General features: G+C 37.9%; 1 protein-coding gene and 1 long non-coding RNA gene across 2 annotated transcripts; both read left to right on the plus strand.

Moving 5' to 3' along the window:
• The first annotated feature begins 9734 nt into the window (after positions 1 to 9734).
• LOC110700956 lies at positions 9735 to 12195 on the plus strand. Its single transcript, XR_002507308.1, has 3 exons — positions 9735 to 9889; positions 10002 to 10048; positions 11515 to 12195. It is a non-coding gene; the product is annotated as an uncharacterized LOC110700956 (long non-coding RNA).
• A 1285-nt stretch (positions 12196 to 13480) lies between these two features.
• LOC110700957 (isovaleryl-CoA dehydrogenase, mitochondrial-like) lies at positions 13481 to 34759 on the plus strand. The gene is made up of 15 exons (XM_021878516.1): positions 13481 to 13767; positions 14034 to 14117; positions 15414 to 15471; positions 18181 to 18305; positions 18384 to 18428; positions 19053 to 19101; positions 19221 to 19330; positions 22031 to 22107; positions 23150 to 23200; positions 23296 to 23360; positions 30101 to 30255; positions 30361 to 30401; positions 30497 to 30551; positions 31960 to 32016; positions 34162 to 34759. Exons 1-15 carry the CDS (start codon positions 13654 to 13656, stop codon positions 34306 to 34308), a joined length of 1233 nt encoding a protein of 410 aa, XP_021734208.1. The 5' UTR covers positions 13481 to 13653; the 3' UTR covers positions 34309 to 34759.
• The last annotated feature ends 37330 nt before the right edge of the window (positions 34760 to 72089 follow it).

Genomic DNA, 72089 nt, shown 5'->3' on the forward strand with positions numbered 1-72089 from the left:
ATCAATCAAATGTTGGATAGCCTCCTTTAGTTTCCAACAGTTCCCAGTAGCATGACCCCTACCTTGATGGCACTTGTAGTGTTCATCTGGATTCCAACTAGGTAATTTCTTTTCAGGTCCGGGACCTTGAATAGGTCCAATGGGAGTAATGAGTCCTTTGGCATGGAGTTGATCAAAGGCAATATCGTAGCTCATCCCAATGGGGGTGAAGTCTTTCCTTAGTTTCTTCTTAGATCCTTGGTTATCCATGGCTAAAACTTCACTGAGATCAAAGGTACTAACATTGTTACTAGAGTGGGCGTTTACGGAAGAAGAAGGATTATCGTTCTTCTTTCCTTTCCAGCCACCGTGGTTACTATTGTTAGTAGCTTTTTGCTTTGCGAGGTTGTCTTCAATCTCGATTCCGATGTCATAAACGGCCTTGAAAGTATTCAAGTTGTGTTGATATTTTAAGTGTTTTGAATACTTTTCTTGTAAGTTCTTGATAAACATCCTCACAGACTCTTTTTCGGTGGGCACCTCAATCATCTTAGCGGAAGTTTCCCTCCACTTATAGAAGAAAGAAGTAAAGCCTTCATTCTCTTTTTGTCTTAGCATCTCGAGCTGTCTATAATCGGTTTCGACTTGAATATTACACTTATATCTATTAATGAAAGCATTTACAATAGCATCCCAAGTAGAGGTTTTCTCTTTGTCAAGGGAGAAGAACCATTGTTGGCAAACGGTTTCAAGAGATAAAGAAAACAAGGAATGAAAGACTTTCTTATCAATCCCCTTAATGTTCATTATAGTTTCAAAGGCCCTTAAGTGAAGGTAAGGATTATCTGTTGCCTTGAATTTTGGGATGTCGTTGGCATTAAACTTATGCGGAAGAAGTTCCTTGTCCACCAAGACCCCTTGTGAACTAATGCCTTGAAACTTGTGATCACTAGATAGGTTTCTCAAGCTTTCTTGCATAAGGTCCATTTGTTGTTGCTTCACAGGGTCATTGATTTTGAGAGCTAAAGCCTTCAACGCCTCAGTCACGTCAGTCAATTGACTCTTAAGTTCATTAACTTCGTTTTGAGTTGCCATTATCTTTTTAGCTTTCCTCTTTTGACGAATCAGTTTATCAAAAAGTAAGACTTGAACAAAGAGGTTGTCCTTGATTAATCGCCCTTCTCTCCTTGACCAAGTACTGCGGAAAGGGAAATTGGGGATATTCATTGTTAATTATTTGACTCAAACTCTATTCAACATTCAATGGATGGAGGAAGTGAAGAAAGATGATGTAGATGGTGGGATATGAAGAATTAGGAATGGAATGTACCCCCAACTCAAATGACGGAAAAAACCGACTCATGCATGAACCTAAGACATGGTCGTGGTGATATATACTCAAAGTGTGTGCTAAGACTAGTGACTGTAATGAGTGTAGGTGACATATTAAGACTCGAGTCATGACCATTTGGCTAAACAATGACTAGACTCAAGCAAAGACTAAGTTAAGACTTCATGTATATGCATTAAACTGGACATAATGTAATATTTTAGTCATAACTTTTAATTTTTGACTCTGATTGGGATTAAACCAGTGCCAAATTAAAGATAAAACTTGGGGCTACAGATCCATATGTTGTACGACTCTTAGTTCTTCCTAGAACTCCGGCTATGACCAAAACAAGTTGACGTTTGTGCAGTATACGGGAATAAAAATCCGGGTTGACTTAAAGGAACTATGACTCGATTTTAGACATATTTATTAGATCAAATTAATTAATTAATTAATTAAGCAAAGTCCTTTAGTCATTAATTAGTTTATTAAGACTTATTTACAAGCAAAAGTCAAACAAACGGTTCGGAAAAAACATAGAGTATGCACAACCAATAATGCACAATTAGTCAAGTAGGCACAACATGATGCAATGAATTTGCAACCTAACCATGGCTCTAGTTCTCTAAAGTTCGGGATATGGGTTAGTCAAAAGAGGGTCCATGATTAATTGTCCGGATGCACCGCGCGGAAGCCTAACCGTGAAGGGTTGGCGCGAGTGGATGGGACACCGCGAATTTAGATAAACTCGCTTCCATGGTTTGGTGAAATCAACATTCTCGGATGTACCCTTTGTTTCATAGAGCATTCAATCAAGTAGATGGAGCATGAATTCCCAGAGGGTTATGTCCATATGTAGAACACATATGGGTTTCAGAAAAGTGAGAAAAACTCAATCATATTTCTCAAATTTCCTACGTGTAAAAATCCTATGTTTTTAACTCATTACGGATGGTCTTTCCAATGAGATCTTTTTTAAACATATGACAATAATGTTAATCAAAATTACGCACATGAAATACTTAGAACTTTTCGAGTCTCATCCACTCATTCTAAATCATTGCCGAAATAAATTTCAGGAATTAAAATAGAAATCCTCCCTAGTGGAGTCGCCAAAAAACTGTAGGGAATATTTCAAGCATTAACCCCTAGCTTGAACCCCATTGTGATCATAAACTAAAGTACGGTGGCGTCCAAAGGGAAGGAAGCTAGAGCAAAAGAGTCGCCAACAAGTTTTAGGAACTTGTAAACCGTTCACGAGGTGAAGGTTACACCCCTTAACTAACGATCCAGGAGATCGTCAACTCCAATAGGTCTGGAACCATGACTAGTAGTTCGAGGATGAAGGTACAAATCCAACCTAAAAGAGATTGAACCTGCCCTAATAATAGGCCTCTACTTTATTCTGATCGTATTCATGTGCGCTTTCTGGCTAACATGTAATCAATAGGTTTAGCCCTAAACATGTTTATCTATGTTAGTTGAATTTAATGCACAAATAAAACTATTATTGGCGATCCCTTGAATTATAATCAAATTAACCCTAAACAAGATTATTAATTATCTTATTAAGCGTGATTACAAGTACCAATTCCCTTTAAACATGCATAAAAGGTGTGATCAAGCAATAACAATAAATATCAAGCAACATAATCATAATAATAATAATCATAATAATTATTATAACAATTAAAATAATCATAATAACGCTAAAGCATAATATTAGCAAGATCCTAGGCATGATACTAACAAGATAAATAACAAACCCTAGCATGTCACTAAACAATAAAAATCAAAGCTTTAACCCTAACATGATACTAACATGAATATTAGGAAAAGAATAGGAAGCATCGCAGGAAACACAATTGTCATATTTGATATTATAAATTACCCTAAACATGATACTAGGAAGATCAAAACACCCTAGACATGATTTCTATATCATAATATCAATAAATCAATTAAAGCACTTACTTGGATGCCTCGTATCTCATTCTAATAACAAAATACACACGTTAGTAACTTCAAGGAAAATAATAAATCAAACAGTTAAATTAAATAATTGAAATAGAAATTAAGAAAGTTTAGACTATATTTGGGACCAAACCCTCATAAATTAAAACCTTTCACGTCTAGGGAGAAGGCAACTTCGAACTATGCTAGGTATGTCTAGATCTTGTGAATGCGGAATTTTGTATGTAAAAGGCTAGTTTAGAAAAGAGAGAGAGAGAGAGTAATCAAGAGATTCTTGATGGAAATTGGTGATTGAAAAAGGGTAGATATGACCTCTATTTATAGAGAAAAAAGAGGGTCGAAGAATAAGAAGAGAATCCGAATTCGAATCGAAGTAGAAGTCGATGGACAGCAGTTTTTGCGGATGTTGTTTTTATCATATCTTTTGATCTAGAAGTCCAAATAAGGCATATAATATGTCGTTGAAAAGCTCTTGAAGTATTATTTTCAACCCAATTAGAATCAGATTAAAATATTTTGTATATGAAAAGATATGGCCGAAATAGTAGGACGGTGTCAGTTTTGGATAGAGTTTCATATCTCATTCATATCTTTTTCGTTATAGCTCGGATTTAATATTATAATATATAATTGGAAAGATAATTTCAAGATATATACAACCATATAAAATTTGGATAAAGATTATGAGACACGACAATAAAATCTGACTGTCTTCGAACATCTTTAAATTCGAATAGAATTAGGATTTAAGAAAAAGGAAAGTTTTTATTTGACTCAAATTCTTTGATCTTATCTTTTCAAAAAGGATAATTAAGATCTTTTAGAAACTTATATAAGTTTCTAATTAATCCTAATTAGTTTAGGAATAGGATTAGACCTTTGGACCCTCCACATGATCATTGGGTCATAGGTAAAATCCGGTTTGAGCCCAGTTTAGTATTTTGGCCATAACTTCCTCATTATTCATCGGAATTGGGCTTATAATGTATCGTTGGATAGGTCTTTTGAAGCCCCATCCAACTACACTATTATTGGACCCATATTATAGATTAAACTAAACTGGAATGCACGTTTTTCAAAAATAGGGTAAGAAAAGAAATATTTTCAAAAACAGAAAGGAGATATTTTAATAAAAACATCCTCATCACTAGACTTTTCACACTTTTGCTTTATTCGATAATTAAATGACATGAAAGATATTCATCACTGGGTTTGGTTTTGGGGAGACATAAATGGGTGCCTACAGTCCCGCACGACCTACTTACCAAGTATAAGAACTAGGACCCTTGCCCTAACGCTTGGTCGGGTGGTTTCTCACCCAGTCGAGCGGTGTTTAGGCCACGACGTGGCTTCCTGACATACCCTGTGGGACGCCAATTCACCTTATCTGGTGGATCCTCCTTGACTTGGACTGGGGGTTCTTTAATACTACACAATGGAGACCCCTTTTCGATCGATGGTTACTTCAAATTGTCACTAGATTTAGCAATTGCAACTCGATCTGGCGGAACACTTACTGTAAGCTCAATTTCCATAGCTTGCTTGTTTAATTCCACCTTCTCATCTTCAAATCCAAGACCGACAATGTAGAGGGCTCTTTCTATTGCATCAACTTCCTTTTGCCATTTGTCTATCTCATCTGTAGAAGATGCAACACAAGATACCGCCTACAAGGGATCGTTTACAAGAGCTTGGGGCTTGTTAGAATAATTATGAATCACATTAACACTAAAACACTTCTCCTCTGTCATGGGGCTTTTAGGGGTATTATTCAAATTAAAAGTAATTTTATCGTCCTCTACTGATAGTGTCAATTTGCCACATCTCACATCTATAATCGCTCCTGCAGTGTTAAGGAATGGTCTACCCAAAATAATTGGGGTTTGCATATCCTCAGCCATATCAAGAACAACAAAATCAACAGGTATATAAAATTTACCTACTCTAACAGGAACATCCTCTAAAACACTTAAGGGGTATTTAAAAGAACGGTCAGCCATTTGTAGAGTAATATTAGTAGCTTTTAATTTACCCATATTTAGTTTGGAACACACAGACAATGGCATGACACTAACGCTAGCACCCAAATCACATAATGCACTATCAATCATTAGATTGCCAATATGACAAGGGATAGAAAAACTACCCGGATCTTTCAGTTTAGGTAGAGATTTATTTTGAAATATGACACCACATTCTGCAGTGAAAGCTACTGTCTCTACCTCACTAATAGACCTTTTTCTAGTCAATATTTCCTTCATGAATTTTGCATATGCAGGAATTTGTGTAATTAATTCAGTGAAAGGAACTGTTAGCTACAAATCTTTAATCATCTCCAGAAACTTACCAAACTGCTTATCCAATTTTTTTTTTAAAGTGACGATTGGGGAATGGAAGTTTGATAACTGGCTTTGGAGCATTACTGCTCTTATCTGGAGCTGCTACATTCCCTAGAGTCGTAACCTGCAATGTATTATCAGAAATATTAGTACTACTCTTTAGCCCTGCAGGGCTATTAGCTATATTGTCAGGTTTAATGGAATCAAGATTAGAATTATTCATTAAAACAGGTTCATCATCTCTAGGCATAGGGGGCCCTTCATAGTGTGAACCACTCCTTAGAGTAATTTCATAAGCTTGATCTATAGGCCTGGTTGGCTGTGCTGGCAGGGCTCCATGTTGACGGGCTTGTAGAGTAGCGGAAATCTGCGCAATTTGATTATCTACAATTTTATTATGTGCTATGATCGAATCAATTTGGGCATCTCTACTCTCCATGTGCTTCTACATACTAGCCAGCATCGCTCTAATTTCTACCAAAGTAGGGTCGGAAGATGAGGAGGGTTGTTGTGGTTGGTTCTTTTGGCCAGCATTGGGGTGGTAATATTTCTGCTGAGTTTGTTGTGGCGCCTGTGATTCTTGTGGAGGTGGTGGATTTTGAACATTGGTGCTCCGGTAGGAAACATATGGACGATTTTGGTACCCAGGATTGTAGGTGTTGGAGAATGTAGTGCCATTCTGGGTCATTCTGCCTATAAACTTGAAAGGCATTGACTTGCTCCACAGAACTCCTGCAATCTTGCTCCCAATGACCTACAATTCCACAATTTTCACAGAAAGCCTCATTAGCATTATTATTAATTGCAGAAACATTAGCTACATTTGTAGTACTAAGATTATCTAATTTCTGGCAAATAGAGGTTAATTGAGCTTGTAAAAAGGATACAGAGTCGACACTATGTTTCCCTTTGTTAGCAAAGCCTCTGGGATTCCCATGTTGGGAATTATGTATTGTCATAGCTTCAATAACTTGACTTGCATCATCAACATTAAGGTTCATAAACCTCCCACTAGCTGCAGAATCCAATATTATTCTAGATGAATTTCCAATCCCATTGTAAAAGGCTTGGATCAACTGCCATTGTGCCAGATTATGGTGGGGGCATTCTCTCTGTAGGTTCTTGAACCTCTCCCAAGCCTCATATAGAGTTTCATCGGCCTCTTGGGCAAAATTCTGAATAGCACTACGTAGTACAACTGTTCTCTCTGCAGGATAATATTTATTATAAAAATTTAAAACAAGAGTCTCCCAGTCAGTTATACCAAGTGCAGTTCTATTTAATCCATTAAACCATAATTTGGCTTTTCCACATAAAGAGAAAGGAAAGCGAATCTCCCTGATTTGGTCTTGTGTGACCCCAGCTTGCCTGATGATATTACAATACTGGTAGTAGTCTGCAATATGAAGATTTGGGTCTTCACCCTTAGCTCCACTGAATTGCTTCCTTTCTATCATTGTGATAAATTGGGGTTTAATCTCGAATTGTACCCCATCAAGAGCCGGAGTGGGAGTAAGGTGCAGAAAATCTGTAAGCTTTGGCTGCGAATAATCACTGAGCTTCTTAGGTATCGCCATCTCTGATTCTGGATCTAAAGGTATCTCTGAATTGCTAGAATCAGTTGGAGGGTCTCGGCGATTATTATTATCACCAGAACCCGCCAGGATTTGCCTGTAAAAATTCTTTTGTCTATGGAAGGATCGTTCGATCTCAGGATCGAATGGGATATAACCTGATCTGGAACACCTGGGCATAAAAAAAGAACTAAAAGCAAATATGAGAATTGCCTCAAAGAACTAACGCTCTCTGAGACAAGAGGGGATAATCTAGACTACAAAAATAATGAGAAAATAAAAATAAAACCGTTTCCCCGGCAACGGCGCCAAATTTTGATAGGCTAAAGTCGTATCACCCAATAAAAAATAATACCTAAATCCACTAACTATGTAGATAAGGAAGAAGGGTCGACCCACAAGGAAACAAGTCAATTTATTTCTAATTAATTAAAAGCAATCTAAATTATCAAGTAACCAAATTGTTATTATAAAAGGGAACTAAACTACGGAGAGTAAAAGAAGAGAAGAATAAGAATAGAGAAAATCAATGAATAAAAGACCTAGGGCATAGATTCACCAACAAATAATATTCCAGGGTAAAACATAATAATCAAACATCAATGCATCGACTAATCAGATCATAAAGGGCTTTCGCTACGTATTACAATCACAGAATTAATCATTTATAAATTAATCTGCCTATTATATTGAAACTAGACCTAAACATCAATTCTCATCTCTCGAATGTCGAATCAATATTGTCAAACTCATGCATAAAAGATCAGGCCTAATCTAGTCACAGAGCATAAAATCAATTAATAGGAAATTAATCTAGCATTGATAATCAACAACAATAAATTACCCCTTCATATTATTTATGGATCCCCACAAACCCTAGAAAGGAAACTACTCAGACATAATTAAATATATACTAAACAGAGTAATCAAAGAAAACATGATGAAAGAATTAAAGTAAAATAAATGAGATTAAAGTAGATGAAATCGTAACCAAAATAATTTGAATTAAGAACAAAGTTGTAGAGAGAGAAACTAATCTAAAAGCTAAGTAGAGAGAGAAAATCTAAGAGAAGAAGTAAGAAAGAGTAAAAAGAGATACTAAGCTTGCTTAACAAAATCGTATTTATACTAAGCAAGTAATCCTAAACTAAAACAAACTTAAACGACACTTAAAATCTCCTAATGCTGACACGCGCCAGATCGGGCGAGGCACCGCCCGATCGGGCCCGCCTTTTTGCTCCCAAGTACATCTCTCGTGCCCGGGCGAGCACGAGTTCGGGCGCCAGCTGCTGCTACATTACTCCGCCCCGGTCGGCCGAGCGCGCCTTCGGTCAGGAGCTCTCTTGGCCGGGCAAGGCCACTTAGGCTACCATGGACTCCTCGTTTGGGCTCGTAACTCCGGCCCAAACCAAATATCCTCCTTGGGTCTTGAATACTCGGTCCAATTGCCTCGAAATCTCAAATGCTAAGCCCTTAATCACCGGTTCGATGACTCTAACCAGCCCCGGGCTATAAAAACTGGTCGTGCTTCCCCAATCATCGTAAATACTCCATAATATCTCGGGAAAATGCTCCAAAAGTGCAAATCCCTACAAAAGTCAACCAAATCTACGAATACACTAGAAAGCACTAATTTGTAATAAAAGTGGCTCTAAAGAGCCGAAAATACTACTAATTATGACCAAGGGACGGGGTAAAATACTATATAAATTAGACACATCAGTTTCACTCCGAAGATGAACAATTTTGCTATTTTGATTTTTTTTTGAAAAATAGAAAAAGATAGAGAGAAAAGTTCTAGATAGAGAAAATGAGTACTTTGAAAATGATTTTTACCCAAACAGTAGAAGAAGTACCAGTATTACGAGATTGATAGCAAAGTGAGATCAATTTGAGACCTTCATTGAAATTCTTAGATGAAAATAATGGTGTAAAGGAGAGAGAAAATTGGCAGCAAGAAAGAAAGTGATAGGAAGGGAAAGAGGAGTGAGAAATTGCAGGAGAAGAGAGTGATGGATTTGCAGTTTCAAGAAAATAAAAACATGTTCATTTTTTACCCATGTTCTTTTAAATGTACTAAATGTTCTTTCGGGTGCACCATGCGCATGGTGCACCCGGCTGCACCAACCACAAATTAATTTAAATTATGGTGAATAGATTTCCTAAAAAAAATGGTGAATACATAGCATCCTTAAAGCATGGTGGAAATTTAGTAATTTGATTTCAAATCGATTTATAGCTAATTAGTCTGTATTATAATGATTAAAAAAACTTAATTGTAGTAGAAAACATTATGAATGAGTCAAATGAGATAAAATTCGACTTGTTCGGGTTTAATTCAAGCTAAACTCAAAATTCTATCAATAATTCTCCAACGTTCTTATCAAGTTCGTGTCAAATTATCGTACCATCCGCGACACCTGCTCTAATTGAGTAGGTCCACAGTCTAGCTACAAGTACTAAATTCCCCACCGGATTTTGTTTGAACAGCCAACTACTCTTACTCGAATTTGGATTGTGTTGCCACATACACACTCCTTGACGACCCCACTACACATCTCACTCGCTTTTTCATTGGCTGCCCCACGTCAAACCACGCCTAGAGTATTCTCTCTCCTCCTCTCTCTTCTCTTACATTACGGAGTACTTCTCTCAATCTCAATTGTTCTTTCAATTTCCCCAATTTTTAGGTCAGAATTTCTTCCAATTAACCTAGATCTCCATGTTTATTTTTGAATTTTTTCTATTGTTATTTCGATTGTTATTCAGATTTAGGTTTTGATTTTTGATTTTGATTCTCAGGTTTGGTGTACAGAGAAAGATCTCTTTCTTTGGAGGATTAGATCATGGTATTACTGTTACTCCTTTGAATTTTATTCTGCTTCTGTATTTTTACATGCATTTTTTATTTTAAATTTCGCTTTGTTTTTGTTGATTTTTGCTATGCGCTAGATTTCAAATTTTGATTAGATGCTGTGTTTAGAATTGATAGTTTTTCTTCTACTTGATTGATTTTTTTTAAGCTTTTGTTAACTTCAGAAAATTAAATTAGATCCCGTATTATCTGAACAAAGTTGAATTTTTGTATTTGATCATTTGATGTGAATTGCAAACATTTGAATGTCATATATCGGGTATATTTTCCCGTGTCAATTTGACCTCTTTGGTTAATTTAGGGATAAAAACCAATATGTTGTTGAGGAATTTTGATGTATGTATTGGAGGATTTTGTGATTTTGAGGTTGTTTCGTTTGGAGATCATTGTTTGCAATTTGAATTCGCAAGTCGGAATTGAGAAAAAAAAATATATTAACAATGTGATATGATTGAATTTTAGTTGATTAAGTCATTTGTTCATGCTGCTAATTTGCTCATTGTAGAATTTATTATAAACCGATTTGAAGCTCATTAATACCTTTATGGGACGATTACTTTAGGATTACTTTAAATCAGATCGAAGAAGACAACTGGTAGTTATGAAATTAATGTAACTTGCAATATTAAACAATTAATACGAAGTGCGAACATAGGTTTTGGTAGACTGGTAGTTGTATTAACTTTAATGTAATTCCCTTTTGCAATTGGACATATACTCTTAACAAGATATAATAAGTGATAGGGAGTGTTGAAAGGTTCACTTTACCAATCTTACTTTCTTTTTAAAATTATCTTTTGTGGATATTCAGCCAGTGTTATGGCTTTTCAATGAGTTTTGCATGCCAAATTTCTCCTTTTAAGATCAGAAAGTGCTGCAAGGGGATCAACGATAGGGAGTTGTTTCCTAGACTATATCTTGTGACAGAACAACAAACAAAGATTTGTTTGGTAATCCTAAGACCAAGGTTGTAATGAAATGCAAGCTGTAATGCACTCATGTTAGTTTGCATTTCATTATTAAGTTCGTGTTAATACATTATTACATCGTTAGTAAGATATAAATTTTTTGAGGTTAGAAGTAATAAATCAGATGTAGGCTAATTGTGTCAGCCTATTGTGTGCGTTCTGAGGGTGATATTCAGCCTATGTGTTTAGGGGTACTAAATATCATTTGGGCGTCAGCCGTCAAGAACATGAACGCAATGGCGGTTTTTATAGTTAGTTCATTGTAGTACTAGCTATCTCCTTTTGTTTTATGGTTTTTAAAATTTGCTCGCTCCTTATTCAGTCTGCAAATGCAGCAAGTATGAACTGATCTTTGTGCTTGTGGTTTATTTATACATCTATGTTCCTATATCTTGTTAGTATAGCCTTCTTTCATGACTCTAGACTTATGATGATTGGTGTGAGTTCTAAGACTGGTTTTGCTCGTGAACAGGCAGTTAACGAAGTTGAAGCTAAAGGCTTCAATCCAGGCCTCATAGTTCTGTTGGTTATTGGAGGACTTCTACTAACCTTCCTAGTAGGGAACTACGTACTTTACACCTATGCTCAGAAGAACTTGCCACCAAAGAAGAAGAAGCCTGTTTCAAAGAAGAAGATGAAGAGGGAGAGGCTCAAGCAAGGTGTTGCACCTCCCGGAGAGTAAATATTTAGGGTTTGTGAGCAGATCAAATCTTCTGTTTCTGTCCGCAGTACTGAATTGCTTCGGGACTTTAATTTTATATTCGTGTAACTCTAAATTGAGTTTTGAATATTTTGGTAGTTAGCCACATCTTAATATATCATATGGGTAAGTGAGTAGTAAGTATTAGGATCTTATCGAAATTCACATTTCTTCAATATGCAGGGAATTTAAAGCCTACTTGGTTTTCACCAAGAGCAGGTGTAGTTAACCTGCAGGCACAACGTTTACAGCGGTAGGCTGATGGCTTTTGTTTGTTGGTGTAAAAATGTGGGGAGTGTTTTATGGGTTTGTTTTGTTAATTTGTGTTTAGAATTCATAGTAGCTAGTGTCTACTGAAGCTATGACATTTCTGTTAAGATCCATTTATCGATTTAAACAATTATGTGCTGCTGTCATACTATTACTCTTATGTACATGCAGAATTTGGGATAACTGTCTTTTATAATCTTGATCAATAATATACTTGGTCATAAAACTGTAGAAAAGCTGGACGAATTTGGGAGTCCTAATCAATAGTTCTTTTGTAGAAAAGAGAATATATAAAGGCGATTAATTGTCTAATGTCTATCCTTGTGTAAATCTGTTAAGAATAGCACTTGTTAATATTTTTTCCCTTTAAATCATGGTATAGCAGATTTATAGTATTGCTAGGAATGTGATACACTAATAAGGTTTCAACAAGTATGTTATATTCCTGTCAAATTGTGCTCTTTCTCCATAACTTGAGAAATTTAATACTACTCTAAGGGGATGTTTGGTTCAAGCATATTAGGTATAAGGTATGAGTTTGGAATGACCAAAATCCATACCTTGTGTTTGTTGCTAGAAATTTTATTTTTCAAACCCATATCTCAACCCCCAGGTTACCCATACCTTTAGTTTAAAATTAAAAGGAAAACTATCATTCCTAGATAAAACCAAACACATGAAATCAAGTATCAAGTTCCAACCTCATACCACCCATGTTTCATTCCTCATTCCAAACCTATACCATTGTTTGAACCAAACGCCCCCTAAATGTATTGTTATTGATAGTTTGATACCCAAAACATTCATGTTGTCACCATATCAATACTATTTTAAAAACACAGGCATGCAAGCCATAGTGGTTTCAGAGCTCATATTTTCAACACAAAATCTAATGATAAAACTTTATGTGTTGAAATCTAATGATACTCGATCTTATCGCATGAGATTGCTACAATGAGCTGATTCTACAGAGATTTATAGAATTGTTAAAGTATTTAATATGCATTAATTTTTTTTTTTATAATCGATATAAAAGTCTAGGTATTAAATCATTGTAATCTGATCTAAATTCAATTTTATAATCACAAATTCTTATATGTGACTTATCACATGCCTATATTGTGTGGCCAGTCTTTGTAGGAGTTACTTTGTTAGTATATTACTCGGTTAATATTAAAGGAGTTAATTCATCAACGTTAAAGGGGTGTCTCGATCAGTATTATAGAGATTACCTTGTTTTTAATAAGTGATCATAGAGTGTAGCTAGCCAAACACAAAACGGGCTATTCTATAATACGGTCAAACCCAATATCCCGTAAAATAAAATGGATAAAGCCTCCAACCCACCCCCAACGATGCATATCAATTCACATGGGCAACATTGTTAATTGGATTTGAATATGAATAAGAGCATGTTTATAGTTCGGATATGAACAAATTATTGAATATATATTATACATTTATAATTTTATACATCGTGGTTATCGTCCTATACTCAAGACGGCAACTCCCATTAAATATTTTACAGGGCCACGCTTTCTCTTCTCAGCAGTTCCATAACAAAGTTTCCTGCTCCTTGAATTATTTTATATTTGACGTACTCCATTTTTATACCTTCTACCAGTTCATCTCTCTTTGAAGATGCAGAGGCTATTCGCAATTAGAAGAGCTTTATCTTCGTTATTAATTTCCAGGAATTCAACTCAATCTGCTGCTTTCTCTACCTCTCTTCTCTTTGATGATACACAAATTCAGGTTCGTCACGGTATTATTGTTGCATTACTAGTTCAAATTACGCTATCAACGGACGATTAGATTAATAGCCTTTCAAAAAAAAAAGATTAATTTAATCGGAAGGGACAAGGGAGTAATAATTATAAAATTTAACTTTTTTTTTTTTTTTTTTTTTTTTTTTTTTTTTTTTTTAGGTTTCAATTCAAATTGGATTTTGATTCAAATTTTGATATTGATTATGAAGTATTTATTAGTAACATGTTAAAGGTTTGTTGGAATGTTTACAGTTCATGGAAAGTGTTGCCCAATTTGCTCAAGAAAAAATTGCTCCTCATGCAGAGAAAATTGATAAAACCAGTTACTTTCCTAAGGTATGTCTCCATTATTTCCGAGTTGATTTTTCTATTTTTGTTTGACATCATTTTTTGTTTCAGTTTGCTGTTTTTTTTAAACAAAAAAACTTCTTAAAAAAAAAAACACCAAAAATAGGAAACAAGAAATGTTGTTTTCACTTTTTAAAATTATCATGATTTTAATAAGTTTGATTAATTATTTATTCATTCATTATATATTATACTTTCTTGGTTCTATTAAAATTGGGTAAAATTACGCATCCCAAAAACATTATATATTATATATCTATTATTGTAGAAGAGTAAAAATTATAAAAAAATTGATATTGTGAAATTATTTTGATGGACGAATCTAACCAAACTAGATGCCACGTGACTATGTTTTGCTTAATGGATAAATCATAATTTATGGTCAAATAAGAGTGATGAATAGTGCTAAAAGTCGACTCCCTCCGTTTTTAAATACTTGCTCCATTTCCATGCGCGGAATTTTAGGAGTAATTAGAGTTTGTAATAAAATATGGAGGTAGTGGGATATATGGAAGAATAAAAATTGTAAAAAACAAAATTAATTGAGAGAATTGGAGGAGAGAAAATGTGAAAATGAATTAAATATTGTAATAGATTTTCAAATAATGAAATAGAAATAATGAAATAGAGCAAGTATTTAAAAACGGTTCCAAATGGAAAGTGGAGCAAGTATTTAAAAACTGAGGAAGTATGATTTAAAAAAAAAAAGAAAACCACACTGACGCCAAACGAATGTTTTTGGTTTTGATATTTTATTTATTTATTTATTTATTTATTTATTTTTTTTTAACAATTCATCGTTTTCTTGTAAGTGCATCAATTTGATTATTATGTTTACCGATACACAATTTTGACGGTTAATATTAAAAAATTATACTTCATATATGTATAAATTAATTTAACAACAATTTATATAACATCATTTATATACTTCACATATGTATAAATTAATTTAACAACAATTTATATAACAACATTTATATACTTCACATATGTATAAATTAATTTAACAACAATTTATATAACAACATTTGTATTAAGGACCTGTTCTCTTACGTTGAAATTCAGTTCATCTCATCTCATCTCAGTTTAGTTCAGCTCCTAATTTCCTTCTCTTATAAAATATTCAATTCAGTTCAGTTCAGTCAATGAGAACATGCCCTAAGTATACATATTTGGTCAGATTATTACGTGAATGGTATAAAAGCCAAATTGTTGCAATTATAATGAAAAATAGAGGATGTACTAATAATGCTCCGTATTACTGATTTTTTTTTCTGGTAGGATGTGAATCTATGGAATCTCATGGGAGAATTTAAACTTCACGGAATTACGGCACCAGGTTTATTTATTTATTATTATCTTTTTTGTTTGTGATTTATGTTGATTTAAAAGAGTTTGAAAAATTTTGATTGTGTCGAACGTTGATTCTAGATATACTTGTTTACTAAAGTGTTTTGACAGTATAATTAGAAAAACTAAAGAGTACTATCGATGACATATAAACTAAAACAATTAGACCCTCAGTTTGGGTTTACATGATGAGATTACCGATGATGAGCTAATTTAGTCATATTAAATGAATTTCAATTAATTATGATTATATGATCTGTATTTTGACTTTCATGCTACATACATTATGACTCAAGATATACTACCTCCATTTAATATTATTCGCAACTATTAGACTTACTACTCACACTTTATGTCAAATCGTTGCAAATAATATGAAACGGAGGTAGTACTCTTATTTATAGACGATTGAGCCATCTATCAAGGATTAGTAATAGTAACATGTATTGGTATCGTAAATAGTCACTCACATGAGATCTCTGGACTAGTTTTAAATCGCAGCAAATGCAAAAGCCATCCAAGGTGCTGAAAACATATTTTAAAATACTTGAATCACAACACTCAAGTGGAAGTTTTTCTTTGTCAATACATGCCACGATTTAAGTACATAAGTTTAAGGATAACTGTTGGTCGGTGGATGACATTTATATAAACTCTGCGAGGAGTGAGATGCAACAACGATAGTTGTGATCATATTAATTTCTACGTCAGTTTAATGTGGTCCATATGTTTTTGCTCATTATCATGTCACACTGGAAGGCTTTCAATTGAACTGTGCTGACACTAGTGCTTGACTGCTCGTGGGTCTCTTGCTCCAAGCACGAGCATTAATCTTTTTTCCTTGTCCCAATACTATATTTTGATGCCAAGAAAGCTTGTGTTGTGCTTCAAATTTTTGTATGGGGCTGTGTAATATTTGCATTCATGTCATTCATTCTTCACATAATTTACCTGAACCTTTTTAAATTCCTATATGGCTGCAATGTCCCTGTTTTCTAGCACCTTTTGTTTTCTTATCTATCTCTAACCATGGTTTGATTGTAGTTGTGAACTTTTGATGTGTCATATAATACTATTAATGCAGAGCTTAGGATTTTGTAGAGCAGTATGGGAAGCAATTGTAGCTTGTACTAAGGGAAGTTAACTTGTAAGAATGCCAAAATAGAAACACAATCTATATGAAAAGGTGCAAGTATAATGAAATGATACGATCATTTAAAATAACGATGAATGATTACAATCATCCAAATAAATAACTACCACCAAGGCCGTTGCAATAATTTTGGGGGCCTTGTTCTAAAATGAAAAAATGGGCCCTTAATAATTTAAAAACATACAAAATTTTAATTTTTAACCTATTATTTACGCCATACACAATTAGATAACCATTATATATTGGGAAGATATTTAGCAACTTGATAAGAATAATTATGAAATGAAATGTTTTGCCGTTGTTACGGATTACGAATCGTTTATTTTTAATTTGGCTGAAATTAACTTTTTTACGTCGAAAATTCTGGAATGTAGAAATATACATTATAATTTCATGGAATGGAATTGATGTAATTGTGAAAATACTAATTTGAATTGATAGAAGAATATGAAAAGTGTTAGAAATTAATATGGGAACTTGGATTAATAGAGGGAGTATGTTGTGCATTACAAATAAGGAGGCTCTTGAGAGTTGTAGTATTAAAAAAAATTGAGTAAGAATTGAAAAAAAATATAGGCCCTTTAATAATCGGGGCCCTGTGCTAGGGAGCACTTTGCACTCCCTATTCTATGCCCATGACTACCACATATATAATATGCGAAAAGGTGTTCATATCTTATATCATACCGCAATACTACATACATAAAAATAAAAATACAATCTTCATTAACACGGATATCATTGTATCCAACACCCCACATTGATGAGGAACTTCTAATTCACAAATAGCTGAAATCTAACAAAATCTTATCAGAAATTATTAGCCCTTATCTTACGTTATGTGAACTGAACTCATAAAATTTATCTTATCTTATTAGATTTGAGCTGAACTTATTAGACATGAAATAAGTGAACTTTTAATCTAATTTCATATAAGTTATAAGTCCTGGTCCAAGGGAGTCAACCTCTTTGCAAATAGAGAGATAAAGTTTGGCAGCTTGTGTCAGGAACCAGAAATAAGATGTATGTCTATCTCATGTCCTTTTTTGTTATATGCCTTTGCATCAACCAGCTCAACTATCATAATTACTGTCAATATTATTGCTGGTTTCCTGACCTTCTAATCTTTGCACTGTGCTTTACTTTCCAAAGAGTTCTCCATGCTATTGCATATAATATGTAGGCTCAACCTTCTTACTCTTTCTGTCCTATAATAGTAGTCAAGCTGTCTTACAATAACTATCAGATTTATGTTAGCAATAAAGTAAAGCATTTATACATGGTATATAACTAAATTATCTATTGGTCTATAGTAGCAATAATGGTAGGAACATCACAGTAATGATCTTTCATTCCCTAAATGTAACAACTATTATAAAACTAATTAGTAAAACTTATTAATTCATTTCTTAAATAGAAGTTCTTGACCATTCTTGTAATTGGCTTGTTTGAAGCAATTTTAATTGTGAATTAATGTCACTCTAATCTCTTTCATGATATTGATAGGGATGACCATAAATTTTTATGCATTTATTTATTTTGTAGAGGAATATGGTGGACTTGGCCTTGGATATCTCTACCACTGTATTGCAATGGAAGAAATCAGTCGTGCTTCTGGTTCAGTTGGCCTGTCATATGGAGCCCACTCTAATCTTTGTATAAATCAGTTGGTAAGACCAAGACAAGAGTTTAAATAGTATACTTTCTCTTTTCTATGTTGCTTTGTCAGGAAAGTGTTTTGTTTTCAGGCAAGGAATGGGAATCCTGACCAGAAAAAGAAATACTTACCAAAGGTATGACACTTTTAAGTTGTGCCTTTTATCATCAACGTGCTTACACTTGCTGATAGCTATAATCTGAAATTCTTAACCATCAAAATTATGGTTCTGAATTTTTTTTTTTCATTGATTAACACATATGCTTGCTCGCCACTTGAGAGTACAGAGTACGTTAAGGAAATGTTAGGTTAATATGCACCCATGTGTTTCTGAGGTTTTGAAGTGTAACTGTGTAAGTGGCGTTTGACTTTGTATGTGCAAAATCATGTGAGGTGTGGCTTCATCATGTTTTAATTAGCTTGTCTTAGCCAAATGACAAGGTCGATGGAGGTTGGGACTTTGGGAGAGGAGGAGGAGGGGAAACTGATCCTGTGTCAAAGCAGTATGCAGTTGCATGTTAATGTCTTTGGTTGTGAGAGTGTCATTAATATGCACTTTGGATAATTTTCCCTGCTTGGATCACCCAAGCTGGTGCCCAATTATTGATAGATTAGGGGAATAGGGGACCTCTCCTAACCTACTATCTAAACCGCAAATATTACTAATTAGATTTGCACCTAGTTCATGTTTATGTGAATGTCTGAGGGTCTTATTCTTGGATCTATGTTCTGATAAATTAAACGTTTGCTGCATCTGAAGCTTATCAGTGGGGAGCATGTTGGAGCTTTGGCAATGAGTGAACCAAATGGTATAATTTATGAACTCTTTCCTTCCTTTCCTGAGTGATGGGAATGCTTTTCAGTTATCATCATGGTAGTCAGATACTCGGATGCAGTTTTATCTCTCCTCCATGTTATCCTTTTGCAGCTGGTTCAGATGTTGTTGGTATGAAGTGCAGAGCTGATCGTGTTGATGGTGGCTATGTGCTAAATGGGAACAAAATGTGGTGCACAAATGGCCCAACTGCTCAAACCCTGGTGAGCACATTTATTTCATCAACTCATGCAACATCAAGTGCAATTTTCCATTTACTCAATGATGTCTGTTTTTGTGTGAGCGTGCTCACACGTGTCTTTTAATGCACATGCCGCACACATGCTCATTTTTTAAATTTGTATTTTTGTGTCAATTGTTACGCATTAGAGCTGAATTTCTTATTTAATTTATTGAGCCACATACATGCTATAATAATTCATTTACCAAATTTCAGGAATGTAAATTTCGGGATTATAAGTTGAATGTAGAGTAATTCATTACATGTATCTGGTTATTTTCATTGAAAAATTGTTCCTGAACGAAAAGTTCATACAATTTTTTCACCTTACAAGATGCAATTCTAGGTTTTGGAAGAAAGACAAGGAAATAAAATATAGCAGAGAGGATAAAACTCATCTCAACAATCACTAAATTTGAAGAGAACAGTCAATCTCTATCTCACATATTTGATTAAATCTTGATTAATCACATAGATTTAGTTGTATTCAACAAAGAAATAATGCTCTGATAGAGTTAAAGATGTAATAGGAGAGAGAATCTTATCATTTCATAAGTCATTAAAAGTTGTGCTAACAAATGATGAATAAATCGTTAGTTTACTTCAATACACTATATAAATCAAACTAAACTAAATTAAATCAAATTAAGTTAAATCGAATTAAGTTTAGATTGAACCCGCATGTTTATGATCAACCTTTCACGCCATGGACCACCGATAGAAATTCGGGTATAGTATAGATGTCTAGGAGCACTTCATGGAGGAATTGTGGATCATTAGAGAGATAAAAGATTAAGAAACTAGAGTATTAGAGAGAATGTATGCAGAGAATGGTGCCCGTAATCCTCAAAAGGCTACGGTATTTATAAGAAAAAAATCGGAAAAAGATAGAAAATTTGGTGCCTGAACAAAACTTGGTAGGATTTAGAGTGCCAACAACATTTGCAATCAACCCACAATCACAATGAACAAGCAAGCAATCAACCAAGAACAAGTATGAAAGATTAAAGCAAAGATAAAGGAGACGATGTTGCTGTGGGAAAACCCAAAAAGCGGGAGAAAAAACCCACCTTGCACTATAGAGTAATATTAGATGATGAATGAAATATGATTACAAGCATGAAAAGTGTGATATTTAAATGCCTCTCACAAAACCGCTTTTAAACCCTCACTTGTGTTTAATATTTTGTGAATACCTCAAAATAATGAGGCAAAACCATATACATATAGTCTAGGGTAATAAATAAGACCTAATGCATGAGAAGAAGCCACGTGCCCAATGATTGCTAGCAGCCGCAAAACAGAGCAATCCCAATACCCACATTCTGCAACCTGGCTGCTCTCGGGCTGCGCTCGCAGGGGACCTTCCTGCTGCCTGTGATCTACTGCAAGTATTCTTGCGAGTGGGCTGCTGGCTGGAAAATGGTTCTGTGCGCGCAGGAGCTCGGTTTAGCCAGTGTTCGAATCCTCGCAAGGAATTCTGCGTGTGTGCTGCAGGTCAGCCACATTTTGTCGCGCACAGAGCAAAGCTCAGCTCACCTTGAGTTCCTGCGATCTGGCTGTAAGTATGCAACCTTGTTATTTGCGCAGCAACTACTCCTACACCTACATGCCTACTCTTCACATGCAAGCTAGTATATTCATCATGCTATACTTAGATCTTTTCTCCACACATTCCTAACAAAACTACTGTCGCGCCACATCAGCAGCTAACATGACGTGATAAATCTGGCGTGTCGCACCAAAGAACGCGAAATCTGGGATATTATTATTTTATTCCTTGCGTGTTAAGATGTGGATAGTTTGTTTAGCCAGTTTTGTACGAGTGTAAATTGAATAATTATTGAATTGGGCTTAAAAATAAAAAGAAAGAATTAAAATAAATGGTTTGGGTTTAACACAGAAATAAATGTGGCCTAGAAAGGTGAAATGGACTGGATTTATGATCAAAATATAGTACTCCTTTATTTCAACACTCTATCCAAACTAAATGGTGATGAAAGACTTTACTCATTATTATTGAGTTTTGGTCAGGGAGACATTTTTAGGTGTACATTTAGTTATTATGCCTGTAAGTATGTATCTAGAATGTTGGTCAGAAAAACATTTTGTGTCTGTCTCATATTTTTATGTAACAAAGAGACGATATAGTGTGAGATAATGTCTGCTTTTCCTTTTTATAACCAAATCTTTTTAAGTTATCGTATAAATGATCTGATAAAGCGTTGTGTAATTATAATATTATTGGCTACTTGGCCTGGTCATCAACTACTATGACCTGAAGATTTTTGTCATATTTTAAAGCTGAGACTGAATTAGGGATACTGATGGTATCTGAAATAGAAATGCTGTGTAAGTGATATAATCAACACATTTTTGAAGCTGCACTACGGCAAGTGTTACTTTTACATGGCATATGAATTATATTTTGCTAATAGGTATAGTTCATATAATTAAAAAAAGCTTCTGTAGATTTGTTTTTTTCTTACTCTGGCAAACATGTGTAACTAAGCCAACAAATCCCTCCAAAACTATAAAAGAAATGAGACGAGAAGGCAATTTGTGTGGGGACCTAGACTTATATGTTAGCCATTTTGTCCTATAATTGAAAATTCATGCCTCATCTTTGATTTTTTTTCCCCCCATATTTTTTTTTTGATAATGAGATATCTTGTTGGAGCAGGTAGTCTATGCAAAAACAGACATGGCCAAACACTCCAAAGGAATTACAGCATTCATCATCGAAAAGGGAATGCCTGGGTACTAAATTGCAATTAAATATTTTTTAGTCGGCAATTGTTCCCGTTGCTTTCTTGATGTCATAAAAAAAATCTGACTGTATTTTGCATTAATCCAGTCTCCTCGTTCTCTTACTTGCAATTACAGCAGATGCTTCAAAGAGAGTGTTTTTTATTATTATTTTTAAATTCCAATTGATATATGATGCATCTATAATCTTATTGCTCATTAGGTTAGTTGCCTTGTCACTTTAAATTCGAAACCGCTAGATTATTACCTGAATTATCCTTATCTTAATTTATCTCATTGATCAAGTTGACATGCTTTGGTGAGGTGACTATTGATAAAAACATCTTTTCCATTCCCCATTTCTAATTGCTTATAACTACTCTCTCCGGACACGGACTTTTAGGAGGAATAGTACAAAATATGAAGTGGGGTTGGTTGAAGAATAAAAAATTATGAAAAACAAAAGTGTGTATAAGTGGGGATGAGATAGAATATGAAAAATATTAAAATATGATATGAGAAGACCACTAGTGGGGAGAAAAATAGTATAATATTGTTCAAAGTTTTCAAAAAAGGAAATTTAACAAGTAATAAAATACAGCCGCAAAAGGAAAGTGGAGCAAGTACTAAAATACGGAGGGAGTACATCTACTTCTATTTGGTATTTTGGTATACTCACTATTCATTTTGACACACACAATCACACACCCTTTGACCATCTATTGTGATTTATATAAGAAAGAAGAGTGATGTGGGATTATGTTAGATTCTTTTTGAGAGACAATTAAGATATTTATGACCTCAAAGTTGTGTGATGGCCAATGTGAAAGTCAAATCAAGTAAACGTAAAATGGGTGTTTGGGGGGAGGGATTAGCTGCCACTATAGTCTTTGTAATTGAGCATGCATTAAAGAATGTCGCCAAACACCAAGATAATTAAGATAATATGAAATATATCTAGCTCTGGGTAATAGAGTCTTCTAAATTGTACAATTTTTGGTCTCATTTATTCCAGAGGTTTATTTATATATTCTCCCTTTTACATGAACTGCAGATTTAGCACAGCCCAAAAACTGGACAAACTGGGAATGCGAGGAAGCGACACGTATGTGTTCTGTGAACTTTCTGAAAACTCATGATTCAATCTCGTGTGTATTGAGGTGCTGATACTTTAGTGTTGGATTGCTAAATACCTTGCAGGTGTGAACTTGTTTTTGAGAACTGCTTTGTGCCTCAGGAAAATGTTCTCGGGGAGGAAGGAAAAGGTTAGTTTGATGCTCTTTGCATTATGGTTCTGTAAAATAGGGTGTATGCAGTTTTCTTACTTTTCACATAGTTGTGAGCAGCTCAAGTCTTTTTAAAAAGCCTATGAAAGTGTGTATAAACTTTATAAAGTTAAAAAGTACTCCTTCCGTTTCACTACAATGGTTACCCTTGATCTTCTTACAAAAACAAAGAAAAATTGGAAAGTAGGAGAGATGAATGGAAAAAATGGAATGTTCTCAGAAAAGAAGAAAAATGGAATTTATTAGGAAAAGTCCAATAACAAGATATAGGTAAAGTGTATTGTAAGAAATGAAGAACTAAAGTTAGGTCAAGTGTAATATTGTAAGTGGGATAAATGTTGGGTGAGATTCTATTAAATAAGTTGGGTCATGTATCTTAAATTAGAATAAGCAAAGTGTAACCATTATTTTGAAATGGCCAAAATAAGAATGTTAACCATAATAATGTCACAAAGTGATTAATACATTGCATCAAAAAAGAATTTGACTCCTCGGCTACTTTTATAAAGTTCAAAATCAAACTTCTAGGCCACTTATGTGTTTTCTAATCAAATACTTAGACACTATTATAGAATTTCATCAGAAGGAAAAAAATCCAAGTGGATTGTCATGGGGCCACTAAAAGAAGACGTGCCAATAAACACACAACATACAACACACATTGCATAAAATAAATGCACACACATCAAGTTACCACAATATATTGTAGAAACTTATGAACTCGGCTTAATTCTCATTGAACAATCAAAATAAAATATATAGGTTACAAACTAACCTAAGAGTTACCTTATCTTGGTAACCTAGTAATTAGGAAAAAATCAAAAGATATACATAATAACCATATATAAACGCTACCAAATATTGTGAGTATCTTGGAAATATATCCTCAATACCCCCCATCAAGTTGGCGTACGAGAGTCATAGATCCCCAACTTGGATTGAAGATGATCAAACTGCTTCTTCTGAAGAGCCTTTGTGAAAATATCTGCTAATTGAGAAGAAGTAGACACATGTGATGGAGAAATTAAGCCTTTGGTAATTGCATCTCGAATGAAGTGACAATTAATCTCAATATGTTTCGTTCGTTCATGAAAACAGGATTCTTTGCAATGTGCAAAGCAGACTCAATCAGAGTAAGACTGTTTGAAGCCGTACCATTTTAGAGCAACAATTTAACTTGGCAAACCAACATCGCATAGCTTGTTTCTTCAAGCCATACAACGATTTTCTCAAACGACAACCCAGAGTAGAATCCGAACTTTCAAAGCCGGGAGGCAATTTCATATATACCTCCTCACTAAGATTACCGTGCAAAAAGGCATTATGAACATCCATATGATGAAGCTCCCAATTTTTAAAGGTCGCAATAGCAAGGAACGCCCGAACTGCAGTCATCTTGGCTACTGGAGCAAATGTTTCACTATAATCAGCATCTTCCTGCTGATGATTCTAGTGTGACTTGAGAAGCTCAACGTCACCATTAGACAAAAATTTTGTCTTGTACACCCATTGACTCCCTAGTGCCTTTTTTCCGGAGGAAGACGCTCTGGAGTCCGAGTCCCATTGTCCTCTAAAGCAGTATTTCCTCTTGCATTGACTTATGCCAACCTTCACACTTCATAGCTTCTTTGAATGATTTTAGGTCTTTTCCACTTACTATTGCTGCAAGAAAAATTGTCACAATTTATATAATGTGCTAAAGGATAAGGAGTACATGAAGGAGGTGTGGATGTGGAAGACTGAGTAGGGGGAGACGGATTTTAGCAAACACTGAATGAGTCACAAAATCATGTAATTTAACGGAAGGAAACTTCTCACGATGTCCACGACCCATTAATTCCATGGAACTTTGTTGAGTATCAACCAAGGTGTTGCCATTGTCGCTAGCTTCTTCGCCAGGAGCCTCGAGCCTCTGGAATTCCAGTGGTTGTACCAGACGCCATGGGCTGGTCGTCAGCCACCCCAGACCAGGGGCTGATGTTCTTCCTTGCCAGCGCCCGCTGGTGTTGCGTGGGGAGTTCGAGCAGCCCGCTCTGTGATACCCTCCCCACCATTAACTTCAAAAGAATCACCACTTTCTTCCCACAATTCATACTCAATAAAATCATCATGAACATCCCAATCCGAACCATAAGTATTAGCAGCTTATGTTACATTGACACTGGTATCCGATATTGGTACGGATCAAAGTGTTCGATATGTCAAGGACACAGGGACACCGTCTTAACTTTGGACTCGGGTACGGATACGGGCATACGACAATAAATTTTTTAGATATAAATAATTAATATGCCCATATTAATAATTAAAACAAAATTATAAACCTTTTACCGTGTGTAGACTGTAGAGTAGTATGGAGTAGCCAGTACTCCGTAGTAATAATATAGTATGTGAGCAGTAATGAAAAGACAGTAAAAAAAAAAAAATTAAAAAAAAAAAATAGGAAAAGGGTGGGTCACGTGGGATAGATTGTGAGAAACAATTTGTATGGTTAAAGAAGTGGTGAGTTCAGGTCAAGAGGTTAAAGTTAAAATAATACAGCTGTATCCAACCTACTCCTTTTATATAAAATAATAAACTTTTTATATGGCCAAAAGCCTAAAAACTGCTCGACTTCCATGGAAAAGCCAGACAACCACGTCGGAAAAGTATACAGGAGCTTAAATTATGGGTTTTTTCTACGGATCTTTTCCATGAAAGTCTTTTGAAGACAACAATGTTGTACCCGAGAGCCAAGTGGCATGTCCGGAACGGATTTCATACTCGGATCCGTGTCGGGTCGTATCAACCCGGATATGACGGCAAAATTGCCGTGTCCGAGTAACATAGTGAGCAGCAATATTGACGAGCGACATCCGGGGAAACAAAAGGAAATATATCCTCAACAAATTTAACATCCCGAGAAACAAAAAACACCTTCGACTCAAGGTCATATAATCTCCTATCTTTCTTCCCAAAAGAGTACTTGACAAAAACACACTTACTATTTCTACTTGCAAATTTATCCCCATTCGTTTTCTGATTATGAGAAAAGCACAAACATCCAAACGTCCTAATTGCATCAAACATAGGAGGTTTATTAAAAATAATTTCGAATGGAGTTTTGTTTTGGAGTAAAGTGGTAGGAGTTCTATTGATTAGGTGAGCCGCGACAAGGATGCACTCCAAAAATAAATGGGTAATTTTGCTTGAAATCTCAAAGCACTAGCCACACTGAAAATGTGTTTGTGTTTTCTCTCAACCCTCTCGTTTTGTCGAGGAGCGCCTACACACGACTATGAAAGTGATATGGATAAAAACCAAAAACCAAACCGAATTAACTATTCGGTTCGGTTTTTTCCCTATTCGGTTTGGTTTCGGTTTGAAAAAAAGAAGAAGTGGATTTCGGTTTTGGCCTTCCAAAAACCGAAAATCGAAATTGGAACCGAAATATTGGTCCATTATTAACTTTGTACATAAGCCCATACCTTTTATATATAAAGTATAAAAAAACCCTAATGTTCATTTCTCTCTTCTATTTCACGCCTCCCTTCTCTCTCCTTCATCTCTTCTCTGTTCTTTATCTCTCTTTCACGCCCCCTTCTCTTAACTCTCAAAAAATTTAACTTCTGAGTAAAAAATATTGGAATTACCATCATCATCATTGATTAATCAGTGGAAGGGGTCAAAAGTTGAAAGAAAAATAAAGAAAAAGTAAGAGTGTTGGTGTTGTTGCATGTTGGTAATTTTGGTAACTTATGAAAAATATGGAGTCGGTTCATCTCTACAACAATGGTTAATGTCTTCCTCTCTAAAAACATCTCCTCTCTCATAGTTTCATATTTCGACGGGATTCATACGAAGTTGTTGCAATGGCTTTTCTGGGGTTATACCATTGTAGTACCGAAATCGTAGTATTCTTGTAGATTTTAGTGGTGTAATTCATATAATTTATTGATAATCAATTAATCATAGTTGTATTACTTCTATTTTTGCTAATCTGTTTGTAGATATCTATAAATTATAAATTTGGCTTTTTTTTTTTTAATTTTTTTTTTTGTTTTTAATTAACTTTTTTCAACAATCTAAAAAAACACCACATAAATTCGGCTTTCGGTTTGAAACCGAATTAGATTTCTAAATTGCGGTTTGGATTGGTTCGGTTTCAAATCTAGTTCGGTGCGGATTCGGTTTGGAAAATTCGAAACCGAAATAATTCGGTTTGGATTTGGTTTGGGTCAAAATCTAAATCGAATACCAAAATTTTACCTCTACACACGAGGTTTGAAAAATATTGCCGGTGGTTGGAAAAAAAAATCATGCAAGCAATTAAACTCAGTACCATTATCACTTTGCACAATTTTAATATTTGGGGAATATTGTCATTCTACCATAGCAACAAACGATAAAAACATACGAAACACCTCAGTTTTATCATTCAACAAATAAACCCAAACAACTCTAGAATAATCATCAACGACTGTCAAAAAATACCGAGCTTTGCATGCCAAAACATGTTGATACGGGACCCACAAATCACAATGAACTTTTTCAAAAATTCTAAGGAAATTTATCTCTAGCATGTTTAGCACGCATACATACTTTACATCCCTTATCTAAACTATCTTTACTACTAACTGTAAGAAGCAACTTAACTACTTTCTCGAAAGGATGACCCATACGACAATGCCATAACTCCAAATTATTCCTTGTGTCAATTGCTCCAACTCGATGCACCAGATCCAATTTGCTAAAATAGTACAATCCGTCCCTCCTAGCTCCCGTTCCAATCACCTCCTTTGTTTGGTCCTGTATAGCACACATAGTTGAGTTAAATTGGACAAAACAATTAAGCTCATCGTAAAGTTGAGTAACTGAAAGTAAGTTGCAATTCAAATTAGGGACATAGAACACCTCGTTTAGAGTAATCTTGTCCGCCAAATGCACAGAACCAACAAGAGAAGTCAAAACAATTTCACCATTCGGCAAACCTGCGGGATATTCAAAACTTTTGGTGTCAAAAAGCCAAGAAATATCTCTTGTAACGTGATGAGTAGCTTCGGTTCCTAGAGGTGTCATCAAACTTTCCATTCAAACGATTTTCAAAAATAGTGGCATTACCCATCATACCCGTAATAGCTTTCCATTGTTCACTAGAAAACAATTTCCCCGAAGAGGAACTGGATGCATCATGTGAACCCGAGCCAAGAACAACATTAGCTCTCACCGACCCTCTACCACGCCCAACCGAACTATCACGCCAGCCATGAAGATCATAGCACCTGCTTTCCTCATGACCCTTCTTTTTACAGTGATTGCAAGTCTTGTCCGCCCAACACTTTGAAATTTCGTGGCCGATCTTCTTGCACTTCTCACACACTGGCCTCTCTCCCCCTCCACGACCTCTCCCTGCATTGGCTTGAGCAGCAAAGCCTAGCGCCGAGGAAGAAGGAGTTTCATCTTTGTTTCGAGAAAAGCCCCTAACACGCTCCTCTTGAGAAATTTGTTGATACGCCCTATTTAATGTAGGCAAAGGGTCTTGAGACAAAGAGTGGAACGTAAAGGAGCATAATACTCAGCATATAAACCAAGTAAAATTGTTGCAATCGATCTCCATCGCGTCGATCGGCATGCTGTTGTCCTACATTACAGGTACACTTCCCACACTTGCAATAAATTAGAGGCTCGTGTTTATCAAGCTCATCCCATAGAACCGAAAGCTTGCTATAATGCACTGCAACAGACATTGCTTTAGTTTGCTCACAACGACTAATATCGGACTTGATTTGTTGAATACGCGGACCATTGACGAGGCTAAAGTGTTCATGTAAATCATCCCATAACTTCTTAGCATCATCATAATGAGAGAGCATCGATTTAACTTTTGGATCTATGGTGTTCATTAACCAAGAGACTAACATACAATGGATGGTAGTCCAATCATCCTCTGTACATGGAGGCGCAAAACTCACGATACTACTATCAAGAAACCCAAACTTCCGGCGAGACGATAATGCAATTCTAACTGTGTGAGACCAATCATTGAAATTATCAAGCTTTAGGTGTTGTGATGCGATGAAATCAACCGGCCTATCATGTGGACCAAGGTAAAAAGGGGAATTAATTTCGATTTTCGGAGGTGGCGGTGGTGGTGTGTCATCCCCCGTCATTGTTTACTGTGAAGGAAAAAAAAAATTTAGGAACCCAGTTTTGGCTCCGATACCATGTAGAAACTTATGAACTCGGCTTAATTCTCATTGAACAATCAAAACAGAATATATAGGTTACAAACTAACCGTAGAGTTACCTTATCTTGATAACCTAGTAATTAGGAAACAATCAAAAGATATACATAATAACCATATATAAATGCTATCAAGTATTGTGAGTATCTTGGAAATATATCCTCAATATATATGGTTCACAAAATACAGTACTCTTCTGTTTTTTTTTTTTGGACGCGCGTGTGTGTGCGCGTTCTCACTTACACAATTTGCAGTCTACAATGCACATGTTTGACTAATTATATCTTACATTATATATGATTGCACACTATGGAAAGTTGATATTTAGATACCACACATTAAAGCAAATTTAACAAGATCTTACGTAACAATTTTTGTATTTATATTAGTAACAAAATAAAGTCAAAAGTTTTCTTAGTTTGACTCGATGTCCCTAGCTCTGCCCCCAGGTTTTCATGCATGCTGGCTAACACAGCTCTCTGATCTTTTATCCAGGGGTATATGTTATGATGTCAGGGCTGGACTTGGAGAGGCTTGTTTTGTCAGCTGGACCTCTTGGTATTATGCAAGCTTGCCTTGATGTTGTTCTTCCTTATGTTCGGCAGAGGGAACAGTTTGGGCGTCCAATCGGTGAATTTCAGTTCATTCAGGTATATTTTTTGCATTCTTAAACCTTCAGACAATTTCTGATAGATCTAGAACTTCCAGCTCGAAAGCCTTGCAAATGAAATAATACAGTTAGTTTGCTGATGCAGGGGAAGGTTGCTGACATGTATACTTCCTTGCAATCATCAAGGTAAATTTGTAAGCAAATTGATGATTTTATCATCTGCATGAACAGCGGAAAGAGTCTTTAAGAAATTAATTTGATTGTTCTCGCACCTTGTACAGGTCATATGTGTACTCAGTTGCACGAGACTGTGACGGTGGAAAAGTTGACCCAAAGGTGTGTTAATCTATAGTGCATCTTGATTTGTTTTCTAATGTTAGTCCACCTTACTGCTCTCTCAATTTGTTTCTGTTACTCAATTCAATGTCTCATTGAAAGATTTGAAACTATAATCATCAGTCTATGTTTGTCCTCTTTATTGGGAGCCTGATAACATCCCTTAATCAGGAATTGAAGGAGGATTTTATGCATGTCTAACTGTCTACCACTGTGCTGATTTATGGACTCTTTGGTGAATAATGTAGTAAAGGTTGTAATTATATAGGGATAGGTACAAATAAAAAAAGGTAAATAACGACATTTGATGAATATTGGGATTTAGGGTTATTTTATACAGGAAGGTATAAAAAGTAAATATTGGCGCAAAAACCTTGCTAAGTGTTGGGCTGTATGAGAAAGGTAAAGAAGTTGGTGTATTATAATAAAACTATTTGATATAATAATAGAAATTTTAGAAACAGGCACAACAGTGTGGGACACCAAAAATGGAATACAACACTATATTATGGGTGGGTTGGAGGGAGTAAATAATAGGTACAAAATACAAAGACATCATTGTGAAATGTGAATGAAAGAATTAAGGGCTCATTTCGTTGATCGAAACTATTATGCAACTATGGTTTAAAAATGTAACAGATATTGGGACAGAAAAGTATAATTTTGGTAGGTTCCATGTACAAAAATCTGGTAAATTTGACACCCCTAAGTTTCTTATACTGCCCCAGAAAGTAGTTTTTAACAATTTGCATTAGAAGATGACAAAAATTATCGAAAAGTATTTTAATTTGAAATGCTAGCATTAATGCCTTTGAGAGACTGAAATGCTGAATTAGAAATTTTGTGATTACTCTGCTTTCCTTATTTTTTCAGCTAATCTGAATGTTCTATGGCTGTTTCCTTGGTGTTGGGATATCTATGCATAGATTGAGATTGAAAGGATTTTCCGGAGAACATTTTTGCCCCCATTTTCCATGATAATTTTCTGACAGTGATATCTTTTTTCAAATATGATACACTTTAGTAATTAATTTGATTAAAACATATTCACTGGCGGTCTGGCGGTAAGATTTGTCACATGAATGCTTTGATGCTATGGGAGTTGAGGAGTGCATCTTCCTAGCCTCTAGATATGCCTATGAAGTTGCAGAGGCATCTTATGAATCTTTTTCTTTTACATGCAATGGCATGCCAAGTCATTATTCTGCTACATGTCTATCAATTGGTTTCTTCTACAAGCGATGACCACTGATAATGTCTGTTTCTTAATGTCTGTTTCTTTGTCATCCTGCATCTGCCACCACCTATTAATTCTTTTCAATTTCTTGCTTACCTATAAATTTCTCAGTTTGCTTAATTAGTCAAGCACGTGACAAGCCTCCTCACCCTTCTTCTAAAATGCTTGCAGGACTGTGCTGGAGTTATTCTCTGTGCTGCTGAAAGGGGTACACAAGTTGCACTGCAGGTATAAAGCTCTTTTGTGTATTTGTATTTTGGACATCTAGGTGTCATTTTGATTGTTTGCACATTAACTTAATCTTCATTTTGTGGCCAATTAGCCAAATTGGTATAAAAATTACCTTCTTGCCAATTGAAAGATTGGCTGGGGACATAATGGTTATATTAAAATGTGCCTATATTTTTGGTCACATAAATCAGAACCTGGCCCGTGTAATAATTTATGCTGCACCTCCTTTGTTTATTATTAGTTGACACACTTCATTTAGGCACTCATTCTAAGCCATTAAGGTATGTCAAATATGTTAAAGATATAAATACCCCTCACCCACCAAACTATAAACCAATCTAAATTGGTTACGTAAGGGTAAAATAGGAATCATACATTAAGAAACTTATCAAAAAGAGAAACATGTAACTAAAAATAACTTTCTTTTCTTTTTTGTTTTTTTAAAAAAAAGTAACTTGTCAACTAAAAAACAGAGGAAGTATTATTTATTCCATAAATAAAATGGTCGCAAAAAATTTAAGAATCATGGGGGCAAGGGATTTAGGTAAAAAAAAAAAAAAAAAAATCTCAAAACTATATTGCTTACACTTTCTATGCTTTATTTTCTTGATCCAAGGCATGGGTTTAAATGACTCCCATCACATTACATTTTAATTTCCCATAAGTGGGCCAAAGCTTTGTTTCGTAATTTGCCATGAACTGGTTGCATTTGCTGATTTGACTACCCAGTTGTATTAGTTTATTAGATGTTTTGACTAGCTTAATTGGCTGTTTACCATAAATTGTTTGGTAAAATTAGCATTAACTTTGGAATTTTCTTACTAGAGCATATGAAATAACAAACAAAGAAATTGGTATTTGGGCAGGTAGGGATGTAGATTATAACAAGTTTAGGAAAAAAAAAATGTCATTCTACAAGAATTTCTCAAACTTCTTAATCACCTAGTCTAAAAAGCTCCATATTTAGTTTTTTTATAAAAGGTGGATTTAGCTTAATTAGCTCGTTGAAAATGCTCTTTTACCCAAAATATTTTTATTTATATTTAATGTTTGTTATTAGTAATAAGTCTTCATAAACAAATATATTTTTCTTCCTTATTTCTAAGAACTTTGCCTCGTACCTTTTTAGTCCTAGCAAGTATAGATTTTTTTATCCTCTGGGAAGATTATGATTATTAGTCTGTTTGATAAATAATGGATTGTGACAAAGCTTTAAGCTAGTGAAATCACTTATGATTTTATCCATGATTTATGAACTAAGAAGTGAGTCTCTAAGTAAACTATTGACTCTAACTATATTTAAGCAACAAAAAACGATATTTATTTCTTGACATGAACAAGATAAGCCCTTAGTATTTGCAAGTTCCTTTCTTACTATGTGCTCTTCAAATTAGCTGAAGGACATAGTATTGCTTATTTCACTGATTTGTTTCCTTGGCCTTCTTTTCTATGTTCCTTTCTTTCTATGTGCATAACAAAATAGCTGAGGGTCATGCTCATTTATATCATATTGAGTCAATTAGCTAATTAGTCACGTTATGTTGGGTCAAATTTGTGACTGCTTTAATCATAACACTTGTCACCTGACCAAGTTGAACTCAATATTGATAGAGTATATATATTCGATCTTGGGCTTTAACAATTAGTTAAAGCTTTTGGTTGAGTTGACCCTTTAACATGGTATCAAGAACCAACGTGACACAAAGGTCACGGGTTTAAGTCTCATCCACCCCCACTTTCAAGTTCCCATGCCGCATCCACATTTCAAGCCCGAAGGGCTCTCATGTGAGGGGGCGTGATAGAGTATATAATCGATCCTGGCTTCAACCATAACTTAAGCTTTTGGTTGAGTTGGTACTTTAACGAGGAGAACAAGGACTTGTGTAATTGTTTTTTGAAAAAAGGTGTGACTACTATCGAGACTTGGTATTAGTTTCCATAAGGGAAGCTTGAGATGTGAATTTAATAAATGGAATGGAGGACAGAAATATTTGCTAGTTAAAAAATCTTACTGGTGCTTATACATGGGACATTCCATGATAAAGTTTCACATTAATTTTAACATTTTTTTTTTAAGGTTAATACTTCATGAGCCATATCAGATAAATTTACTGTAATTGAACGCCTTATTGCATTTTGCAGGCCATACAATGTCTTGGAGGTAATGGTTACGTGAATGAGTATCCAACAGGGCGTTTTCTTCGGGATGCAAAATTATATGAAATAGGGGCAGGAACCAGTGAGATAAGGAGAATGATCATCGGTCGTGAATTGTTCAAGGAGCAATGAGCACTCTAGAATAATTATTGGGTGATTCCAAATCAACTATCTGTGGTTCCTATGCAAGGCTTCATAACAGTGAAGATACTGGGCTCTGCTAGACCAGGCGTGCTGCTGTAGATTGCCATCCATTGCTCTCTTTCGATACATCTGTGAAACTGATTAAACTGTATAGAATCTGTAAAGCAAATAAGTGCAATTATATCAATCCAACATTTTAGAGCTTTTTAAATGCTCAATTCCTTTGGACCTTCATTTTGAGGCACACTTTATATAGATTTAATTGTGAATGCCAAAGATGTTAACTGATAGTTCATGGTTGCCTTGTTTGAGGTAGCAATCTACTAATATCTTTTCAATTTCCTTTTTTTTTTTGGTTGGGGAGGGGTTGTTTTGAGTTGAATTTGGTGTATCATAAGGGATTTCTGAAAAGACAGGTGATAGAGAATTGATCATATGATTTCTTAGAGGGAAGTACTAATCACTTGAGCTTTCCCTCACTCTCTATTAGATGTTACAGTTAGGTGTGCGTTGTTGTTATAGTTTAACAACTTTGCTAGATGTTGTTTAACCACCTGAGCTATCCCCCACTCTTTGTTATTTAAATGTCCCATTTTGACTGACGTTAATGTACAACTTTGACAAAAATATCTTTAATTATCAACAAGTATAAATTATAAAAAGTTGGTAACTAGAAACTATGTTTGGAGACGATTCTAGCAAGTACTCAATAATTACATTTTATCTTACGTATAAAGCACAATCAATAGTCAAAGTGATGCAGTGTCAAACTCAAATTGGGGCACTTAAATAAAAACGGAGGGAGTGTATCTATATGCTTTTATGCTTGAGAGTTAATAAAATGAAAGATGTTTGATATAATTCTAGCAAGATTGATCACCATAAGGGAAAAGTGGGCCCATTGAGGTGGCATTGTCATGGTCACAAAAACAAGTCCGTCTCTATATTTCAATGATTTTAGAAAATGTTTTTAAATCTTTTAAAATAAGATTTTAATTCATGAAAAAAAAATCGACAGAAAACCAGCCCCCCTCCACCCACGGTCGGCGATGTAATACCCCATATTTTTATATGTATATTTTAATTTAAAGAATTATCATACAACGAATTTAAATAATTCGAAATGAATTATTTATGGTATTTTAATAATTTAAAATTTTATTTTAATTAAAATCTCATTTTTTATTTATTTATTTGGTTTTAGAAATATTTTATTTCTTCAATTTAGAAATTTTGGGAAACTTTGGATTTATAAAAGAGTTTTTTAGTCAAAAGGATTTTATTAATGTCAAAATACCAAGTTGAATGGGAATGAGAATCATTAAGGGTGAAAAGGGAAATTTAATTAAGAGGGTTTTGAGAGAGAGTATAAATACCCACCTTTTGAACAAATTAGACTTTGCGCTCATGCTAGAGAGTACCCAATGGTAAACTCTCTTTCTCTCTCCTCTTATTTTCTTTCCCCTTAAAATTTCCCCTCCCTTTACCCACCTTGCACAACACAGACACACACCATCGAAGGGTGGCCGACTACCACCACCACCGACTGACCACCACCAGCACTCGTCAGAAACAACAGCCAGTGGAAGGCGGCGACATCCATCCTTCCTCCCTCTTGTGCGTGTGGTTCGAACCAAAAAGGAAAAAAAAACTTTCTTGCTTCAAATATTTAATTAGCTTTGATTGATTATTTTCTCGAGTGTGTGACATACTATAATCACTACAACAAATTGATCTTTGTTCCACGAGAAAAATCGTGACACAAGTTTATAATTCTTGTGGCTTTGCAGTTTAGCCACGGGAATTCTAAATTTAATCCCGAGGCACAAGAGGTCGTGGCAAGAAATTCGCTACGGGAAAAAGTATGTTGAGGCAAATTTTGAATTTTATGCCACGGGTATTCACGTGACCAACAAATTCTTTTTCCACGTATATCAATGAGGCTAACAACTAATTTTCAATAAATTATACTGTGGCTAATAACCAGTGTAGCCACAAATACTATCGTTGTTAATGTGCTTGTATGCCACAAAATCTATTCTGACTAATAACATCCGTTGTCACTAATACTATCATGGCTAAACAAGTTGTTTGTCAAGAATTTTTAACGTGGCCACAAAATTTACTATCGATGATCTTTGTCGTGGGCTCGTGGCTTGATTAGCACGTGGCTAAAAATTTTAAATGATATTTTTCACATTTGGTATATTTTTGACACCAATATATAAATTATGATACATAATAAATATGGAGAAATAGAATTTCAAATTGATGATTAATATTAATACATACAAAAATATTTGAATTTAATATGACTGATCATTATTCACATACACGCACAAAAACAGGGTTAAAAATTGTCATGGCCTCTAATCCTTCTTCTAAAGAAAAATAAAAATAATACATTTTATGTAATATAATAATAATAAAAAATTAGTATATCTTGTGCTTTGCAATCTCCTTTTTACCTACAAGAATGAAAACAAAAATAATTAGCTACAAAACTTAGTACAAAAGCCTAATAAACTATAGTTTGTAAAATATAACAAACACATGTATACTTGGCAGACTACCTAAATAAGGAGGAATTTTTCCACTGAATTGGCACATGGATAGACTAAAGAGTCTTAATATTAGTGTAGGAATTAGCAGAATTGGCCAGGTAGGCGTCGCTCGAAGTGCCCTTACGTTAAAACATGTTGTGAATATGCTTGGAACTCTTAGAAAGTGAGAATTGACATAAAACGATTAGGGACAAATAAAGTAGGGAGCCGCCAACAAGTTTTTTAAGGAACTTGTAAACCGTTCACGGATCATAAAAAGGCAACCACGAATAACGGACAACGAAGGCAACAACGATTGACCCGTGAAGGTTACACCCCATTCATAATCCATGAGATTACTAACTCCATATGGTTCGGAACCACGAAAGGAGGATCGGGGATGATGGTACGAAGTGAGTCATGGAGTCACATTCGCCCGTATTGACCTCTACTCGATTCTTATATTGAAAAGTGATTCCTGCGATCTCAAAGACATACAAACAAAATATTCAATTTGCTTCAAACTATTATTTAGCTAGATTGGTTGAATATTAATGCAACACATAATTCTAAAATATTTGTGATCCCTTGAATTAAGCAACAAGATTAAAAAGGAACCTAAACCGGTAGTCCAAATTATCTTATTAGGCGTGATTTTCAATTACATATTCCCTTTAAACATGCAATATAGTGATCGTAATAACAATAGAACAAACATTAATATTGGAAGCAATTTAACAATAATTCCAAAAATATAAAATCGTTAGAAAAATAATAGAAATAAAAGGAACATAATTCTTACTTTGATTCTGTTTGCTTGCAACTACAAAATAATAAACGAGTTAGTAACTTCAAGGAAATAATAATAGAACAATAATTAAATTAAATTAAATAAAGTAGAGTCGATTTGGGGCCAAACCCTCAAACAATTCTACCTTTCACGCCTTGGTTTAAGGACAGAACCACGAGTAAAGTACGGACTCCTTGGAGTGCTTGAAGAAGGAATTTGAAAGAAAAAGGGTAGGCTAGTGTTTAGGCTAGAGCATAGAAGAGAGGGAAAAAATAGAGAATTAATTAATGCCCCGTACATTAGAAATGAGGGGGTATTTATAGAAAAAATGTGCTGAGGGAACACAAGGAACCCTAAAATGATAAAAACCCTAAAAAAGTATCCCGCGATACGGCACTGTGTACCGTGACAAGGGAATTCCCACCGTCAGACAGGATAAATTCCCGTGACGCGGTGAACAGTTGTGTGACGCGGGAAATATTTTAGGGTACGGGGAATAAAACGCGTGAAGGGTTTACGCGGAACGGACACGGAAACTCCCGTGTCACAGCAGATTTCCCCCGTGTCACGGGAAATCCCACCGTCAGACGGGACTGTTTCCCATGACACGTTGGACTATTGCCGTGACGCGGGAATTTTTAGTCCGTTTTCCCGTCTAAATGCATTTTTAACCCTTATTTCATTCAGCATTTTAAGTGCCGATTGATAATTTCGGGCCATTTCTATTTTTATTATTATTTGGGCTAAAATAAGGAAAATAAAATAAAAAGTTTGGGCCAAAATAAATAATAAAACAATAAAATAAAAAAGGTTTGGGCTAAAATTAAAAACTATGCTTTGACTAAACATCAAGACCGATCCATGTACTATTAAAAAAATGAATTTAATTAAATACGATTTTTAAAGCACTCTCGAGATTACATACTAAACCCGACCAACAGTGGCGGTGAAAAGTTGTTCATCATCGGGTTTGGTTTTGGGGAGACATTTTTAGGTGTCTACAGAAGCCCCCACTTTGACTGAGTTTGTAGAAACGCCAGTTTCGAAAACGATAGTCAAAGTAGTCGATAGGGACGAAGAATGATTTAAGACGTTCTGTGATCCTAAATCACTCTGTATATGCCGATACCTGCAGAAAAATGTTAATTCCACAGATAAAAGAGTAAAAAGATAGAATACGTATCTGACGCCAGTGTATCGGTGACAAATGAGTTTGGCAACTTCCTATGCTTGAAGAAATCCACAGGATGACGTTTTGTTGAAACGCTTTCCATGCCTGAGGAAAGACGACTGAGGAATTTGGTAGCTTTTTAAGTCCGAAGAAACCTATAGGATGATACTTTCCATGCCTGAGGAAAGTCGAAGTATGAATTTGGTGTCATTCTATGCTTGAAGAAATCTACCGATAATGCTTTCCATGCTTGAGGAAAGCCAACAAAGGAATTTGGCGGTTTTCTATACTTGAAGAAAAATCCACCAATAACGCTTTCCATGATTGAGGAAAGCCGACTGGGCGGTTTTCTATACTTGAAGAAAAATCCACCGATAACGCTTTCCATGCTTGAGGAAAGCCGACAACTACTGTAAGTGTATGATGGTTCGATTATCCCCCAACGTGGGCCACAGATGATTCACACCTTCAAGTCGACTATCCGACCATATTAGGTGTTTAAAATATCGACAAAATTGACTTTGACGCTTCCTAGGAGAAAAATAGTAATTTTGATACCCTTTAACGTCAGTTAAAATTTTCTGCGTAATTTACTAACTGTCCAATTTGTACGGAAAATTGCGCAATTTTAGTCAAAATGCCAGGAATATTCGCTGACAGCTTCAAGGGACGTGCAGGACACGCGCGGGACCATAGTGTCACGGAGCAAGATTCCCATGACACGACAGGTATCCCCGTCACGCGGAACAAATTCCCGTGACACGGGAAATCTGTTGGTTGCAAATCAATCAACTGGCATCTTTGACCAGTCTTGACCACGTGCGCCACGTTAATATGTTACCGTTACATGGTAACGGAAACCGTCGCACAGGAAACAAGATGCTTTTTTTTTGTTTTTTTTTTTTGTTTGTAAATTCAAGCTGCTCTTGACCATCTCAGCCATTTTCTTGCTACTTCCGCTCTTCCTCTTCTCCATTTTTTTTTATTTTAAGCTGCTCAAATCACCGAGCCACGGTAAGGGTTCACCTGCGCACGGATTTGTTTCCCGTCAGACGGAGCTCCGTCCCGTGTCACGGCGGTTCTGTGGGTTTTTGTTTCTTTTTTTAGTTTTTTATTTTTCGCTACTGCTGCTGTTCAGAGCTCGTTGCTGTTGATCGGAGCTCCGTCGACTCCTAGAATCACCGTGACACGGGATCTAATCACCGTGACACGGTAACTGATCACTGTGTCGTGGCGTAGGCACACCGTGTCGCGGCGGCCTACTCTACTCTCTTCACGTTTTGCGAATTTTGGAGCTCAAATTTTCATCAATTTTGCTCTAAATTTTTGCTACTTTCTTAATTTTTGGTTCTCCACAAGGATCTATGTAAGTTTCCCTTGATTTTGTTCGAATTTGCTTCAAATGAGTAATTTCATGAAAAAAAACCCTTAAAAATCAATTTGGGGATTTTTTGATTTTGAGGTTTATGTTGAAATTCTTGCTATGAATTTACTTGTATATGTATGTATGCGTGTTTGTGAGAGATTTGAGACAAAAATTGCATGATTTGGTGAAGAATTGAGCAAATCACTATTTTTGGTACTACTTCTGGGAAATGGTATTCTTTGTTGTTCATGTTGTTCATTTGCACTTGAAATGATGACATATTGGTTGTAGATTCTGTAAAATATGCCATGATGCATCGATCTATTGTTTTAGTGCAATTTCGAGACATGTTTTGTGTTGCGTATGTACTACATTGTCATGAAGAACATAGTATCATGCAATTAGGAGAATATAGTATTAGTTCGTCATGGAGAAACTAAATACTATAAATAATTCCATTATTTTGCTAATTTTTAGCCTTGAGGTAAAAAATTTAGCGTATAATAGAAAATGCAATAAATAACTAAATAACTTAGGAAATGATGCTAAGCATTTAGGTTTTTTTTTTTATTAAAATGCAAATCGATATAAATAACTAAATTTCTTAGGAAATGATGCTAAGAATTTAGGTTTTTATTTTTATAATAGCATGCCTAGACGACGGGATCGCGATCTTTCCACTCATGGCCAACATCAGGCTTTTCGGGAGGACATTCCCACGATTCCTGAGGGTATGGATGACGACGTCTTAGAGTCTGAGCCTCGGGCCTCTACGGGTAAAGGTAGGTGGGCTCCACCTCCGTGGACACCAGAGTAGTTAGTTTTCTGTCGTGAGAACCACGTTTCTCATCGTCCACTTGCCGGCATAGTCGACGCACGCTTCGCCATCACGGCTTTGGAGCCGGAGATTTGATTCCTCGACTTCATCGGATTGTCACGAGGGATCCTGCTACGAACGCCTTATGGGAATCAGCTGATCTAGTAGACTTTTATTCGGCGATCGTAGGGTTTCACAGCCCCCGGGGTTGTGGTGCGACGGTCGTTCGCGCGTTGTTGGAGTATTTTTGGGATACTACCAACACCTTTCACTTTTCTTAGGAGGAGATGACAGTGACCCCTCTGGACTTTAGCATGATCAGTGGTCTACGCTTCACTGACCGGGCCGTAGCACAAATGTCTGATCTTTCTTGGGGAGCGGCTGAGACAACCGATTTGTACGGTCTGATCGTTTAGCACATCAGGACTCAGCCAGTGTCTCGAGGTGGTCCTAGGAGTGGGAGATCAGAGTTGGCTTCGGTTCTGGCCCGTGGTTTTGACATGGAGGAGACATCACCTGAGCAGCGAGTGCAGATCTTCATTTTGATTCTCATTTCTATGACTTTTTTTCTTGATAGGAGTTCGCGTGCGCTCCTTTTCTATCTTCCTTCTTTAGTCAGGATCAGTGAGATAGGATCCTTTAGCTGGGCCAGCCTCGGATATGCTGACCTTCTCTTGTCGTTACGTCATGGCTATAGGCAGCTGAACGACGAGTCCCCTGTCACTGTCTACTGTCTATGGAGAGTTGTAGAGGTGACGATCCTTTCCTCTTCTTGTTTTATTTTAATGTGTTTGACTCATGTGCTCAAAGATTACTTTTCATTGCAGCTATGGTTCTACGAGTACTTTCCAGGATTAGCCCCTCGACGGCGTCGTGGAGCGGTTCATGACTTCCCTGTCGGGGCCATCTGGCGTGACCGAGGAGAGTCACGGGTGGAGTCTGTCTCTGCGCTGCGCGGGCTGCTACGCCGAGGCACCTCTTCTGTTGGCGTAAGAATTACTTTTGTAGCCTGTTATTTTCTGTCTTGACGTTATTTCCGGTGCTTCATTGCAACTTTTTATGATTTTCAAGTTGCTATTGATGTCTAGTATCGTCCTTAGGCTGGGATGACTAATCTTCCCGAGGCCTTGCAGCTTTCAGCGTACCGCACTGTCTTTGTTGGTACCGGACGCTTTATCTGGTATCTGGGGGAGCATGTCGTTCGTCAGCACAGTGGTGATCACTTTGTGGTGCCCTTGTCTCCACCGGAATCGATGCTGGACTCGCGCTTGCTTAGGGAGTTAATAAACAGGGGAGAGCGCTACACTTTTCCTTGGCAGGAGCTTGTGCGCATGGAGGGTGATTATGCATAGGACTTGCTTCCCTCTCTTGCTCCTCCACCCCGTCTTCCTGAGGTATGATTTCTTTTGAGGAGTTTTGTCGCTAGTCTCTGTTTAAGTAGTCGAATAACTTGATTATTCGATCGCATTTTTAGACGACTGTTCACCGTGTGGGGAGGATTGAGATTCCGCCTGAATCTGTCCGCTACCCCGGGCCGATTGGTATTACCGAGGACCATATTGCTGACGCGCCGGAGGGTTTCAGACAGGCGCAGGAGTCTCTTACTGATGTTTTTGAGCCGGTAAGCTTTTGATGCATTATTCATCCCTTTTAACACCGCTTATTACTGATTTTTCTTTGTTTTGTTCTCAGCCTACCCGCCCGGAGATGATGGGATTCATGAAGCTGTTTGACGCTCTGAAGTACTGCATCATCAAGCTTCAGCGTGGTGCGAGTTGTCGGAGCAGTTCTGGCGATGTTCTTGAGGTATGTTCACTTTTTCCCATTTCTACCATTTGTTTTATTTTGCATTGTTGACGTCTTTTGATTTTGTATCCTTCAAGAGCAACGGAGGTCTCGCTCGCGTTCGAGGCACAGAGGCTCGGACGAGGGAGAGCCTAGTCGTGGTAGACGATCTCCTGAGGTTCTTTTGCATTTTCAGTCTCAGCGGGAGCCTCAGATTTCTCAGCCGTTTCAGGAGGCTTAGTGGCAGCAACCTCAATCTTCCCAGCGCCTTTAGGGTCAGGGTCAGTGGCAGCGACAGTCGTTTTCACAGCCTTCACAGCCTGAGTTTAGGCCAGTTATGACTCCCGTGGATCCTGGCTTATTTTCAGCTCCATCGTCTGGGGTTCCTCCATCGGTGTCGGGCTTGTTTTCAGTTCCAGTGTATGGGACGATGCCTCCAACGACGATTCCTGTTTCTTTGAGTCAGTCTACACCGTTTTCCAGTTGGACGGGTCCTGCTTTGAGTTTGACTGCTACTGGAGTTACAGGGACTAGTAGGAATACTACTCCTCGTACTCGGATGATGGCGGGACTCTTTGGCTCACCGTTCCTATATTCACAAGCTGGAGATGACACTGATCCTAACTCTTCTAGTTCTGCAGATTTTTGACCGAGGGTCTTTATTTGTACATACTGTGATGACACTTGACGCTGCTTATTTATTATGACTCATTTTATACATTATTCACAGTTTATGTATTTATTAGTGTGTGTTAGTGTGTGCTTGAGACTCATTGCGTGTGATTGTGTAGTTATTAATGAAGCGACAAAAAAACGTAAGTGGAGTAAGTGGAGGGTACCGATCTTCCCAAAAGAAAAAGAAATAAAAAGAAAAGAAAAATCTGAATAAGTTTTACAACTACTCCAAAATAAATATGTTTAGAAATGGGACGAGCTTTATAACTTCCCCAAAGAAAAATAATAATAGAAATAAAATAATAAATAATAACGATGAATAAAATAATAAAAAATTTAAAAATTAAAAAAAAATTAAAAAAATAAAAAATAAAATGATAAAAATTAAAAAAATAAAAATATTAATAAAAAAAGTTGAGAATTTTATTAGGAATGAAACTTTTGAAAAAAACAGAATTAAAAAAAATAAACGGTGAAGATAAAACACTTAAAAAAAATCCGGATAGATACAGGAAACGGATAAAAAAAGAAAACGCGTGGGCGCCACGACACGGCACCGTACACCGTGTCACGGCAGAATTTTTCGTGTCGCGGCATAAATTCTCGTGACACGGTGGCAATTCCCGTGTCACGGTGCGCTTATTCTACAACGGTGTTGTTTACGCGTATAGAAAGATAGATTCTGAGTAGTTCCGAGCGTTTTTGCTATAAAATAGGACCAGTATATTCATAATATGCATAATTACGAAACACAAAATAATTAGAATTTCATATTTCAATAATAATGTCTTAGAATTTTGATAATACATTGCGCGACTGGTCTTATTCTTTGACCAATGCTGACAAAAGAGAGTTGGAATTGTTTCATGTCAGGGGTTTACTAGCCCTGAGGCATGTAGCGATTGAAAATGATTTTATTAGGGCAGCATTAGACTATTAGAGTCCAGAAACACATTGTTTTAAATTTGATTACGATGAAATCTGTCCCCTGCCGGAGGAATTCGGTGCCATCTTTGGATTTCCTGCCAGAAATCTTATTGCCATGCCTACCCTACGTGAGTATTATTACCAAGACTTTGAACGCCATCTGAATCTAACAGATCCAGATTTAAATAGAATTGTGTGTGGTAATGAGGTAGACTTAGAAAAACTTGCAAATTTATATTTCAATCGCCCTGTCTCTGAGTCTTATCATGTATACCGTAGAAGAGCATATATTTTTTGCATGTTTAGCAAGCTTTTATTTGCAAACGGTAGGGTAGGACATGCTTGTCTAGCGTCTGTGCTCAAACATGTTGAATCTGGAAGGTCTCCTGGCACGTGCCTTGGAGAAACTTTTCGCGGCCTTGACGAAGCAAAAGCTGACCGGAAAGCCATCAGGAAGGGCTCTCTAGTACTGCTGCAGGTAAAAAAATGCTCCGAGTAGCCCCCGTGACACAAAACAGGCACCGTGTCACGGTGGCCGTCTGCCGTGTCACGGTGGAATCTACATTTTTTTTTGTTTTGCAGATTTGGTTGATGGAGCGTTTAGAACTATTATAAGCCCCCGACGATATTGAAAAATATGGCCCTAACGATCTAGTCCGCAAGAAGAAGAATTACTCTGTGAACATGTCGTATGAAGATTGGAAGAATTTCTTTGCAAAGAGTGAATTTTCCATTCGTTGGGTGGTGCCTTGGTGGAGGCTTACTAGGATGGTTGGTACGAATGATACTCCGTATTGTCGTATTCCTAGTATCTCAAGACTGAATTTTTATTGCCCTTCTCGACTGATGCGACAGTATGGACTTGAACAAGTAGTTCCACGCTATAACGATAGTCCTCGTGAAGTATCGTTGCATGAAAGTAACGTTCACAAATACGAGACTTATTTGATTGGAAGACCTTTGTGGACCGTTTCTGCAAGTAACCAAGCTCCTCCTCCCTTATCTAGTGCATACAAGGCATGGCTGAGTCCTAGAAGTAGAAGGGAACGAGTCGGATCACGCAAATCTGATGTAATGAGCCGTCTTGGAAATAAGAAAGCGCCTCCTAAAGATCGTCTAGGTCCAAGAATACAAGGGATTGATTTTAAGACTCCTATAATGCCTAAAAGGAAGAATTATGTGAAAGGGAAGGGTAAGGAGAATATGGTTTATAGAGAGAAGCAACCAAAGAATTTTAAGAAAGGTGAAAGGGGTGAAAGTTCGACTAGGGGTGTGACGGTTCGGGCTACAAAAGACACATTAATGGTGAAGGCCGACCTAGTTGAAATAGAGAAGGAGGTTCCTAAAGTTAAGAAGGATTAGATCAGTATTGCTATGCTTTTATGATTTATAATTTTTAAAATAAGGCGCATGATGCCAATAATTGTAGTCACATTTATTTCAATAATAATAGCATATTTATTTTCGCCTTAAATAAAAATTACAATGACTTTTTTTTTTTTTAAGTATCTGAGTCAAGAAGTCGGACGCAATGGAAGAATGAAATAAAAAACATCGAACAAATAATTGAATTTGCGAAGACGGCGTCACTAAAAAAAAATCAGAAAGTCTGAATTCCACCGTGCCACGGTGGAAATTCCCGTGGTGCGACAAACATTTCATTTTCTTTTTGTTGCAGGTCTACCGTGCCACGGTGGAAATTTGCCGTGACACGGTAAATTTTCCCGTGGCGCGACAAACTTTTTTTTTTTTGTTGCTGCAGGTCCACCGTGTCACGGTGGAAATTTTCCGTGACACGGTAGATTTTCCCGTGGCGCGGCAAACTCCATTTTTTTTTGGGCTCCATTTTGTCGTGACGCAATGCTGAACTGGCGCGTATGCTTGATCAACGGAGGAAGGATTGTATTTTTTAAAGTGGTCGGGCCCCCTTGAGGGGTTGCCTACGTATCCTTAAAAAGGAATCAGGCCAAACGTAGCTCTATTGGGTCATGAACCCATGCAACTAGGCATAGAATTTCTTGAGTTGATCCAAGTTGGTTAAATTGTGGAAACCGTTACCGTCCATGTCTACCAATTGTGCCGCTCTGCCAGACAAGATGGATTTAACAATGTACGGGCCTGACCAATTTGGTCTGAATTTTCCTCTTGGATCCAACACATTTTTGCGAAGTGCCTCAATCACCAGGTCACCTTCTTTGATGTTCCTAGTCTTGACTTTTTTATTGAAATGTCGCGCCATACGCTGTTGGTAGGTTTGGACATGATGCAAAGCTGCCAAGCGTTTTTCATCAAGTAAGACTAGTTCATCATATCTTGCTCTAATCCAGTCGACTTCATCTAGTTGACTTTCCAACGTGATTCGAAGAGAAGGGATTTCGAGCTCTATTGGTTGTACAACTTCAACTCCATAGACCAAAGAGAAAGGGGTAGCCCCAGTTGATGTACGAACAGAGGTTCGATAACCCCAAAGGGCGAAATGTAGCTTACTTGGCTAATCCTTGTAATTTTCTGTCATCTTTTCGATGATATTTTTCACATTTTTGTTGGCCGATTCGATCGCACCATTTGTTTGTGGTCTGTAATAATTCTGCGCATTCGGCTTGGAAATGTGTTCCATTATCACTGATCATCTCATGAGGTACCCCATAGCGGCATATGATATTTTTCTTAATGAATTGAGCTACGTGTTTCGCCGTTAGCTTAGCATATGAGGCAGCTTCAACCCATTTGGTGAAATAGTCGATCGCTACGAGGATGAATTTGTGCCCCCCTTGTCCTGGTGGCGTTATTTTTCCAATGAGGTCGATGGCCCAATTGGAGAAAGGCCATGGAGAAGTATATGTGTAGAGAAGCGAAGGTGGAACGTGCTGTAAATTTGCGTAGACTTGACACTTCATACATTTCTTGACGTATTCGTGACAATCTCTCTCCATAGTAGTCCAATAATAACCTTGTCGTTGAATCTTTTGGACTAACATCTTCGCATTCATGTGCGTTCAATATATACCGGCATGAAGGTTTTCCATGATTCTGCGTGCTTCTTTCTTGGCTATGCATAAGAGATTTCTCCCTATTGCAGTCCTCTTGTGGAGTTCTCCCCTGATGAGCACAGGAGGCCAGGAGCCTCAAAGCACGACGTGCCCTTTTATCAGTATTAGGAGGGTATTCTCTTCTTGTCACGTAGTTAAGGATATCTGTATACCATGGCTCTTCGTCTTCTTCTTGCGATTCTTGTTCATCATCAAGTGCGTGAACATAAGCCGGTTCATATCTTCTTTCTATGGTCAACGACATTCTGATCGTATCCGTTAGAATTCGCACCATTGATGCTAATTTAGCTAGTGCGTCGGCGAACTGGTTTTCTTCTCTAGGCAAGTACGTATATTCCACTTCATCTAGTTGCTCCATGAGAGTTTCCAGATAAGCTTGATATGTAGCGAGACTTTCACTTCTCACCTTCCATCTCTTGGAGATTTGGTTAATGATTAGTGATGAATCACCGTAGATTCTGAGCTTCTTAATTCCCAAGGCCACAGCTGTTTCTAATCCCAAGATACATGCTTCATATTCTGCAGCATTGTTGGTGACATTAAAGTCGAGCTTCATGGAAATTGAGATATGCTCTTCATTGGGTGATACAAGCAAGACTCCTACACCATAACCTTTTTGGTTTGAAGCTCCATCGAAATAGAGCGTCCAACTATCATCTTTGGTCATGAGTAAATCTTCGTCAGGGAAATCGTACTCATTTTCTTCTTTCTCAACTTCTTCTAGCGGAAAATCTGCTAAGAAGTCAGAAACCGCAGAACCTTTGATGGCTTTTTGTGGTACAAATTTCAAGTCAAACTGAGCAAGGTTAACTATCCACCTTGATAATCTGCCATTGAGTGTTGCTTTTTCGAACAAGTATTTGAGAGGATCCATCTTGGACACGACATGCACTGTATGAGTGAGCATGTAATGTCTTAGTTTCTGTGCGGCCCACAAAAGTGCGAGACACAACTTTTCAAGCGGTGTGTATCGCGTCTCATATCCTTGAAGTTTCTTGCTCAAATAGTAAATTACATTCTCCTTGCTTTCGATATCTTGTGCTAGCATTGCTCCCATCTTTCTCTTGTGACCGTAAGGTAGAGTCGAAGAGGAAAGTCAGGTATTGATGGCGCTAGCACAGGTGGGTTTGCCAGGTATTCTTTGATTTTGTCGTAAGCTTTTTGGCAATCATCATCCCATCACATATCGCCGTGAGTTTTGATATGAACCTACTTATATATTGCAACCTTCCAATGAAACCTCGAATTTCCTTCTCATTCTTGGGCGGTGGGATGGCCATGATCTCTTTGACTTTTGTGGGATCTATTTCAATCCCTCGAGAACTGATCACATATCCAAGTAATTTTCCTGACGTGACTCCGAATGCACACTTTGCTGGATTTAATCTCGTGTTGTACTTGCGGATTCTTTCAAAGAACTTGCGAAGTGCGATGATGTGGCCTGGGCGATCCTTAGACTTAATGATCATATCATCGACATAGACCTCCACCTCTTTGTGCATCATATCATGTAACAATGCTGTGGATGCTCTTTGGTAGGTGGCACCCGCGTTTTTCAACCCGAATGGCATTGCCGTATAGCAATATGTGCCCCATTGTGTGATGAATGTGGTTTTCTCCATATCTTCTTCGGCCATTAATACTTGATTATATCCGGCGTAGCTGTCCATGAATGATAGGAGTGCATGGTTTGTTGTGTTATCGACCAGAATGTCAATGTGAGGTAGAGGGAACCCATTTTTCGGGCTTGCCTTATTGAGGTCCCTGTAATCAACACACATTCTGACCCTTCCATCCTTCTTTGGAACTGGAACCACATTTTCTATCCACTCTGGATACTTGGATACTTTAATGAAACCTCCCGCCAATTGCTTTCTGATTTCGTCTTTGATTTTGAGAGCCACATCCGGTTTCATACGGCGCAACTTTTGTTTGACAGGCTTCATACCTAGAATGAGTGGTATCGTATGTTGAGCTATATCCTTGTCAATTCCTGGCATATCTTGGTATGACCAAGCAAATACATCAACAAATTCACTAAGAAAGTTAATTAGCTCTTTGAGTTCATCTTGACTTAGTGTTAATCCAATTTTTACTTCTTTAATAGTCGTATCATTGGAAATATTAACTGTTTCTGTATCTTCGATAACTGCCGTTTTATTTTCGTGTTCTTCCATTGCTTTTATTATTTCTTTGTTATTTTTATCATTAGAAAAGCAATATTGATCAGGGCTAGGGGAATGACACGCATCGTAAGCAAAGGTACTCATTTTATTGAATTCATCGGTGAATACATCAAGAGGGGCAAGGTCAGCTGCGACCTCACCGGAATTATTTGGGCTAGAAAGAGAAGACTCAACAGTATTGGACTCTATAGTAGAAAAAGGGTCGGCCTCAGACCCTAAGGACTCGTCTACAGACATAGACTCAGACTCGGACTCGGACCCAGACGACTCAGACTCATCAAACATAGGACCTTCGCCAGCGGTTATTTCCAAATTCTCTCCGCTTGGTGTAGTGATCCTCAATGTCTTGCGCCATCCCTTTGAAATATCATCAGCCTGGACGATTAACTCAGAGGGGTCAAAATCCTTGTTTGCTATAACAGCTTGAATGAACTCGGAATTATCAGTGCAGACAGACTTAGATTCATTCTTTTCCATTGCAAAAAGAAGGTTAATGCCTAGATCATTAGAGCTTGGGCTAGCCGGTTTCTCAGTTGTGAAAAGCTCTTCGCCTTCATCAAAAAAGTCACAACCGAGGAACATCTTGAATCCTGGTTCACGCTTCCCATCGTGGACGAAAGGCTCAGGGAATTCCTGGCATGGGAAGTCTTCCCCTTCTTTGATGTATTGGCCATTGAGGGTTAATGGATATGGATCCATGGCCATTTCCGTCTTCATGATTTGAGCGTTATTGCGAGCCTTCATTTTCAAAAGGGCTTGTTTCACATCTTCTTTTGTTGGCTTGAATCCCAAGCCAAAAGTATCTTTCTTGAGTGCACCAGGATGGCCCCAAAGTTCAGCCATTTTCTTTTTGAGTCTGAGGGTCATTCCATGGAAATGTCCTTGCTTCTTCAAAATGGAATTAATATTGGTGTTTGAATAGGGATCTAAGTCGAGATGGCACTTCTCCTCTTCTTCGATCATGAGAACATCATCGAGTGAAAACCCCCAAAGATCTTCATCTTCTTCGTCATGTTCGACATGGACGATAGGAGTGTCGATAACTTGAATGCGCATGGGAGAGGCATCAATGGTAATTGGAACCCCTCCAACTATGGCTTTCACTTTCTGGTGCAATGATGATGGGATCGCCTTTAGCTCATGAAGCCAAGGACGTCCTAACAACAGATTGAAAGTGGCCTTAATGTCTACCACCTGAAACTTGGTGCGACGTTCAATAGCCCCAGTAGTTATGTTTAGTATGATAGTACCCACGGCTTGACGACAAGTATTATCATAAGCGCGAATCCCTTGAGTAGAGGGAGTCAGTTCTTCATTATTTATGCCCAACTTCTTTGCAGTGCGGAGTGGGCATACATTGATTGTAGAGCCATTATCAACCAGGCTCATAGGAACATTCATCTTCCTACACACCACAGTGAGGTGTAAGGCCTTGTTATGTTGGTCCCCTTCCGAGGGTAGATCCTTGTCAGAAAAGGAAATCAAATTGTTAGTACTTGGCAACTTAGTATTGAGAAAGTTGACCAGTCCTTAAGGAGTCATATCATCATCAACTCCTATTTTCACCAGAGCATTCATAACAGCCTTTCGATGCTCGTGAGAGGTGGCCAAAAGCTTCCACACATTCATTTCCACCTTGGTTTTTTGCAATTGTTTGACCACATCGTTGTTCACAGGGTTGATGGGATCAACTATTGGATGTGATTGCGATGGAGGTGGACTAGGCTATTGCAACCGTCCACTTTTGGTGAGAACCTTGACCTCAAGGTCTCCCCAAACATCTTCACTTGTTCCAAGAGATGAACAGGCTATATCCTTGAGATAGACGTCTTCATCATCACTATCCCAAATTCCATTCACTTCTTTATATCTCGAGACAAATACAACTTCCGATAGAGGTTCGTTCACAGGTTGAATGAGTATTGACGGATCAAAGGAGAGTTCATCTCCCATAATAGCCAAAGCATCAGGAAGAGGACCTATTTGAATGTTAGGCTTCTTGCCCCCTGGAGGGACAGGAAGTTGATTAGCATCAATTAGGTCTTGGATCGCATCCTTCAACCTCCAACACTTCTCAGTTTATGACCCTTGCGTTGATGAAACTTGCAATAAGCATTGGGGTCATAGCTAGAAGTTCTATTCTCTGGTCGAGGTTCTAGAAATGGTCCAATTGGCATAATTAGTCCTTGACCATGCAAATGGTCAAAAGCAGCATCATAGGTCATTCCCAAAGGAGTGTAAACCCTCCTTTGCCTTTGGAATCTTTGAGGAGGAGAATTAAGGGCCAACACATCATTGATATTGATATTGTTGGTAGCGTTATTGGGCTTGGAAGACGAAGAAGAAGTAGTGTCGTTCTTCTTGTTTTTCCAAGTGTTGTTGTTATTAGTCCTTGTTATTATTGTTGCTACCAGCAGTCTTCATCAGTTCATCTTCGATATTGATTCCAATATCGTATACAGCTTCAAAGGTACTCAGAGGCAGAAACTTCAAGTGTTGTTTGTATTTATGAGTCAAATTGGCAATGAACAAGCAAACCATCTCTTTTTCCTTGGGGGGATCCACCAAGAGCGCAGCTGTTTCCCTTCATCTGCTTAAGTAAGTGGTGAAGCCTTCATTCTCTTTCTGTTTGAGAATGGAGAGTTCACGTTCAGAAGTCTTGGCCTGAATGTTACACTTGTAACTATTCATGAAGCTTTCAGCAACATCCTCCCAGGTCGCAACATGCTTGGATTCTAAAGAGTAGAACCATTGTTGACAGGCGTGCTCTAATGAAAGAGGGAACATCGTAGGGAAGAGTGTCACATCTACTCCCTTAAGAGTTGGTTGCAGAAAAAGCCTTCAAATGGAAAAGCGGATTATCAGTAGGCTTGAACTTGGGAATGTCAGCAGTGGAAAACTTCTCAGGAATTTTGTCCCTTATGGACGAAGAGGCGACAGGTTGCTCCACATAAGTGAATTCTTCAGAAATCTTACTCATCTGTTCCTTAATCTTGTCCATTGCAGTGGCAGTGACACTGTTCTGATTGTCTTGCTCTACCGTGTTGACTCTAGTGGTGAGTGTTTGCATCATGTTAGACAACATTTCAATTGTCCTATTGATGTTCTCGATATCTTCCTTAGTAGCCATTGGTTGAAAGTAGACTGGAGATGGATCTTGTGGAGAATGGATCTTGTGGAGATGATTGTGGTGGTTTCCTTGTACGCCTCTTTGGTATAAGAGGTTGTTGAGGTATTGACTCGAACCGTAACAATCTACCCCTGCTTCTTGACCAAGTGTTGTGACACCGAAACAAACACACCTTTAATGACCAAACTTAACCTTAACCCATCCGGATAAAAAAAAATGAATTTTAAAAATCTATAATTTTGAAATTCTATTTATTTATTTATTGTTTTAAAAAAAATATATGGGAGGATACTATCCGACTTACTCCAAAAAAAAAGACTACCCTAAAATACGGTCAAGAAGTGGTGCACGACTAATGAAAAAAGTGTGTGAACACGACATGTGAGTGATTAAGTGAGGTTATGGACGTGTGTTATGACCGTACATCTAGACATGACACCAAACTGGACACATAAACCACATACGTACGCACAAAAACCGAAAAAAGACTGACGGGACACTTTTCCTGGGCACCGTGTCACGGTGCAGTCTACCGTCAGATGGTAGAAAGAGTCGTGTCACGACATTGTTCACCATGGCGCGGCAAGACATGCCGTGACACGGTGCGCTATTCCAGGTCTTTTTTGTGATTTTTCCAGATTTAAGTCGATTTTAGGTCCGTACTAATTACTATGTGGAAATTAAAACCCTTGGTCATGGGTTAGACAAAAAGAGTAAACACATGAAGTTTAGCACCAAATAACCATGTAGCATTTAGTCACGATGATGTAAAAAAAGTTTGCAACCTAGGGTCAAGATCTATGTTCAACTATTGGTCAAGCTTTGGGTGTCAAAAGGGTACCATGGTTAAGAGTTTGGAAGCGTTAGCAAGGCAACCTCCCTTGAGGGTGTATGCTAACGGGAGGCTCCGCGAGTTCGTGATCAAATCGAATTCGACTCCATGGTTTGGGTGGATTTAATAACACGGGGCTTTCTACCGTCTGACGGTATACTGCACCGTGTCACGACAGACAGCACCGTGACACGGTGCCCAGGAAAAGTGTCCCGATAGTCTTTTTTCGGTTTTTGTGCGTACGTATGTGGTTTATGTGTCCAGTTTGGTGTGATATCTAGTTGTACGGTCAAAACACGCGTCCATAACCTCACTTAATACTCACATATCGTGTTCACACACTTTTTTCTTTAGTCGTGCACCACTTTTTGACCGTATTTTAGGGTAGTCTTTTTTTTTGTGTCGTTTTTTTTTTCAGAGTAAGTCGGATAGTATCCTCCCATATTTTTATAAAAAAAAATAATAAATAAATAAATAGAATTTCAAAGTTATAGATTTTTAAAAATTCAAAATTTTTTTTTTTTTCCGGATGGGTTAAGGTTAAGTTCGGTCATTAAAGGTGTGTTTGTTTCGGTGTCACAACACTTGGTCAAGAAGCAGGGGTAGATTGTTACGGTTCAAGTCAATACCTCAAGAACCTCTTATACCAAAGAGGCGTACAAGGAAACCACCACAATTATCTCCACAAGATCCAGCTCCAGTCTACTTTCAACCAATGGCTACTAAGGAAGATATCGAGAACATCAACAAGACAATTGAAATGTTGTCTAACATGATGCAAACACTCACCACTAGAGTCAACACGGTAGAGCAAGACAATCAAAACAATGTCACTACCGCTGCAATGGACAAGATTAAGGAACAAATGAGTAAGATTTCTGAAGAATTCACTTATGTGGAACAACTTTTCACCTCTTCGTCCATAAGGGACAATATTCCTGAGAAGTTTTCCACTGCTGACATTCCCAAATTCAAGCCTACTGATAATCCTTTTTCCATTTGAAGGCTTTTTCTGCAACCATGGCTCTTAAGGGAGTAGATGTGACACTCTTCCCTACAGTGTTCCCTCTTTCCTTGGAGCATTCCTGTCAACAGTGGTTCTACTATTTGGAATCCAAACATGTCGTGACCTGGGAGGATGTTGCTGAAAGCTTTATAAATTGCTACAAGTGTAACATTTAAGCCAAGATTTCTGAATGTGAAATCTCCATTCTCAAACAGAAAGAGAATGAAGGCTTCACCACTTACTTAAGCAGGTGGAGGGAAACAACCGCGCTCTTGGTGGATCCCCCCAAGGAAAAAGAGATGTTTCGCTTGTTCATTGCCAATCTAACTCATAAGTACAAGAAACACTTGAAGTTTCTGCCTCTGAGTACCTTTGAAGTTGTATACGATATTGGGATTAATATCGAGGATGAACTGATGAAGACTGCTGGTAGCAACAATAATAACAACACTTGGAAAAACAAGAAGAACGACACTCCTTCTTCTTCGTCTTCCAAGCCCAATAACGCTACCAACAATATCAATATCAATGATGTGCTGGCCCTTAATGCTCCTCCTCAAAGATTCCAAAGGCAAAGGAGGGTTTACACGCCTTTAAGAATTACTTATGATGCTGCTTTTGACCGTTTGCATGGTCAAGGACTGATTATGCCAATTGGACCATTTCCAGAACCTCGACCAGAGAATAGGACCACTAGCTATGATCCCAATTCTTATTGTAAGTTTCATCAAGGCAAGGGTCATAATACTAAGAAGTGTTGGAGGTTGAAGGATGCAATCCAAGACCTAGTTGATGCTAATCAACTTCTTGTCCCTCCAGGGGGCAAGAAGCCTAACATTCAAACAGGTCCTCTATTTGATGCTTTGGCTATCATGGGAGATGAAGTCTCCTTTGATCCGTTAATACTCATTCAACCTGTGAATGAACCTCTGCCGGAAGTTGTATTTGTCTCGAGTTCTGAAGAAGTGAATGGAATTTGGGATAGTGATGATGAAGACGTCTATCTCAAGGATATAGCCTGTTCATCTCTTGGCACAAGTGAAGATGTTTGGGGAGATCTTGAGGTCAAGGTTCTCACCAGAAGTGGACGGTTGCAACAACCTAATCCACCTCCACCTCCACCTCCACCACAATCACATCCGATAGTTGATCCCATCGACCCTGTGAACAACGATGTGGTCAAACAATTGCAAAAGACCAAGGTGGAGATGAATGTATGGAAGCTTTTGGCCACCTCTCAAGAGCATCGAAAGGCTGTGATGAATGCTCTGGTGAAAATATGAGTTGATGATGATATGACTCCTCAAGGACTGGTCAACTTTCTCACTACTGAATTGCCAAGTACTAGCAATCTGATTTCGTTTTCTGACAAGGATCTGCCCTTGGAAGGGGACCAACATAATAAGGGCTTACACCTCACTGTGGTGTATAGGCAGATGAATGTTCCTATGAGCCTGGTTGATAATGGCTCTGCAATCAATGTATGCCCACTCCGCACTGTAAAGAAATTGGGCATAAAGAATGAAGAACTGACTCCCTCTACTCAAGGGATTCGCGCTTATGATAATACTCGTCGTCAAGCCGTGGGTACTATCACACTAAACATAACTACTGGGGCCATTGAACGTCGCACCAAGTTTCGGGTGGTAGACATTAAGACCTCTTTCTATCTGTTGTTAGGACGCCCTTGGCTTCATGAGCTAAAGGCGATTCCATCATCATTGCACCAGAAGGTGAAAGCCATAGTTAGAGGGGTTCCAATCACCATTGATGCCTCTCCTATGCGCATTCAAGTTATTGACACTCCTATCGTCCATGTTGAACATGACAAAGAAGACGAAGATCTTTGGGATTTTCACTCGATGATGTTCTCGTGATCGAATAAGAGGAGAAGTGTCATCTTGACTTTTATCCCTATTCAAACACCAACATTAATGAGATTATGAAGAAGCAAGGGCATTTCCCTGGAATGACCCTCGGGCTCAAAAAGAAAATGGCTGAACTTTGGGGCCATCCTGGTGCACTCAAGAAGGATACTTTTGGCTTGGGATTCAAGCCAACAAAAGAAGATGTGAAACAAGCCCTCTTGAAAATGAAGGCTCGCAATAACGCTCAAATCATGAGGACAGAAATGGCCATGGATCCATATCCATTAACCCTCAATGGCCAGTACATCAAAGAAGGGGAAGACTTCCCATGCTATGAATTCCCTGAGCCATTCGTCCATGACGGGAAGCGCGAACCAGGATTCGAGATGTTCCTTGATTGTGACTTTGTTGATGAAGACGAAGAGCTTTTCACAACTGAGAAACCAGCTAGCCCAAGCTCTGATGATCTAGGCAATAACCTTCTTTTTGGAATGGAGAAGAATGAATCTAAGGCCGTCTGCAATGATAATTCCGAGCTCGTTCAAGCTGTTATAGCAAACAAGGATTTTGACCCCTCCGAGTTAATCGTCCAAGCTGATAATATTTCAAAGGGATGGCGCAAGACATTGAGGATCACTACGCCAAGTGGAGAGAAGTTGGAAATAACCGCTGGCGAAGGTCCTATGTTTGATGAGTCTGAGTCGTCTGGGTCCGAGTCCGAGTCTGAGTCTGAGTCTAAGTTTGTAGGCGAGTCCTTAGAGTCTGAGGCCAACCCTCTTTATGCTATAGAGTCCAATCCTGAGTCTCTTGTTGAGTCCTCTCTTTCTAGTCCAAATAATTTCGATGAGGTCGCAGCTGACCTTGCCCCTCTTGATGTATTCACCAATGAATTCAATAAAATGAGTACCTTTGCTTACGACGCGTGTCATTCCCCTAGACCTGATCAATATTGCTTTGCTAATGATAAAAATGACAAAGAAATAATAAAAGCAATGGAAGAACACGAAAATAAAACGGCAGTTATTGAAGATACATAAACAGTTAATATTTCCAATTATACAATTGTTAAAGAAGTAAAAATTGTATTAACACTAAGTCAAGATGAACGTAAAGAGCTAATTAACTTGCTTAGTGAATTTGTTAATGTATTTGCTTGGTCATACCAAGATATGCCAGGAATTGACAGGGATATAGCTCAGCATACGATACCACTCATTCCAGGTATGAAGCATGTCAAACAAAAGCTGCGCCGTATGAAACCGGATATGGCTCTCAAAATCAAAGAAGAAATCAGAAAGTAGTTGGTCGCAGGTTTCATCAAAGTATCCAAGTATCCAGAATGGATAGCAAATGTGGTTCCAGTTCCAAAGAGGGATGGAAGGGTCAGAATGTCACTACTACAAAAATTTGCAAAGAGACCCGTTAAAATATGCTTGAGAGACCGCCTCATAACGGGTCTCTATCTCAGGGGTTTGTTTGATAAAGAGACCCGTTCATTAGGTAGGATCTGTTTATAAGGTCAAAAAGACCCGTTGTAAGTGATAGTGGGTTTGTTATGTTAGTTATAAAATAAACAATTTAATAGAAAAAGAAACCTGTTATTCAAGATATGGGGTCTGTTTAATGGGTATCAAACAGACCTCTCATGTCAAATAACGGGTCTTTTTGTTCTCTATTTTTTTTTTTAAATAAATTATTTTTTCTGTAACTTTTATGTGCTTTGGCAGGTTTGCATTTAAATTTCGATAATTTTGTTTTCATGCTTATAAAAAATGGCTGAAAAATCATAAATTATAAGTTACTCAATACTATAGAAATATCAATGAGTAAAATTTATGTGATACAAAAAAATCATCCAATATAAAATTGGAAAAAAAAAAATTATTATAATTTACTAAAATTTACAATTATATTACATGAACAACTAAACAAGGCTTTAGTACTCAATTTTCTTCCTCCTTTGTTTGAAGTCACGTAAACATGTGTGTTGATTACAGGGACCTCAATAAAGCAAGTCCGAAAGATGGGTTCCCTCTACCTCACATTGACATTCTGGTCGATAACACAGAAAACCATGCACTCCTATCGTTCATGGACGGCTACGCTGGATATAATCAAGTATTGATGGCTGAAGAAGATATGGAGAAAACCACATTCATCACACAATGGGGTACATATCGCTATACGGTAATGCCATTCGGGTTGAAAAACGCGGGTGCCACCTACCAAAGAGCAGCTACAACATTGTTACATGATATGATGCACAAAGAAGTGGAGGTCTATGTCGATGATATGATCGTTAAGTCTAAAGATTGCCCAGGCCACATCATTGCACTTCGCAAGTTCTTTGAAAGACTCCGCAAGTACAACATGAGATTAAATCCAGCAAAGTGTGCATTCGGAGTCACGTCAGGAAAATTACTTGGATATGTGATCAGTTCTCGAGGGATTGAAATAGATCCCACAAAAGTCAAAGCGATCATGGCCATGTCACCGCCCAAGAATGAGAAAGAAATTCGAGGTTTCATTGGAAGGTTGCAATATATAAGTAGGTTCATATCGAAACTCACGGCGATATGTGAACCTATATTCAAGAAGCTTAAGAAAAATGTCCAGTCACATGGGATGACGATTGCCAAAAAGCTTTCGACAAAATCAAAGAGTACCTGGCAAACCCACCCGTGCTAGCGCTAGCAATACCTGACTTTCCTCTTCGACTCTACCTTACGGTCATAAGGGAAACGATGGGGGTAATGCTAGCACAAGAGATTGAAAGCAAGGAGAATGCAATTTACTACTTGAGTAAGAAGCTTCAAGGATACGAGACACGATACACACCACTTGAAAAGTTGTGTCTCGCACTTGTGTGGGCCGCACAGAAAATAAGACATTACATGCTCACTCATACAGTGCATGTCGTGTCCAAGATAGATCCTCTCAAATACTTGTTCGAAAAGGCAACACTCAATGGCAGATTATCAAGGTGGATAGTCAATATTGCTCAGTTCGACTTGAAATTTGTACCACAAAAAGCAATCAAAGGTTCTGCAATTTCTGACTTCTTAGCAGACTTTCCGCTAGAAGAAGTTCAGAAAGAAGAAGACGAGTATGATTTCCCTGACGAAGATTTACTCATGACCGAAGATGATAGTTGGACGCTCTATTTTGATGGAGCTTCAAACCAAAAAGGTTGTGGTGTAGGAGTCTTGCTCGTATCACCCAATGAAGAGCATATCCCAATTTCCATGAAGCTCGACTTTGATGTCACCAACAATGCCGCAGAATATGAAGCATGTATTTTGGGGTTAGAAACAGATGTCGCCTTGGGAATTAAGAAGCTCGAATCTACGGTGATTCTTCACTAATCATTAACCAAATCTCCAAAAGATGGAAGGTGAGAAGTGAAAGTCTCGCTACGTATCAAGCGCATTTAGAAACTCTCACGGAGCAACTAGATGAAGTGGAATATACGTATTTGCCGAGAGAAGAAAACCAGTTCGCCGACGCACTAGCTAAATTAGAATCAATGGTGCGAATTCCAACGGATACAATCAGAATGTCGTTGACCATAGAAAGACGATATGAACCGACTTACGTTCACGCATTTGATGATGAACAAGAATCGCAAGAAGAAGATGAAGAGCCATGGTATACAAATATCCTTAATTACGTGACAAGAGGAGAATACCCTCCTAATACTGATAAAAGGGCAAGCCATGCTTTGAGGCTCCTCACCTCACAGTATGTGCTCATCAGGGGAGAAATCCACAAGAGGATTGCCATGGGGAGAAATCTCTTATGCATAGCCAAGAAAGAAGCACACAACCATGGAAAACCTTCATGCCGGTATATGTGGAACACACATGAATGCGAAGATGTTAGTCCAAAAAATTCAACGACAAGGTTATTATTGGACTACTATGGAGAGAGATTGTCACGAATACGTCAAGAAATGTATGAAGTGTCAAGTCTACGCAAATTTACAGCACGTTCCACCTTCGTTTCTCTACACATATACTTCTCCATGGCCTTTCTCCAATTGGGGCATCGACCTCATTGGAAAAAAAACGCCACCAGGACAAGGGGGGCACAAATTCATCCTCGTAGCGATCGACTATTTCACCAAATGGGTTGAAGCTGCCTCATATGCTAAGCTAACGGCGAAACACGTAGCTCAATTCATTGAGAAAAATATCATATGCCGCTATGGGGTACCTCATGAGATGATCAGTGATAATGGAACACATTTCCAAGCCGAATCTGCAGAATTATTGCAGAAATATCATATAAAAAATCACAGATCATCACCTTACAGACCACAAACAAATGGTGCGATCGAATCGGCCAACAAAAATGTGAAAACTATCATCGAAAAGATGATAGAAAATTACAAGGATTATCCAAGTAAGCTATATTTCGCCCTTTGGGGTTATTGAACCTCTTTTCCTACATCAACTGGGGCTACCCCTTTCTCTTTGGTCTTTGGAGTTGAAGTTGTACAACCAATAGAGCTCAAAATCCCTTTTCTCCGAATCGCGTTGGAAAGTCAACTAGATGAAGTCGACTAGATTAGAGCAAGATATGATGAACTAGTCTTACTCGATGAAAAACGCTTGGAAGCTTTGCATCATGTCCAAACCTACCAACAGCGTATGGCGCGACATTTTAACAAAAAAGTCAAGACTAGTAACATCAAAGAGGGTGACCTGATGCTTAAGGCACTTCGCAAAAATGTGTTGGATCCAAGAGGAAAATTCAGACCAAATTGGTCAGGCCCGTATATTGTTAATGCCATCTTGTCTGGCGGAGCAGCACAATTGGTAGACATGGACGGTAACGGTTTCCACAATTTAACCAAATTGGATCAACTCAAGAAATTCTATGCCTAGTCGGATGGGTTCATAACCCAATAGATCTACGTTTGGCCTGATTCCTTTTTAAGGATACATAGGCAACCCCTCAAGGGGGCCCGACCACTTTTAAAAAATAAAATTCTCCCTCTGTCGACCAAGTATACGCGTCAGTTCAGCATTGCGTCACGACAAAAAAAAAGAGTTTTGCCGCGACACGAGAATGTCCACCCTGTCACGGCACAGTCCACCGTGGCACGGTGGACCTGAGCAAAAAAAAAAGGAGTTTTGCCGCGACACAGGAATGTCCACCGTGTCACGGCACAGTCCACCGTGACACGGTGGACATGAGCAAAAAAAAAGGGGAGTTTTGCCGCGACTCGGGACTTTCCACCGTGTCACGGTACAGTCCACCGTGACACGGTGGACCTGAGCGAAAAAAAAAGTGTCGTGACATGGGAATTTCCAATGTGTCACAGAATTTTTTACCGTGGCACGGTGGAATTTCAGATTTTCCGATTTTTTTTAGTGACGTAGTCTTTGCGAATTCAGTTATTTGTTCGATGTTTTTATTTTTCATTCTTCCATTGCGTCGACTCCTTGACTCGGATATCAAAAAAATTTGTAATTTTTCATTTAAGGCGAAAATAAATATGCTATTATTATTGAAATAAATATGACTACAATTATTGGCATCATACGCCTAATTTTAAAAAATTATAAATCATAAAAGCAAATCAATACTGATCTAATCCCTCTTCACCTTAGGAACCTCCTTCTCTTTTTCAACTAGGTCGGCCTTCACCATTAATGTGTCTTTTGTAGCCCGAATCGTCACACCCCTAGTTGAACTTTCACCCCTTTCACCCTTCTTAAAATACTTTGGTTGTTTCTCTCTATAAACCATCTTCTCCTTACCCTTCCCTTTCACATAATTCTTCCTTTTCGGCATTATAGGAGTCTTAAACTCAATCTCTTGTGTTCTTGGACCTAGACGATCTTTAGGAGGTGCTTTCTTATTTCCAAGACGGCTCTTCACATCCGATTTGCGTGATCCGACTCGTTCCCTCCTACTTCTAGGATTCAACCATGCCTTGTATGCACTAGATAAAGGAGGAGGAGCTTGGTTACTTGCAGAAATGGTCCACAAAGGTCTTCCAATCCAATAAGTCTCGTATTTGTGAACATTACTTTCATGCAACGATACTTCACGAGGACTATCATTATAGCGTGGAACTACTTGTTCAAGTCCATATTGTCCATCAGTCCAGAGGGACAATAAAAAGTCGGTCTTGAGATACTAGGAACACGGCAATACGGAGTATCATTCGTACCAACCATCCTAGTAAGCCTCCACCAAGGCACCACCCAACGAATGGAAAATTCTCTCTTGGCAAAGAAATTTTTCCAGTCTTCATACGACATGTTCACAGAGTAATTCATCTTCCTGCGGACTAGATTTTTAGGGCCATATTTTTCAATATTGTCGGGGGCTTCAAATAGTTCTAACCGCTCCATCAACCAAATCTGCGAAAAAAATGAGTCGAAAAAAAAAATTGCAGATTTCACCGTGTCACGGCAGAAGGCCACCGTGACACGGTGCCTGTTTTGTGTCACAGAGGCTACTCAAAGCGTGTTTTTACCTGCAGCAGTACTAGAGAGCCCTTCCTGATGGCTTTCCGGTCAGCTTTTGCTTCGTCGAGGCCACGAAATTTTTCTCCAAGGCACGTAGGCATAGGAGACCTCCCAGATTCAACATGTTCAAGCACAGACGCTAAACAAGCATGTCCTACCCTACCGTTTGCAAATAAAAGCTTGCTAAACATGCAAAAAATGTATGCCCTTCTACGGTATATATGATACGACTCAGAGACAGAGCGATTAAAATATAAATTTGCAAGTTTTTCTAAGTCTACCTCATTACCACACACAATTCTATTTAAATCTGGATCTGTTAGATTCAGATGGCGTTCAAAGTCTTGGTAATAATACTCACGTAGGGTAGGCATGGCAATAAGATTTCTGGCAAGAAATCCAAAGATGGCGCCGAATTCCTCCGGCAGGGGACAAATTTCATCATAGTCAAATTTAAAACAATGTGTCTCCGGACTCCAATAGTCTAATGCTGCCTTAAGAAAATCATGTTCAATCGCTACATGCCTCAGCGCTAGTAAACCCCTAACATGAAACAACTCCAACTCTCTTTTGTCAGCATTGGTCAAAGAATAAGACCAGTCGCGCAGTGTATTATCAAAATTCTGAGACATTATTATTGAAATATGAAATTCTAATTATTTTGTGTTACGTAATTATGCATATCACGAATATACTGGTCCTATTTTATAAAAAAACGCTCGGACCTACTCAGAAATTATCTTTCTATACGCGTGAACCACACCGTTGTAGAATACGTGCACAGTGACACGGGAAGTCCCACCGTGTCACGGGAATTTGTGCCACGACACGGCAGATCTTGCCGTGACACGATATACAGTGTCGTGTCGCGGTGTCCACGCGTTTTCTTTTTTTATCTTTTCCTGTATCTATCCGGATTTTTTTTAGTATTTTATCTTCACCGTTTATTTTTCTGTTTTTCGAGAGTTTCATTCCTAATAAAATTCTCAACTTTTTTTTAATATTTTTATTTTTTATTTTATTTTTATCATTTTATTTATTTATTTATTTATTTATTTATTTATATTATTTTATTCTTCGTTATTATTTTATTTCTATTATTATTTTATTTTTTTTTGAGGATGTCATAAATCTCGTCCCATTTCCAAACATATTTGTTTTGGAGTAGTTGTAAAACTTACTCAGATTTTTCTTTCCTTTTTATTTCTTTTTCTTTTGGGGAAGGTTGGTACCCTCAACTTACTCTACTTACGTTTTTTGTCGCGTCATTAATAAATACACAACCACACACAATGAATCTCAAGCACACACTAACACACACTAATAAATACATAAACTGTGAATAATGTACAAAATGAGTCATAATAAATAAGCAGCGTCAAGTGTCATCACAGTATGTACAAATAAAGACCCTCGTTCAAAAATCTGCAGAACTAGAAGAGTTAGGATCAGTATCATCTCCAGCCTGTGAATATGGGAACGGTGAGCCAAAGAGTCCCGCCATCATCCGAGTACGAGGAGTAGTATCCCTACTAGTCCCTGTAACTCCAACAACAGTCAAACTCAAAGCAGGACTCGTCCAACCGGCAAACGGTGTAAACTGACTCAAAGAAATGGGAATCGTCGGTGGAGGCATCGTCCCATACACTGGAACTGAAAACAAGCCCGACACCGGTGGAGGAATCCCAGACGACGGAGCTGAAATTAAGCCAGGATCCACGGGAGTCAAAACTGGCCTAAACTCAGGCTGTGAAGGCTATGAAAACGATTGTCGCTGCCTCTGACCCTGACCCTAAAAGCGCTTGGAAGACTGAGGCTGCTGAAACGGCTGAGAAATCTGAGGATCCCGCGGAGACTGAGAATGCCGATGAACCTCAGGAGATCGTCTACCACGAATAGGCTCCCCTTCGTCCGAGCCTCTATGCCTCGAGCGCGAGCGGGACCTCCGTTGCTCCTGAAGGATACAAAAACAAAAGACGTCAACAATGCAAAATAAAACAAATGTTAGAAATGGAAGAAAGTGAATATACCTCAAAAACATCGCCAAAACTGCTCCGACAACTCGCACCACGCCGAAGCTTGATGATGCAGTACTTCAGAGCATCAACCAGCTTCATGAATCCCATCATCTCCGGGCGGTTAGGCTGAGAACAAAACAAAGAAAAATTTGTAACAAGCGTATTAAGAGGGATGAATAATGCATCAAAAGCTTATCGGCTCAAAAACCTCAGGCAGAGACTCCTGCGCCTGTCTGAAACCCTCTGGCGCGTCGGCAATATGGTCCTCAATAATACCAATCGGCCCTGAGTAGCTGACAGATTGAGGCGGAATCTCAATCCTCCCCACGGGGCGAACATTCGTCTGAAAATACGATCGAATAATCAAGTTATTCGACAATTTAAACAGAGACTAGCGACAAAAATCCTCAAAAGAAATCATACCTCAGGAAGGCAGGGTGGAGGAGCCAGAAAGGGAAGCAAGTCCTGCGCAAAATCACCCTCCATGTGCACAAGCTCCTGCCAAGGAAAAGTGTAGCGCTCTCCCTTGTGTATCAACTCCCTAAGCAAGCGCGAGTCCAGCATCGACTCCGGTGGAGATAAGGGCACCACAAAGCGATCACCACTGTGCTGACGAACGACACGCTCCCCCAAATACTAGACAAAGTGTCCGGTACCAACCAAAACAGTGCGGTACGCTGAAAGCTGCAAGGCGTCGGGAAGATTAGTCATCCCAGCCCAAGGACGATACTTGACATCAATAGCAACCTGAAAACCATAAAAAGTTGCAATGAAGCACCAGAAATAACGTCAAGAGAGAAAATAACAGGCTACAAAAGTAATTCTTATGCCAACAGAAGAGGTGCCTCGGTGACTCTCCTCGGTCACGCCAGCTGGCCCTGACAGGGAAGTCATAAACCGCTCCACGACGCCGTCGAGGAGCCAATCCTGGGAAGTACTCGTAGAACCATAGTTGCAATGAAAAGTAATCTTTGAGCACATGAGTCGAACAAATTAAAATAAGAAGAGGAAAGGATCGTCACCTCTACAATCTCCATAAACCGTAGATAGTGATGGGGGACTCGTCGTTCAGCTGCCTACAGCCTTGACGTAACGACAAGAGAAGGTCGGCATATCCGAGGCTGGCCCAGCTAAAGGATCCTATCTCATTGATCGTGACTAAAGAAGGGTGGTAGCAAAGGAGTGCACGCGAACTCCTATCAAGAGAAAGAGTCATGAAAATGAGAATCAAAATGAAGATCCGCACTCGCTGCTCAACTGATGTCTCCTCCATGTCGAAACCATGGGCTAGGACTCCCTCGAGACACTGGCTGGGTCCTGATATGCTGAACGATCGGACCTAACAAATCGGCTGCCTCAGCCGCTCCCCAAGAAAGATCAGACATCTCTCCCCAAGAAAAGTGAAAGGTGTTGGTAGTATCCTAAAAGTACTCCAACAACGCGCGAACGAATGTCGCACCACAACCCCTGGGGCTGCAAAACCCTACGACCGCCGAATAAAAGTCCACTAAACCAGTTGATTCCCATAAGGCGTTCGTAGCAGGATCCCTCGTGATAATCTGGTGAAGTCGAGGAATCAAATCTCCGGCTCCAGAACCATGGTGGCGAAGCGTGCCGGCAAGTGGGCGATGAGAAACGTGGTTCTAATGACAGAAAACCAACTGGTCTGAAGTCCACAGAGGTTGAACCCACCTACCTCTACCCGTAGAGGCCCGAGGCTCAGACTCTAAGGCGTCGTCATCCATACCCTCGGGAATCGTGGGAGTGTCCTCCCGAAAAGCCTAACGCCGGCCATGGGTAGAAATATTGCGATCCTGTCGTCTAGGCATGCTATTATAAAAATAAAAATCTAAATGCTTAGCATCATTTCCTAAGACATTTAGTTATTTATATCGAGTTGCATTTTAATAAAAAAATCTAAATGCTTAGCATCACTTCCTAACTTGTTTGGCATCATTTTTTGTTTTCAGTTTTCTGTTTTTTTGAAAACTAAAATCCAAAAACAGGAAACAAGAAAAAGGTGTTTCCACTTTTTTGTTGTCAGTTTTCAAAATTATCATGATTTTAATAACTCTAAATAATTTTTGATTTATTATGTGACATATATAATATACTTTTAAAAAACAAAAAACCAAAAAACAGAAAACCACAGCAATGCCAAACGAATCCTAAGTTATTTAGTTATTTATTGCATTATACGCTAAATTTTTACCTCAAGGCTAAAAATTGGCAAAATTAGGGAATTATTTATAGTATTTAGTTTCTCCATGACGAACTAATACTACGTTCTCCTAATTGCCTGATACTATGTTCTCCATGACAATGTAGTACATACACAACATAAAACATGTTTCAAAATTGCACAAAAACAATAGATCGACGCATCATAGCATATGTCATCATTCAAGTGCAAAAGAACAACATGAACAACGAAGAACACCATTTCCCACAAGTAGTACCAAAAAAGGTGATTTGCTCAATTCTTCACCAAATCATGCAATTTTTGTCTCAAATCGCTCACAAACACACATACACACATATGCAAGTATATTCATGGCAAGAATTCCAACATAAACATCAAAATCAAAAAATCCCCAAATTGATTTTTAAGGGTTTTTACATGAAATTATTTAAAGCAAATTTGAGACAAAAATCAAAGGAAACTTACATAGATCCTTGTGGAAAACCAAAAATGAAGAAAGTAGCAAAAATTTAGAGCCAAATTGATGAAAGTTCGAGCTCAAAAATTCGCAAAAACCCGAAAACACCAGAGCAGCCGCCGCAACACGGTCAGCTTACACCACGACATGGTGACTAAGTACCGTGTCACAAATCTCAAATACCATGTCACGGTGATTTTAGGAGTCGTCGGAGCTCCGATCAACAGCAACAGCAGCACAGCAGTGAACATCAGCGAAAGTTTAGAGAGAAAAAAAAAAAAGAAGGAAACCCGCAGAACCGCCGTGTCACGGGAAGGCAGTCCATCTGACGGGAAAAAAAACCGTGCCCCGATGAGCCGTCGACGTGCCACGAAAATTTGAGCAGTTAAGGTGGAAAAGTGGAGATGAGAAGTAAGAGCAGGAGAAGAAAGAGAAATGGTGAGTGAACAAAAATGAGCAATGTCTCATATTTAAAGCCAAAGATAACCGTTGCACAACCCCGTTACCGTTCCACATTTCCCATTATTGAGTAACGGTGTTTAGGCGCGTGGAATGAAGCGCGTGGAATTTTTTTGTGCCAAAAAATTCCTGTGACACGGGAGTCACTCCCGCTTAACGGCAAACCAGAACTGTGTCACGGGAACTGTGCACGTGGCTTTGGTCCTACACACTTTTCAAAGCTGGCAGTGAACCAAAATTGCACAATTTTCCCCGCAAATTGGACAGTTAATTTTTCTACGCGGAAAATTCTAACTGACGGCTGAAGGGTATCAAAATTACTATTTTGCCCCTAGGAAGCGTCAAAATCAATTTTTCGTATTTCAAACACCTAATATGGTCGGAAAAAGGGTAGGCTAGTGTTTAGGCTAGATCATAGAAGAGAGGGAAAAAATAGAGAATTAATTGATGCCCCGTACATCAGAGAAAATGTGCTGAGGGAACACGGAACCCAAAAATGATAAAAACCCTAAAAAAGTATCCCGCGACACGGCACTGTGTACCGTGACAAGGGAATTCCCACCGTCAGACGGGATAAATTCCCGTGACGCGGTGAACAGTTGTGTGATGCGGGAAATATTTTAGGGTACGGGGAATAAAACGCGTGAAGGGTTTAGGCGGAACGGACACGGAAACTCCCGTGTCACAGTAGGTTTCCCCCGTGTCACGGGAAATCCCATCGTCAGACAGGACTGTTTCCCGTGACACGGTGGACTACCGTGACTCGGGAATTTTTAGTCCGTTTTCCCATCTAAATGCATTTTTAACCCTTATTTCATTCAGCATTTTAAGTGCCGATTGATAATTTCGGGCCATTTCTATTTTTATTATTATTTGGGCTAAAATAAGTAAAATAAAATAAAAAGTTTGGGCCAAAATAAATAATAAAACAATAAAATAAAAAAGGTTTGGGCTAAAATTAAAAACTATGCTTTGACTAAACATCAAGACTGATTCATGTACTATTCAAAAAATGAATTTAATTAAATACAATTTTTAAAGCACTCTCGGGATTACATACTGAACCCGACCAACAGTGGCGATGAAAAGCTGTTTATCATCGGGTTTGGTTTTGGGGAGACATTTTTAGGTTTCTACAGGCCATGAAAAAAACAATAATATATGATAGAAGGCTACCAAGTATAAAATTGATACATTCTTTACGAAATGGACAAATAAGAAATGTGATATTTAGAAACGAAGGGAATAGCTTGTTATGCCTATCTAACACCACACAACTTCAATATAATGAGAGATTTTAGCATTTAACAAATTAACGAGCACTAGCTATAGAGGAGTAGGGGATAAACTAAACCTAAAGCTGACACTTGTATGTCAAAGTCACGACCTTTGAGTTTTATCTTTATACAAATCAATATTTAGATTTTATCACAAACGCAAAAAATTCAGAATTTACCTCGAATGACACATCATTCTAGCAAAGAAATAGTAAGAGGGTGATGACATGCTAGACCAAAAAAAAAATTCAATAAGAAGCGACTTGAAATTCTGTTAGCAGACAAGTCGAGAACCTGCAGTTTACTAATACTACTATTGCTAGAGGTTAAAGTCAGAAAATCTTTTGACAGTAAACCAGGTCAGTCAGATGATTACCCGAAAGATTAACCACATGTACGTTTGGGTACAATGTGAGTAAATTGACAGGAAGAGCTCCCTGCAGGCCAGACGACGACAGCAACAGCTACTCGATATGAACTTGTTTTCTCCACAAAATAGAGTTGTTCTTTCAGCCAATTAAAGATATATAATCAATCATAGGAGATATTTGCTAGTGTTTAGCTGATGAGGAAGGTTATGATATGAAGTTACTAAAAATTCAGATCATTAGGAATACATTTGATCATGATTATGTCAAGGTTACACAACAGATTATAGTCTAAGTAAATTAGACCAAAAGACCTACTCTTAAAACAAAGCAAAATAGATAACTATAGTTGACTGAATGTTCAGGGAGATAAACAATAATTCAAAGAGATCGAGTTGTACTTACTTCACTTTCAAAATCATTATTTGAAGAACCTCATTGTTTTGGTCGGATCAATTCGGGACGGGTCAATTTGGGAATGGTCAATTTTCGGGTTCATTTATCGGGTCAATTTCTTTTCCTTTTTTTTTTGACAAGAGCAACTAAAATAAATTTCCACCGAGAAAGAAACTAAATTTCTTCTACAACTACCTGCTATGAAGTGCGCTTGGGAGATTTGATCCCTCCCGACTTTCCATAAAGTGCACATGTCAAAAGAACCTCCCACTTTAAGTAGTTCTTCTAAAGACCATAAGAGCCTGACTTCCCTTCTATTAGGGGACCGCAACATCTGGTGTAGACACCTAAAAATGTCTCCCCAAAACCAAACCCGATGATGAACAACCTTTCACCGCCACTATTGGTCGGGTTCAGTATTTAATCCCGAGAGTGCATAAAAAATCGTATTTGATTAAATTCATATTTTTTAACAGTCCATGGATTAGTCTTGATGTTTGGTAAAAGCATAGTTTTAATTTCAGCCCAAACTTATTATTTATAGTCCAAACCTTTTTTTTATTTTATTGTTTTATTATTTATTTTTGGCCCAAACCTTTTATTTATTTTATTTGCTTATTTTCTTATTTTATCCAAAATAATAATAAATCAGAAAAAGGCCCGAAATTATCAATCGGCACTTAAAATGCTGAACGAAATTAGGGCTAAAAAAGTATTTAGATGGAAAAGCGAACTGAAAATTCCCGCGCCACGGCAGGAGTCCACCGTGTCACGGGAATCTTTCCCGTCTAACGGTGGGATTTCCCATGACACGGGAAACTTGATGTGACACGGGAATTTCCGTGTCCTTTCCGCGTAAACCCTTAACGCGTTTTCTTCCCCGTTTACTAAATATTTCCCGCGTCACTCAAAAATTGCACCGTGTCACGGGAATGTTTCCCGTCTGACGGTGGGACTTCCCGTGTCACGGTATAGTTTGTCGTGTCGCGGGATACTTTTTTAGGGTTTTTATCATTTTAGGGTTTCGTGTGCTCCCTCAGCACATTTTCTCTATAAATACCCCCTCATTTCTGATGTACGGGGCATCAATTAATTCTCTAGTTTTTTTTTCTCTCACCTATGCTCTAGCCTAAACACTAGCCTACCCTTCTTCTTTCAAAATTCCTTCTTCAAGTACTCCATGGAGTCCATACTCTACTCGTGGTTTTGTCCTTAAGCCAAGGCGTGAATGGTAGAACTGTTTGAGGGTTTGGCCCCAAATCAACTCTACTTAATTTAATTTAATTTAATTATTGTTTTATTATTATTTCCTTGAAGTTAATAACTCGTTTATTATTTTGTAATTGCAAACAAACAGAATCAAAGTAAGAATTATGTTCCTTTTATTTCTATTATTTTTCTACCGATTTTTGTATTGTTAGAATTATTGTTGAATTGTTTCTAATATTAATTTTTATTCTATTATTTTTATGATCACCATATTGCATGTTTAAAGGGAATATGTAATTGAAAATCACGACTAATAAGATAATTCGGACAACCGGTTTAGGATCTTTTTTAATCTTGTTGTTAATTCAAGTGATCACTAATATTTTAGAATTATATGTTGCATTAATATTCAACCAATTTATCATAATAATAGATTGGAGCGAATTGAATCTTTGTTTGTATGTCTTTGAGATCGCAGGAATCATTTTTCACTATAAGAATCGAGTAGAGGCCAATATGGGCGAATGTGACTCCATGACTCACTTCGTACCATCATCCCCGATCCTCCTTTCGTGGTTCCGAACCATATGGAGTTAGTAATCTCATGGATTATGAATGGGGTGTAACCTTCACGGGTCAATCGTTGTTGCCTTTTGTTGTCCCTTATCATGGTTGCCTTTTATGATCCGTGAACGGTTTACAAGTTCCTTAAAAACTTATTGGCGACTCACTACTTTGCTTTGTCCCTAAT

Source organism: Chenopodium quinoa, unplaced genomic scaffold (assembly GCF_001683475.1).
Source record: "Chenopodium quinoa cultivar QQ74 unplaced genomic scaffold, ASM168347v1, whole genome shotgun sequence".
Taxonomy (NCBI): domain Eukaryota; kingdom Viridiplantae; phylum Streptophyta; class Magnoliopsida; order Caryophyllales; family Amaranthaceae; genus Chenopodium; species Chenopodium quinoa.

Coding starts and splice junctions, on each gene's coding strand:
- LOC110700957 (XM_021878516.1), top strand. CDS start 13,654: ATGCAGAGGCTATTCGCAATTAGAAGAGCTTTATCTTCGTTATTAATT. Junction 15,472..18,180: donor TCACGGAATTACGGCACCAG/GTTTATTTATTT, acceptor TTTATTTTGTAG/AGGAATATGGTGGACTTGGC. Junction 22,108..23,149: donor ATCGAAAAGGGAATGCCTGG/GTACTAAATTGC, acceptor CATGAACTGCAG/ATTTAGCACAGCCCAAAAAC.